Source organism: Lissotriton vulgaris, chromosome 3_1, assembly GCF_964263255.1.
Source record: "Lissotriton vulgaris chromosome 3_1, aLisVul1.2, whole genome shotgun sequence".
Classification (NCBI taxonomy): domain Eukaryota; kingdom Metazoa; phylum Chordata; class Amphibia; order Caudata; family Salamandridae; genus Lissotriton; species Lissotriton vulgaris.
Window position 1 is genome coordinate 2,063,934,103 of NC_141689.1, and position 72,089 is coordinate 2,064,006,191.

The following is a 72,089-nucleotide window of genomic DNA, read 5'->3' on the forward strand; positions in this document are numbered from 1 at the left end:
ATAATGTTTTCCTTTCTGTGTATAGCGTTATCCAAAATAGTGTAACACGTTTTTCAGTCTCTCACCGGATAGCCACCCGGGTTCCGTAGCGTGTGTACACAAAGAATTATGCTGTGTAAACTTCCCCACCTGGCACAGGCTCTGGTTACTCACCGATTAGCAAAAGCAGGATCCGCTCGGTATGCCGCGCCCTCCGACCCGGACCACACTGCAGTTCAACCGCCAACGCGCCTCAGTGTTTCCTTGTTGCTTGCCGACCAGGGGGCAGCCGCCGGGATTCCCAATAGGACGTTTGCAGGCAAAAGCGATTTGAAGGCGGCTTCCACAACGCAAGGAAGGGGTCCGTTACGGAGACAAATCCACCTCCGTTAAACATGAACCACGTGACTCCTCTGGATTTCTCGATGTTTCCCGCGCCTGCTCAGCACATTCAGCACACCAGCAAACAGGAAGGAGACGGACCACGTCACATCAGCATATCGATGTTTATTCGGTACAACAGAAAGCAGCTACGCGTTTCTGGCAAGGTATGCCCTTGTTCACGCTGCAACATGTACATAAGACTGAATGCTTTTTAAATGCAATTCAAACAGTGACCACCCCTTCACAGTAACATAGTGAGTCATGTGACTTAATGAATATAGAAAACATACTGCCACAGTAAGTATGAGTGCATACAATGGTAAGTACCAAAAAGAAACATCACTGGTTAAATCCTTGTACATACACTAATAGACCACATATATATTTTAATATATTCTATATATCATCATCGTTCACCTCTTCTCCCAAACACCCAAGCAAACCCATTGGGTTCAACCAGGAAATGAGTCCACTCATCTTCCCACTGTCTTCCCACAGTCTGCCCACTGTCTAATTCTGCATGGTGCCATAATAGCCATATGGGTGCAATAAACAAACTTGCAACACCACTTTTAATGTTGGTATGGGTAAATTGCGGAAAAGGCTGAAAGAAACAGTCTAGATCTGAGTTTGTTTGTAGCTGGGTAACCACTATTTCTGTTGCCAGGCACATCCTCTTGAGCACTGATAAGTATTTTGAGGATGTTTGTGAACTCTGGGTGTCTTCCAACAGTAACTGAGAATGCACTCGACTTCCCACTGCTGACTATTGTCTACTATTATCGTATTTTGTTTTATTGTTGTACTGGCACTGTGTTAACTTACCTGCATGTGTGTTGCTGTTGACTGCAAGGTGTGCTTTTACGAGTGTTAGCCCCGGCGAAGCCCTTCCAAGCACACATTCATTCAAACATATTACTCAGATTCCCATCGTAAAGAAGTAAGATGGAAACATCTGCATTTTGATTAATGATGAGTTCTGTGATATGACGTAGCCGTTTTTTACTCGCTGTATTAAATTCAGCTCTCTGCCTAGTTTTTAAGGGAAAGTTGTGAGAAGGTGGCCTGATATGCAGTGCTCACTATTCTAGTGAACACTATGTATCAGTCCAGCAACCCTTATTGATGATTGGTTGTAAGTCAACCTTATAGACCAGCTATCCTATTAGCATGGATACGAGCAGTCTAAGGCTAAAGACTCGAGAGGGCGTGTTAAGCCAGCTGTTATACCACACATATACCCCTTGAATACCCAGTGAAAGGACACCACACAAGTGTTATGAAAATAAACAGTGTATTTATTTAAATCACAACAGCCCTGTACTCTTTATGAGGACAGGGTACTAAGCACAAAACAAAACTCTTACGAAAATACTTAAGTTAGCACAGTATATACAAATGCCCGAGGGGCACGGAAAACCATATACTCTGAAAGTGGAATGCGAAATTACTAGCAGGTAAGTACAGTACTAATAGACTTAGGAATCGCTAGGACTTGACTATAGAATCTTCATATTACTTCTAGGAGGCCTAGGGGACTCGGGTGCAGAGTGTGCACTCTCACGCGTGATGCGGGACAAAGTCTATGGTAGCTAGTAATGACAAAGTTAGTGTTCTCGGGCGAACCCGACCTGGTAGGGGGAAAACGAAAGTGGATCCTGACCCTTGGATAGTGAGGCTATGCTGGGGCACCGAAATGCCGAAGTTACCTAGCCCAGGGGCTGCAGCTGCATAGGTCTCAAAAGACGTCGGGAATCCTCGTAGACGGACCAGGAGCCTGGAAGAAAGAAGTTGCTGGCAGGCGACCAGTGAAGAAAGTTCGATGGATCCAAGCCTGGATCGAAGGAAGATGACACCTGAAAGCAGAGGGGACCAAGTTCGAGACTACTAGCCAGTAGTCAGTGGGCACCAGGAGGGCACCGGATGGTAGCCACCTCGACTAGGTGAGTGGGTGACGCTGTGCTCGCAGATCTCACGGACCAGGAGGTGTTGTCGGCGACCAGGATGGAGGAGCGAGCTGTCCCACGATGGATGAAGCTGTCGGCGTCGCTGGACCCAGGATTGGGCAACAAAGCCTTGGCAAATTCAAGCCCACGCGGTGGACTCAAAATGGCGTCTGGAGTGGACCAGGAGGGTCCGGGGTGCCTCTCTTGAAGAAGGAAGCAAGGGCCAGTCTAGAGCAACCAGACCAGCAGCAGTGATGTCGTCGGGCGTCGTGAAGAAGGCCACAAGCCAGCCGGCTAGTAGCCACACAGCGCGGTGAGCACGCAAAAGCAGAAGGGCCCCACGCAGATCGTGGAGATACTGGAGGGCTGATCTTCGGGCCTTAGGCTGCTCAGGGTTGGGGCTTCTCGGACCCCAAAGCACTCACCAGTGGAGCACACGGTGGGCTTGTTGCAAAGAAGTTGTGCAGTCTTGGCGATCGTCGGTCCCTCGAGGTCTCGTCGCACTCACGGTTCTCAGCTTTGCTGTAGAGGTGAGTAGAGGTCAGAGGTGCCAGGGAAGCCGGGTCTCGTCGAGCTGGGTCGTCGGATTCGTGAAGAAGGAATTGCAGCAGACCGCAGTGTTCTTAGGATGGTGCCCGCTTGATGCAGGGTGACTACTCCTTAGCCACAAGGGAGAATCTTGAAGAAGGAAATCTTGATGTCTTTCGCAAAAAGTCGTGTCTTGATTCCAAAGATGATCTAATTTGAACAGGGGTCCCGCTCCTATCTTTATACTAAAAAAGGGGGCTGACCTGGTGACTAGGTCCTGCCTATGGGTGGGACTAGGAGGGGGGTGGTTACACCCCTCTGCCATGCCGGACTTTCCCCAGGCCAGGGGCTGGTGTGCCCCTGGAACTGGTTCTGACCGGCCTATACGTAGTGAGCACCGGGGTGCCACTCAGCAGTCACCTTCCTGTAAAGCCCTGCCTACCCAGGATACACAAAACCATGTCTGGGACGGTGCTAGCACCGCCCCTGACAGGAAACCCTTTGTCCAGGCTCCCCTCACTGGAAGGACTCCCAGCTGCAGGGGGTCAGACTCGTGTCTGTGGTGGCAGCATCCATTTTGTGGAGCTGAGGCTTCGTTTAACTTTAACCGGGGTTCACAGTTACATACATGCCGTGTCCCTCTAGAAGGGTGGAATGCTAACCCCGTCGCCAGAATTGGCGAGGGGTTAGTATTCCAATTCGTATGACACCTTACTCGACATGTTTTGATAAAGCAATACCAACGATAGCATTTAACCGCGAGGATTATAATGCACTTAAGAGTATATGGTATGCGATATCATGGAACAGCTATTATGGCCTTGGTTCCGCAAGCTGCAGACAGGCTCAGCTCATGCCAGAGCACCATCTCACACGATTCCAAGCACTCTGCCTTCAGGATTGTTTAGGCCTGCCATAGGAGTGACTGATAGGAATCTGTGTGTCCATTTTAGGGTTAGATATAGGTATACTATATCTACAGCAAAGGGTGATTACACGACTTTGCCCCAGCTGTCATGCAGCCAGTTGTGTCAAATTTAGGAGGCCAGCCAGGGGTGGCATAATACATGCTTCAGCCCCTGGTAGGCCCTGGGTACACCTATGTCCTGAGTTACAGGGTCTGATAAGGTGGCCCAGTACCAATTGGTAAATGCACCTAGGGTACATGTTTTAATTTAGAGAGAGAACAGCCAGGCTGTGGGTCTGATTGGCAGGCCCACAGCCAGAGAAAGTCGTAAACCAGTGAAACAAAAGCAAATAATCTGGGTGATCATAGGATTGCAGACCCTACTCTCCTACATGACCCCCCCCCCAAACTTTGGGACAATAAGCTAACCTTGACCAGGTGAGTCTTCTTGTTCTAAGTGGAAATATCTGGAGAGCCCATCGGCATTGCCATGATCAGTACCAGGTCTATGTTCCACTGTAAAGTCCATCCCCTGTAGGGAAATGGACCACCTAAGCAGTTTGGGGTTTTCACCCTTCATCTGATTTAGCCACAAGAGGGGCTTATGGTCGGTCTGAATCTTGAAGTGAGTGCCAAACAAGTATGGCCTCAGATTCTTCAGGGCCCAAACCACAGCAAAGGCCTCCCTCTCAATAGCTGACCAATTCTTCTCTCTGGGGGTCAGCCTTCTGCTTATAAAAGCAATGGGCTGTTCTTGACCATCAAAATTCAGTTGAGATAGAACAGCTCCCACACCCAACTCAGAAGCATCTGTTTGGACAATGAATGGTTTGGAGTAGTCTGGACTCTTAAGGATAGGTGCTGTGCACATGGCCTGCTTTAGGTCATCGAATGCTTTTTGGCAGCCTGCTGTCCACTGAACCTTTTTTGGCATTTTCTTACTTGTCAGTTCATTTAATGGAGTCACAATTGATCCATAGTTCCTGACAAACTTTCTGTAGTAACCAGTCAGGCCCAAGAAAGCTCGAACCTGAGTCTGGGTGGTTGGAGGAGCCCAGTTCCTGATTGACTGTATTTTGCTCTCCAGTGGCTGAACCTGGCCTCCACCTACAAGGTGGCCCAGGTATACAACCTGTGTCTGCCCTATCTGGCACTTAGTGGCCTTGATAGTGAGGCCTGCTGCTTGCAGAGCCTCTAACACTTTCCTCAGGTGGACCAGGTGATCCTCCCAGGTGGAGCTAAAGACAGCAATATCATCTAGATATGCTGCACAGAAGTCATCCAGCCCAGTGAGAACATGATTCACCAACCTTTGGAAGGTGGCAGGTGCATTTTTCAGACCAAAGGGCATTACCACAAATTGATAATGCCCACCAGGGGTTGAAAATGCTGTCTTGGGCTTGGCATCCTCAGCTAACCTGATTTGCCAATACCCAGCTGTCAGGTCAAATGTGCTTAAGTAGTTGGCAGAAGCCAATCTATCTATAAGCTCATCTGCCCTTGGTATTGGGTGGGCATCAGTCTTAGTGACTGCATTGAGACCCCTGTAGTCTACGCAGAACCTCATCTCTTTCTTGCCACCCTGGGTGTGAGGTTTTGGCACTAGAACTACTGGACTAGCCCATGGGCTATCTGAGGGTTCAATGACTCCCAACTCCAACATTTTCTGCACTTCAGTTTTTATGCAGTCTCTAACATGATCAGGCTGCCTGTAGATTTTACTCTTGACTGGCAGGCTGTCACCAGTGTCAACCTCATGGGTATACCAATTGGTCTGACTGGGTGTCAGAGAGAACATATGTCTGAAAGACTGAAGAACCTGTTTACAGTCTTTCTGTTGATGCTCAGAGAGGCTGCCACAAAAGACAACACCATCTACTGACCCATCATCAGGATTCTGAGTGAGCAGGTCTGGGAGAGGGTCACTCTCTTCCGCCTGTCCCTCATCTATGGCCATGAGCAAGCTCATGTCCTTCCTGTCGACATATGCTTTGAGCCTGTTGACATGGAGCACCCTGTGGGGGCTCCTGGGAGTTCCAAGGTCCACCAGGTAGGTGACCTCTCCCTTTTGCTCAAGAATTGTGTGGGGCCCAGACCATTTGTCTTTGAGTGCTGCTGGGGCCACTAGCTCCAACACCCACACCTTCTGTGCAGGCTGATAAACAGTCAGGACAGCCTTTTGGTCATGCCAAGCTTTTTGAAGTTCTTGACTGGCCTTAAGGTTTTCAGATGCCTTCTCCATATACTCAGCCATCCTGGAGCGGAGACCAAGTACATAGTCCACTATGTTGGTTTCAGGCTTTTTGAGAGGTCTCTCCCATCCTTCCTTCACCAAACACAGGGGGCCTCTCACAGGATGCCCATACAAAAGTTCAAAAGGGCTGTAGCCAACCCCCTTTTGTGGGACCTCTCTGTAAGCAAACAGAAGGCAGGGAATCAGGACATCCCATCTACGCCTGAGCTTTTCAGGTAGTCCATGAATCATCCCTTTTAGGGTCCTGTTGAACCTTTCAACAAGCCCATTGCATTGTGGATGATAGGGTGTAGTGAACTTGTAGTTGACACCACATTCCTTCCACATAGCAGTTAAGTAACTTGACATGAAGTTTGCACCTCTGTCAGAGACAACCTCCTTAGGGAAGCCCACTCTGGAGAACACTCCAACTAGGGCCCTTGCCACTACAGGTGCTGTAGTGGTCCTAAGTGGAATAGCTTCAGGATACCTGGTGGCATGATCCACTACCACCAGTATAAACTTGTGCCCTGATGCTGTCTGGGGTTCCATTGGACCAACAATGTCAATCCCCACTCTTTCAAAGGGCACCCCCACCACAGGCATTGGTATAAGGGGGGCCTTTGTTGTGCCACCTGACTTACCACTGGCTTGACAAGTGACACAGGAGCGACAAAACTCCCTGGTATCCTCATTCATGTGAGGCCAGTGAAAGTGTGAGACAAGCCTGTCCCAAGTCTTTGTCTGGCCTAAGTGACCTGCTAAGGGAATCTCATGGGCCAAGGTAAGGAGGAAACCTCTCTGAGACAAGGGTACAACCAGCCTCCTGGTCATGCCAGGCTTGGGGTCTCTTGCTTCAGTGTACAGGAGTCCATCTTCCCAGTATACCTTGTGGGTACCTGTGGCGTTCCCAGCAGCCTCAGCAGCAGCCTGCTGTCTGAGGGGTTCAAGAGAAGGGCAGTCTAACTGGTCCTTCCCCAGGTCTTCCCTTGAGGGTCCCCCTGAACCCAAGAATTCAACTTGATCAAGTTCAAACTCTCTAGGCTCAGTTTCCCTCAATTCCTGTAGGTCAGCCTCCTCTGAGACTTGATCCACAACCTGGGGCAAGGGGGAAGGCACAGCCTTAACCCTACTGCTCTTCTTCTTGGAAGGTGTCTGGTCCATTGTTCCAGGATCCAGCACCTGTTCAGTGGGGCATTTCCTGACCTGTGACCTGGTCACAGCAAACACATGTGCTGGCAAGCCTAACATTTCCATGTGAGTCCTCTGCTCCACTTCTGACCATTGTGATGACTCCAAATCATTGCCCAACAAACAATCCACTGGGAGGTCTGAGCTAACTACAACCTTCTTTTGGCCAGTTACCCCTCCCCAGGAGAAAGATACAATTGCCATCCTGTGATTGGTAGTGACATTGCTTGCATTGGTCACCAGGAAATCTGTACCTGGCATGATCTGTCCAGGGTCCACAAAGTTAGGTGTCACCATGGTGAGCCTGGCACAAGTGTCCCTATAGGCCTGACCCATTTTTCCATTAATGAAAGGTGTCTGTCTGTATTTGCCCAAAGTATTGGGACTTATATCAGGGGACATATCCACATCCCCTGTACAAACAAGGACAGCCTGAGTGAGTGTGCCAACTAAGTTGTCACCCCCCTCAGAACCCAGGGTTAACCCAACTAAACCCTTGGGAGGTGCACTACCACTGCTGACTGTACTAGGGGGCACAGGTGCCTTAGGGGCTGCAGTGGCAGGAGTCTGCCCTCCTCCTTTCTTGGTGCACTCACTAAACCAGTGAGTTTTAATTTTGCAGTATTGGCACCACCTTTTAGATTGGCCTTCTTGATTTTTCTTCTTCTGGGGAGCCTGACCCCCACCCTCTTTGGGTTGTTGGGGACCTGTCGAAGAATTCTGGTCATTTTGTTCCCCTTTAGAATCTTTACCCTTCTGGTCTGCTTTCTTCTGACCACCTTGATTCTGGCCCTGGTTCTGTTTAACTCTTGTTCTGACCCATCTGTCTGCCTTCTTTCCCAATTCTTGGGGAGAGGTCAGATCTGAGTCAACAAGATGCTGATGCAACAACTGGTTCTGACAATTGTTTAAAATTTGTTCTCTCATGATCAAATTATACAATCCTGTGTAATCAGTAACCTTACTGCCCAGCAACCAGCCCTCCAAAGCCTTAGTGGCACAATCTACAAAGTCAGACCAATCTTGAGACTGAGTTTTCTGGGTATCCCTGAACAGCAACCTGTATTGTTCAGTGGTTAAGCCAAACCCATCAATCAGTGTATTTTTCAAGATTTGGTAATTGTTAGCATCCTCCACTCTAGTAGTGAGGAGCTTGTCTCTACCTTTACCTTCAAAGGAGAGCCACAAGATAGCTGCCCACTGACTCTGGGGAACACCCTGCACAGTGCAGGCCCTCTCCAAAGCAGTAATCCATTTGTGGATGTCATCCCCTTGTTTAAAAGGGGGCACTATCTTATTCAGGTGCTTTGTATCAAAACTCCTTTCCCTATTGCTAGGTACAATGCTGCCACCAGTGGGGACTACTCCACTTAACTGTTGCTCACTAGCAAAGGCAAGCCTCTCTTTGGCCAGGGCAAGTTCTTCCCTTTCAATCCTCAGATTGACTGCCCTTTCTTTAGCTTCATACACTCTCCTCTGAGGGGAAGTCATCCCTCTGTGAGAAGAGTTGTGAGAGCCATTGGTTTGAATGGATCTGCCAGAGCCTCTTGATAGAGATCTGGCTCGTCCATTCCCAATGTTAAGCTGACCTGAGAGTGGCCCCAGGGGTCCCCCAGTACCAATTTCATGTCTGCTTAAGATGGACCTGGTTAGTCTGCTGACTTCTACCTGTCCCTTATCTGCCTCATCCCCAGAGGGATCCTCATCCTCCTCCCCCTCTTCAGTCTCAGCTGAGAGGTGGATTAGGTCAGGGTCTCCTCTGGTTCCCTCAAGGGGAGGCATGCTTCCATCTGGATTAGGAGAGCTAAGAAGTTTCTCAGCTTTCCTGGCATCATAAGTCTCTAAGAGACCAATCAGAAAGGAAGTTGTGGGGTTAGACCCCTGTCTTATCTTCCTGGAGGTACACACCTGTCTCAACTCCTGGAAGCTAAGAACAGTATATCTGGAAGTGGGGACCTGTGGAGGGTCCACTGACACAAGGGGAGACTCAGAGTTTCCTCCTTTGTCTGACATACTGTTTCTAGTGTGGTGTAAGTGATGCACCTACCTACACTATGTGTTTGCCTACTGATCCCTTGCTAAGAGTTGCAGCCAAGGTGTGCTAAGCCTTGAGGAGCTGCAACAGCTGGTTCAGTAGAACTCAGAGTATTCTAAGCTAAGTTATATGTACCTGAAGTACTTATGTGATCTTTCAACAAGATATTCTTAGGATACGTGTGGTAAAACAACAGCAAGCTCAAATCCCAACCGCTGCTCACCAATGTGAGAAGGTGGCCTGATATGCAGTGCTCACTATTCTAGTGAACACTATGTATCAGTCCAGCAACCCTTATTGATGATTGGTTGTAAGTCAACCTTATAGACCAGCTATCCTAGTAGCATGGATACGAGCAGTCTAAGGCTAAAGACTCGAGAGGGCGTGTTAAGCCAGCTGTTATACCACACATATACCCCTTGAATACCCAGTGAAAGGACACCACACAAGTGTTATGAAAATAAACAGTGTATTTATTTAAATCACAACAGCCCTGTACTCTTTATGAGGACAGGGTACTAAGCACAAAACAAAACTCTTAGAAAAAAAATACTTAAGTTAGCACAGTATATACAAATGCCCGAGGGGCACGGAAAACCATATACTCTGAAAGTGGAATGCGAAATTACTAGCAGGTAAGTACAGTACTAATAGACTTAGGAATCGCTAGGACTTGACTATAGAATCTTCAGATTACTTCTAGGAGGCCTAGGGGACTCGGGTGCAGAGTGTGCACTCTCACGCGTGATGCGGGACAAAGTCTATGGTAGCTAGTAATGACAAAGTTAGTGTTCTCGGGCGAACCCGACCTGGTAGGAGGAAAACGAAAGTGGATCCTGACCCTTGGATAGTGAGGCTATGCTGGGGCACCGAAATGCCGAAGTTACCTAGCCCAGGGGCTGCAGCTGCATAGGTCTCAAAAGACGTCGGGAATCCTCGTAGACGGACCAGGAGCCTGGAAGAAAGAAGTTGCTGGCAGGCGACCAGTGAAGAAAGTTCGATGGATCCAAGCCTGGATCGAAGGAAGATGACACCTGAAAGCAGAGGGGACCAAGTTCGAGACTACTAGCCAGTAGTCAGTGGGCACCAGGAGGGCACCGGATGGTAGCCACCTCGACTAGGTGAGTTGGTGACGCTGTGCTCGCAGATCTCACGGACCAGGAGGCGTTGTCGGCGACCAGGATGGAGGAGCGAGCTGTCCCACGATGGATGAAGCTGTCGGCGTCGCTGGACCCAGGATTGGGCAACAAAGCCTTGGCAAATTCAAGCCCACGCGGTGGACTCAAAATGGCGTCTGGAGTGGACCAGGAGGGTCTGGGGTGCCTCTCTTGAAGAAGGAAGCAAGGGCCAGTCTGGAGCAACCAGACCAGCAGCAGTGATGTCGTCGGGCGTCGTGAAGAAGGCCACAAGCCAGCCGGCTAGTAGCCACACAGCGCGGTGAGCACGCAAAAGCAGAAGGGCCCCACGCAGATCGTGGAGATGCTGGAGGGCTGATCTTCGGTGCTGGAGCTGCTCAGGGTTAGGGCTTCTCGGACCCCAAAGCACTCACCAGTGGAGCACACGGTGGGCTTGTTGCAAAGAAGTTGTGCAGTCTTGGCGACCGTCGGTCCCTCGAGGTCTCGTCGCACTCACGGTTCTCAGCTTTGCTGTAGAGGTGAGTAGAGGTCAGAGGTGCCAGGGAAGCCGGTTCTCGTCGAGCTGGGTCGTCGGATTCGTGAAGAAGGAATTGCAGCAGACCGCAGTGTTCTTAGGATGGTGCCCGCTTGATGCAGGGTGACTACTCCTTAGCCACAAGGGAGAATCTTGAAGAAGGAAATCTTGATGTCTTTCGCAGAAAGTCGTGTCTTGATTCCAAAGATGATCTAATTTGAACAGGGGGCCCGCTCCTATCTTTATACTAAAAAAGGGGGCTGACCCGGTGACTAGGTCCTGCCTATGGGTGGGACTAGGAGGGGGGTGGTTACACCCCTCTGCCATGCTGGACTTTCCCCAGGCCAGGTGCTGGTGTGCCCCTGGAACTGGTTCTGACCGGCCTATGCGTAGTGAGCACCGGGGTGCCACTCAGCAGTCACCTTCCTGTAAAGCCCTGCCTACCCAGGATACACAAAACCATGTCTGGGACGGTGCTAGCACCGCCCCTGACAGGAAACCCTTTGTCCAGGCTCCCCTCGCTGGAAGGACTCCCAGCTGCAGGGGGTCAGACTCGTGTCTGTGGTGGCAGCATTCATTTTGTGGAGCTGAGGCTTCGTTTAACTTTAACCGGGGTTCACAGTTACATACATGTTGTGTCCCTCTAGAAGGGTGGAATGCTAACCCCGTCGCCAGAATTGGCGAGGGGTTAGTATTCCAATTCGTATGACACCTTACTCGACATGTTTTGATAAAGCAATACCAAAGATAGCATTTAACCGCGAGGATTATAATGCACTTAAGAGTATATGGTATGCGATATCATGGAACAGCTATTATGGCCTTGGTTCCGCAAGCTGCAGACAGGCTCAGCTCATGCCAGAGCACCATCTCACACGATTCCAAGCACTCTGCCTTCAGGATTGTTAAGGCCTGCCATAGGAGTGACTGATAGGAATCTGTGTGTCCATTTTAGGGTTAGATATAGGTATACTATATCTACAGCAAAGGGTGATTACACGACTTTGCCCCAGCTGTCATGCAGCCAGTTGTGTCAAATTTAGGAGGCCAGCCAGGGGTGGCATAATACATGCTTCAGCCCCTGGTAGGCCCTGGGTACACCTATGCCCTGAGTTACAGGGTCTGATAAGGTGGCCCAGTACCAATTGGTAAATGCACCTAGGGTACATGTTGTAATTTAGAGAGAGAACAGCCAGGCTGTGGGTCTGATCGGCAGGCCCACAGCCAGAGAAAGTCGTAAACCAGTGAAACAAGAGCAAAAAATCTGGGTGATCATAGGATTGCAGACCCTACTCTCCTACAAAAGTATAATGCAAATTCTACTATTTTGCCACTATTCCTTCACAGTTGTCTTGGGGAAGTTGAGCTCCAACCCTGACAGGGAGTAACACTTGCCTAGCAGATCACAAAAAGCACTGGGATATCTCATCCAGCACCCTAGAATTGTTAGCCAATTTGTGTACAAATTGTAGTGAAAAAATACCCCATTTGGCCTTGTATTTTCAAGATGTTCTTGCTGGATAGAACCCCCCTCCCAAACACTCTCTAAGAGTGTCACACTTGCTCACTTTCTCTGATTCCATGTACGTCTTACCAAGTGGCGGCTGGTAGGGAACAGTGGTGGGGATGGGTGAAGGTGGGGTGGTGGGCCAAAAATGCTTCTCCTCCAGCAGGAAGCACTCAGCCTCCAAGAATCCCCTGAGCAATCTAAACGCTGCCTATCGGTCTGAGTGCCGTGGTTCTGCACTGATACGGGGCTTAGAGGTTGGGCTGGGCATGTTCTCCACTAAGGCTGTATAATACAGCCTGAGTAAAACGTGCACAGTTCGCATGGCAGTTTGGCCAGTTTGAGACGGCTGGCCAAAGCGTCATGCGCACTTTACGTGTAGCCATTACTCCTCCTCTGGGCTCGACGCCATTGACGGCTGGCCCCTTCCCACCCTCTCAACGGGGCTGCACTGCAGTGCAACTGAACTGCAATAGCAAAAATAAAATGATAATAACAGACGTTCCATAATTATCATTGTAAATTTACTTTGCACTGCTTTATGGCAGTGGGGAGATGCTCCTCTGCCTTAGCAGAGGAGCAGCCCTTTCCTGGCTCCACCTCTTTCAAAGTTCATCAGTCAACGCTGGAAAATAAATCTGTTGTTTAGCCTAAGAAGAAAACAAAATCGGAGCGCACTCTGCTCCACTGCTTCCCCTACCAAGCATCTTTCACAGTCCTACTCCTCCAGTTTACAACTACCAGGTAGCTATTATATCTCTCACTTTCTTTCTCTCTATTTCACTCTCTTTCAAGTTTTTGACACAGGCACACACATAAACTCATACTCAAAAATAGCCACACAGCATTCGCTTCTGACATCACCTGCCTAAAACAATGCATTCATGACACCGATGGTGCATTCAAAACTCAAACTACATAACTATGATTTGTCTGTACGACATACTTGTCTCTCAGTAGCATCCTTTAAACTTTATTGTCTGTTTAGTATGAAAAATGGTGAGGAACTGGCCTTTCTCACTGACAGAGAATCATATAATCACATGAGCACCTCAATGCTAATGGTGCTAATGAAGTCAACATCGTATTCTTCACTTTAACTAACCTTTCAAAAATAATCGAATAGTGACAGATGAATGTCAGGAGCTTCATGGTGGAAACGTGCCTTATTATTTGTGACATTTGCTGAAGCCTCCATTTCATTTTCAGTATACTGGTGCTCCACACCTTCATTTATTGCGCACATTAAAATATTGCTTAGGCTTAAAATGAGGTGACGAATATATCTCTAGAAAGAATCCTGAAAAAAACTGAATCTGCAACGTGTACGAATGCAAAAGAAAACAAAAGAAGCATTGGCAAAGTCAATAGGTCTTGCCTTTGTGACCAATGACTTTTAAAAGGTCAACGTAAAATAAAAAGGCTCTGATATGGCCGCTCATGTAATTTTGCGGGTGGATGCACCATGCGGGGGTTTGATTCCAGAATGACACAGGCTGGTTGTTATCCAAAAAGATAATGAAACATGAGATCGTTCTTTTTTAAATCGGGTGCAGGAGCAAAAGGAACACAATGGAGAGTGGTAGAGCCAGTGGGAGGGCAGAGGGGCGAAGACAAAACAACGCGGAAGAGAGTGGGGGAATGATGAAGCAACAGGGAAGGGACAAAAATGCAATAGGGCTGGGAGAAGCGCGTGTGCAGGTAAGAGCAGTGGGGCAGTGGGGGCGGTTGGGGCGGTTGCGGGTGGTCAACAGACAATGGCGAGGAAAAATATGTATTTATTTATTTATTTATTTATTATAGAGTTTTGTATAGCGCGAACAAGACCCGTGGGTATCAGAGCGCTTAACTTCGAGGAAGGTTACACAATGACAGTACAGTATCAATTATACAACAAACAGATATGAGGTAGTAGAAACTATGGCTATAAATGGTGCCTAAATATAAATATTCCAAACAATTGTGCAATTAGCAATACAAGGTGAGAAGGCTTAGCTTATATCACGATACATAGCATTCGATAAGGTGAGGTAGAGGTTATAAAGATTGGCTGTGAAAACCGTTATACGTTCACATACGACTGTGGTAGTCATAATGATACAGCCGAGGGTTGTGTGTGGAGTCAATCTCCTGTCAGTGAAGGTATTCAATAAGAGGCCACCTTTCAGCTGATGGAAATGATCATACCAGCGATCCATCGGCTTCCTTATGCAAGGAATTAACTCATCAGGAGGCTTTTCACTTCACATTTGAATAGTACAATATTTTGAATCTTCCTAATGCTTGGGGGTAGTGAATTCCAGACTCTGGGGGCAGCTCCGGAGAATGCTCGATCATAGGTCTTTTTCTTTCGGAAGATGGCTGGCCTCAACAGCAGCTCCTTGGCGCTTCTAGCTGGTCTGATTCCTCCCGATAGCTTAATTTTCTTGGCTAGGTATCCTGGCATGTTATAGTGCACCGCTTTGTGAGTAATACATGCTAACTTCATTTGAACTCTGGCCTCATATGGTAGCCAGTTTAGAGCTTTCAGGTGGGGAGAAATATGATCAAATTTCCTGGATCCAGTGATGAGTCTTGCCGCAGCGTTGAGACAGGCTTTGAGTGGTGCTGTGGATGTTTTAGGTAGGCCAATTAAGGTAGAGCAACCATATTGGATCCTGGATATCACTAGGGATTGTATAGCCAATTTTAGATCTGCCTCTGAGATGAATGGTTTTAGTTTTCTTAAATAGCTCAGGTGGAAGCGGGCACTTTTCGCCATTGAATTAATGTGGGCTTTCATGTTGAGATTCTCATCTAGTGTGATTCCTAGTGATTTAACTGAGTTGACTAGGGTTGGTGTGCAGTTTAGCGCAGTCACCAATTTGGTCCATTCCTTTACTTCAGGGTGGCTCCTTGGAGGTGCAATTAACAAGAATTCTGTTTTCTGGGCATTTAATTTCAGATGATTCAAAGTTAACCATTGCAAAGCCATCTTTAGTGTCTCATTCATTAGATCTATGTCTTCCAGGGAGGCGATCTTTAAGTATATTTGCGTGTCGTCTGCATACATGTGGTAGGATATCTTAGATTTCCGAAGAATGTCTGTGAGAGGTTCGACATACAGGTTGAATAGATCTGGGGATAATGTTGAGCCTTGCGGGACCCCAATTGCATTAGGACAGGGGGGTGAGATTGCTTGGTTAACCAGGAATCGTTGAGATCTGTTTCTTAGGAAGGAGTTGAACCATCTCAGCACATTTCCGGACAGTCCCATCCTGTCCTGTAGCCTGATCAATAGTGCTTCGTGATTTACCGTGTCAAAAGCAGATGACAGGTCCAGGAGAATCAATAGGCATGATTGATTTTGGTCTAGGGCTTGTAGCGCGTCATCAACAATATGCAGGATCGCTGTTTCCGTGCTGTGCCCTGCTCTGAACCCCGATTGGCATTCGTCTAGTAAGGAGAACTTGGTGATGTGTTGATTCAATTGGCTCTGCACGCATTTCTCAATTAGTTTGGCCAGTAAAGGGATGTTGGTTACTGATCGATAGTTGTTCGGATCTGATGCATCCGCTGTTGGTTTTTTGATTATTGGCACTACTTGTCCTGTTTTTAGGCAATCAGGGAGGATCCCTTGTGTAAGTGAAGCATTTATTATCTTCGTCCAGATTGGAACCACAATGTGGCTGATTTCTCTTACACATTTTGCAGGTAAAGGGTCATGATAGTGGTTATTTGGTCTGATTTCGGACAGCGTTTTGGCGATCTTGTCCTGGTCATATAGTTCAAATGTGTCCCAATTTGCTTTATTTTTTCTCTTACTACTCTCCGTTGTCGTGCAGGCCTCGCTCGTCGGCCAAGGTTGGGTCGGGAGGGTAGCCGCGGCGTTTGCGAGCTCTACCTCTAGCGCTTTGGTCTTCTCCGAGAAAAATGAGAAGAATTCCTCGCAGCTTAAGGGAGTTTTTGAGTTCTCTTGAGTTGATTTGGCTAGTTTATCTGATTGCTGCTTTAGGATCTCGAAGAGTTTTCTTGGTCTGTTTTTGGCATTGTCAAGTTCTGCTCTTATAAATTCTTTTTTGGAGTTGATTACCTTTTTGTTATATTCGTTTCTGATTTTTCTGAGGGCTTTCAGCTCTGGTGAGGAAGGGTATTGTCTCCATTTTCTTTCAGCTGTTCTCAGTTTGCGCCTGTCCTCATTCAGAGACCCACTAAACCAAGGATTATTTGGCTTATCTGTGATTCTTTTCAGTTTTAGTGGCATGGTTTCATTGACGATATTTCCAATTGAGGTTAAGTAGTGATCAGTCAGCTCGCTTACATTCTGCATGTCGTTAGGTGGCTTTAAGCCTCTCTCGCATATTCCCTTGTCTGTCGAGTCTCCCCCACCCCACTGCCCTAAAGTTCCTACCTGCGTTGGCCGCTCCTGAATAGGGGTTAGGCCTGGAGGGGATGCAAAAGCCACGGGGGGAGGCAGGAGTCAAGGAATCGTAGGGGATGGTGGAACACAGTATGGAGTGTGCGGATGGGGAGGAGAAATGGACAAAAGCACAAAGGCAAGAGGTAGGAAGATGGTAAGAAGAAGACGGGCAACATAGAGTGTAAATGAGAGTGTAGCAAGATGGCGGCTGCATAGCCGTGGCCGTAGCGGCGGTGTGGTGAGAGCTGGCAATTGTGAGGAGCCCAAAACGGTGAAACGCCAAGCTGAGGGCAACATACCTCATATACTGTGGATCCCGGAGCAGAGCGGAGCAGTGAGGGTGGGCTGTCTCGGGGCATGATTGCGGCACTGTCCTGCCGCGGCTCAGCATTCCGACTGCAGCGAGAACTGGTAGCCGCGGTGGCGGCTCTTTCTCCCAGCCTGCAGCGTCGAGGGTTTCCCAGAGGGCGGAGCTGTGTGCGAGTGCTGCTGCGATATAGGAGGTCTGAACGGAGATCGGAGTGTGCCTACGCCAAACAATCAGAGCGTTCAAGCTCGTTTGATCTGCAGAAGGGACCCCAGCGGGCGAGGATGGCCCCAAAACAAAATCAAGCATCCAAACCTGCGAGAAGAGTCCGTAGTTAAAACTACAGGAGAGCCTTCACCGACGCAGGAGAATATCAAAGGAAAGCAGCAGCCGGCAGTCCGGACCAGACAGGCAACCACCTCGATCGCTGGCATGTTCAATAAAACCGGTAAGTAGAAGGTAGTGGAGGTGGCGCCTAGTACAGCAGCAGGGGGTGCACCTGGGATATTAGAAGAAAGTGTAACTGATAATAAGACTCAGCAACTACCCCAGGTAAATAAAGATGGCGATGGAGCTATATCCCCAGCACCCCCAGCATCTGGGACCCCCTTGATGGAGGGCAAGGTGGAACTGACAACGGAGGGAACTGCTTCTGGAGATTCTGCAGCATTTTCACGGGTCATTATTGGGTCCTTTATCGATCCTCAGATACAATTTCAGGCAGGTGGAAGTGAGCAGCCAGCTCCTTTGGAACAGGGTGGAGAGACCGGCGGTGCTGGGGAAGAGACACAGAACGAAGCCTTCTTTTCAGCCTCTGATGGTGTGGAGTGGTCCGAGGAAGAGGAGGAGGGAGACTGTAGCTCCTTCGGGGATTCAGAGAGTGAATTGGAGCTGGAAAAGCCGGCTACTGCATTGAAAGCATCAGTCGCTGTGGCAAAAGGTCAGGGCGACCTTCAATGTGAATTGCAATGAGATCAGTCCATCTCGACGCCCCTACATGGTAGCCCGGATAGAGAGATGGCACAAATGACTTTATTGGAAACAATTCACCAGGAAATTATCTCCCATAGGCACGAGACACAACAGGAAAATTGTAAATCGCAGGCAGCGATGCGCAAAATGAGGGGTGTCGTTAGGAAGTTGTCCAAGGCCTGCGTAAACACCGGGGACAGAGTCTCAAACCTGGAGGACAGGATTGACTCTACCGAGGCGGAGGTGGGGGAGGCAGTAGCTAAGGTGGACGCACAATGCTCCCAGGTAGTTGACATACAATGGAAGCTAGAGGAGTTGGAGAACTGGCTCTGCCGGAACATCTTGAGGGTCCTTGGAATTCCGGAGGGAGCAGAGGGGACCGACATTAGGGCATTTACTATTAAGATTTTTGAAAAAGCATTCCCCGAGCTCGCCAGCTGGAATTGGGCCTCAGAGCTGCAGAGAGCTCATTGCACTCCTTTTAAAGCCCGCAGGAATAAGAAGGAAGGGGACAAACCTAGGGCGATTTTGATTTTTCTAGGCAATTTCATTCTGCGACAATCTATCTCAGACTTAGCAAAACCTAATGCCAAAAGGGATTGCGATGGATATTCATTTTTCGTGCGCTGGATTTCTGCCATGCAACGGTGGAGAGACGCTGGCGGTTAAGATGTTTGATTAAGCCCTTTCAGGACAAAAAACTCCAGGTATATCTAATAAATCCAGCACAGTTGAAAATGATCAATGACGGGAAGACATTCTTCTTCTCCTCTGAGATTAAAGCGAAGGAATATCTGGATTCCATAGGAAGCTAGAATGAATATTGCTGGACTGGACTGGACCACTGATGGTGGGCTGATCTCGGATTGTATTGTTTGACTATCATGTTTGGCTGTTTGGGTGATTTGGGATCTGTTGGGCTCCAAGATTTTTTTAGGTTGTTGGGTGGTTTGATTTAAGCTAGCCCTCACAACACACACTGTGCTCCATCACACGCACAGACTAGGTCTGAGCGCCTCACAGAGCAGGGAGGGTGAGGGGTCGAAGGGGGGTTGGGGTGAGGGAGGTTGCGAGTGTGGGGTTTATGGGGTGGGAGAGGGAGAGGGAGGGCGGTGGGGGGGTGAAAACTGAAATAAGAAGGAAATGGTGCTTTATCGGTCACGGACAAAAAGCGTTAACAAGGATACAAATATTTGAGCAGGTTTTTGTTTTAGGTTGTTTCACTCAATCGGATGGCGAACATTAGTATCTGCACAATGAATGTGGGGGGATTGAACGACTGGAGGAAAAGGCAGAGGTTAGCTTATGTGGTGAAACATAGTAGGACAGATTTTCTCTGCCTTCAGGAGACCCATCTCCCATGGTCAAAGAGAAATCTGCTTTTCATTAATGGTTTTGAGTTGCTGGCCTGTATGACACAATCGTCAAATATTAGGGGGGTTGCTATCTTGGGAAGGACCTCTTTAGGGAAGGCTAGGAGAGTGAAAACCGACAGTAATGAAAGATGGGCGATAGCTGAAATGGAGCTATGCTTTACTATCTGTGGCATATACGGTTCTAATGGTGATGACCCTGACATTTTTGATTTTCTAGAAGTGGAGCTTGCTAACTGGCCTACCCCCATAGTATTTACTGGTGATTTAAATATATCATCTGAATGGGGTAATGGAATATCATACCAGGGGAGGAAACCCAGAGTTTTTAAGGCAGTCCAGGCATTGTTCAGCTCGCATGGGTTGCAAGATGTATGGCGAGTTAAGGAGCCCCTGAATTCAGGCTATACGTACTTCTCAAATCCGCCCCAAAAGTATTCAAAATTATATTATTTTTTTATTTCTGAGTCGGAAATTAAAAAAGTTGAGATCTTTAAACTCCCATGGGTAAATTCAGGCCACAACCCTCTGGTGATAAAATATGATCTGGGAAGGCAGGAAATGTCAAAAGCTAGCTGGATGTTTGAAAGAAAGCTACTGGCCGATAGCAGGTTTTTAGATCATATGAATAATTGGGTAGGGGAATTGTTTGCGGCAAATAGGTATAGTACGACCCAGAACGGAGTGTGGGAGGCTTTTAAAGCCGCTTTAAGGGTGGAGACAATCAGCTGTTCTGCTAGGCTTAGAAGACAGGATAGTGGGGAGGTAGAGAAATTAATGGGTAAGCTTGTCATCGCGGAGGAACAACATATTAGGGATATAGCCGCAGGTAGGGATGGTGAGGATAGCCAGAGTGTATTGCTGGTGGTTAAAGCGACACTGCAGAAAGAGGTTACACAGAAGGCGATCGGGGATTTTCAAGCCTCAAGGGCTAAGAGGTATGAAGCAGGGGAGCAAGCTGGCAGAGTTCTTGCCCTTCGGCTAAGACAGGAAAAATCTAAGAATAGGATCACCTGTATAGAGGAGGATGGGAATACATTTACGGATGTTAAGGATGTTTTGATGGTGTTTAAAAACTTCTATCAAAAACTGTATGAAGAGGGGGATTCGGACAGTATTCAAGTCGAGGGGTGTTTTGATACGGGCCCTAGATTGGATGATGAAACAAGAGCGAACCTAGATAAAGATATTTCGTATACTGAGGTTCAATCTGCATTGCAGGAGCTAGCATCTGGGAAAGCCTCTGGCCCTGACGGGATCCCCCTGGAGGTATACAAAGCTATGGAATGGGAGATTGTGCCTTTGTTGGTTGATTTATTTAATGGGATAGTGTACTCAGGGGTGGTTCCGGATTCGTGGAAGGAAACCAACATTATAATCTTTCATAAGAAGGGGAAACCAGCTTAAAAACCAGGCTCGTACCGGCCAATATCCCTTATCAATGCCGAAGCTAAACTCTATTCAAAGATATGGGCAAAGAGGTTGGGCAGGATCATTGGTGGTCTCGTCTCCCTGTGGCAGCATGGGTTCGTTTCTGGGCGTGGCACAACAGATCATATATGCAGAGCTATAACTCTGTTTGATGCCCAGGAAGCCACGATGGGGGTGGCCATGATCCTGCTTGATGCAGAGAAAGCCTTTGAACGTATTGGTTGGAGCTTTCTCTGGGGTATACTGGCGGGGAGGGGTTTTGGACAGAAAGTCATCAGAGCTATCAAGGCTATGTATCTAGACCCAGTTCCAAGAATTACAGTTATGGGTGAAAAGTCGGATAAGTTTAAGATACGGAGAGGGACGCGCCAGGGCTGTCCCTGTTCCCCCATCCTTTTTTCTCTGTATATTGACCCCCTTATTCAGAATATACTAGACTGCCCTATTATCTCCCCAGTGATTTTTAATGGTCATGTCAACAAGATATTAGCATATGCAGATGATCTGCCCGTTATCACAACGAATCCCCAGCAAGCACTTCCGATTTTGGTACAGATGGCGAAGGTTTTCGGTCTAGGTTCAGGGTACCTCCTTAACGAATCCAAAACACAGACAATATGTACAACAAATATCCCGAAATCTGATTCAAGATGTGTGGACTCTACTGTCTATTTAGGAGTACATTTTTAAGATGCTGTTGGGGGGAAAGCAACCGGCCTGTTGCTGACTGAAGTGGAACACATGTTTTATAAGAAGGCTCGATTTAAGATTTCTTACGGGGCTTGGCAGGTATGGAAAGCTATTCTAAAAATGTTTAATGCCCCTAAAATTAATCCGTATCTCCACTTGGAAAATTTAAGTCTTTTTCCTCAGTTAAGAGCGGATAGGAACCTACAGGCTTGGAAGGGATTGGGGGTTAAGACCATTGGAGATCTAATGGAAGGGGAAAAGATAATTGGGTTCAAAGATATGCAAAGGAGGTATGGCGTCCCTGCTAATCAGTGGCTCATTTGTGGCCAAATCTCCCGTACTTTAATGGCCCTTAGACCAAAATTGAAGCCTCTGGTCGAATTTTCTGTGGTTGAGGCCCTGGCTAGAGGGTGCAGGAAGATTAAAGTGATATATAATCTTTTGGTCTCAAGGATTCAGGATGATGTAGGGAAGGTAGAAAGTGACTGGGCAATTAAATTGGGAAATCCGGATGTTGATCTGGATCTCGCACTACGTCTAAATAAAAAGCTCTTTCGGGCCTCTAATTTACGGGCTCAGCACTTTAAAACTTGTTTTAATCTGTACCACACGCCAGCCAAACTATTTGCGTGGGGTGTTAGGAATGACGATTGCTCCCCTAGATGCAATACGAGTCAAGCAGATTTAGTACATATGTTTGCTACCTGCGTCCGACTGGGCCCAGTTACGGATGCGATTATGAAGTTTTGGGAGGGGCTGCTAGGTCACAGAATTGATCTATTCCCAACACTGATGTTAATGGGCACAGATTCTAAATTGGCCTGACAGAGGTTAAGGCAGCCCTGGTTTTTATGTCGATCGCTGTGTTAAGAATTCTGATCTCTGCTGGGTGGAAGGATGTCACAGCCCCCACTTACCAGATGTGGCTCTCGAGATTTTTAGGTATACACAATATAAAGTCTTGTTTATATGAATTTTACGGGGCTAAAAATCGGGAGATGGGCAGACGTTTTTGGGCCCCTGTTACGAAGTGGAGGGATGACAGAATCTGAACCTGATCTGCATTGTTTGACATATTTATTTGTAGACAAAATGTATTTTATCCCCACATCATGAATTGTGCTTTTACGTATTTATATTTGAGTGTTATTTTTATGTAACTATATTCCTGCGTCAATCGTTTTATTGCTGTTTATGCTAAATTAATTCCTATGTTCTTTTATTGCACCGCATCCTTCAATAAAGATAATAAAACATATTTTTTTTTTTAAAAGAGTGTAAATCAGAGACGTACGCATGGGAGATTGCTAATAAACACACTCATCTTGATTAGGTACTCCACACGAAAGAAAAAAATAGTGCTTTAAAAGCAAGCAATGTAAGCAGAGTTGCCACCCATCAAAGAAATTGGAAAGAGGAAATTCTCCTTAAGAGAGACACACACAAGATTGACAATTTGGGACACAAATAAAAAGCAGGCAAATGAAAGCGATAATTGAAAGCCAAACTATGGTAAGTAATGGGCAGACTCAAAGCACCTCCAAAATATGTCTCAGAACAGACAGCCTCCATGTACACATTTAGAATATAAAGGTACTCTATTAAAGAAGATAAAGAACCACACAATAGCAAATCAAAGAAAACTCTTTTGAATAGTAGCAGGCCAAAAATACTTGACTCGAATTATAGAACCCTTATAGCTTCAATCAAATGAGTCACAGAAATCCTGAACAGAACCAAATATCATCAGACTGCAAATGTGAATTGGTATTCACATACATTTGTACAGCTCAGCAAAGTAACCAGTGCAGACCCACCACCGTTTTAACTAAAATAAATATCATACAGCAAAATTCAAACAAATGAAACATCAGAATTAACTACGCTCTGAAGAATTATTTACAGTGCAGCATATAACACATTAGAACTAAACATTGTTGATGTAAACCACTCCTGAATTAAACCCATAGACACCAACATTACAGGCATTGTAGGAACCAACTCAGCTTGCAAGTAGAGAAATCTGAATGCACAAGTAATGCAATACTCATGTCATTTATGGCAAGAATTCTAGGTCCATTACAATGTGACCTCTGTCTCAATTTTTAACACTGCACAAACACTAAACTTGTATTGAAAAGGCTCTGGGGGGACACTGACCTAGTATTCATTTCAGTCTCTTCAAGGTATCATGGAGTAGCCACGACATGTTTTGTCAAATGGTGTGTAACCCTATTACTACATCGGGGCTTGAAGGAATACAACAAGTCCAATTATCCACATGCTCTAGGTCTCTAATATCTGATGATGAGCCTATAACAAAGCACAGCAATGTTATAAAGGGCCATATGTATCATTGAAATTCGCATTCGCAAAGGCCGGAATTCGCAGAATTTCGACCTTTGCGAATGCGGATTCGCACAAAGGTATGTATGTAGGAAAATATATTGCAAAATAAGGAATCGCATAAAATGCGATTCCTTAATTTGCGATAATGAAAAATCTGCGAATTACCTGCGAATACCTACATTTGCGATTTCTTACTTTGAAAAATCGCAAACGGAAAATCGCAAAACAAGAAATCGCAATGGTATGTATGAAAAAATCGCAATTTAAAGAATCGCAATTACCCCCAAGTAGGAGCAGGTGGTAACCAGGTGCAACCTATTTAAGCAGCATCAGAATGCAACAGACTTCTTTCCACAATGGCGGGGCTTTACCTGATAGCCAGGAGAATGCGACTGACAGCTACTGCCCAGAGGAGGAGACGCCAGGAGAGGATATTCCGTTTGCGCGTCACCATCGACCAGCGCACTGATGAGAATATCTTTACCCATTACAGACTGGATGAAGACAGTATTCATGATTTAATTGAAGAACTCAGACCCTACCTAGAACACCCCACACACAGGACACAAGCCATCCCCACTCAGATCCAGGTCCTTTGTTCACTACAGCTGTTGGCCTCAGGTAGTTTTCAGGGGGTGATAGCCACAGCAGGAGGGGTTTCACAAAGTGCCCTTTCGCGCTTTTTCCATGCATTCCTTGACACCATGGTACAGAGGATGCCACACCACATTTACCTTCCAAGGACCCCACAGGAATTGCATTAGACCAAACAGGATTTTTACCAAATTGCCCAATTTCCCCATGTCATCGGGTGCATAGATGGGAAGCATGTTGCAATATCCTCCTCTTCCCACAATGAGTACGTGTTTAGGACACGTAAATCCTACCATTCCCTGAACATACAGGTGGTGTGTGATGGTAAACACATCATAACATACACAGTGGGATACACCGTAGGCTCCTAAATGGGGACTTTGGCGATGGCTATTTTCTAGGTAAATGCATTTGCCCAGTATACACACTTGTCAATTATTGCATGTGCTGGACAGTGTCTAACCATATACCTTTCCCCCTCAGGTGACAGTGCAAATGCAGTACGTGACTTTATTCTGACGCCCTAGCTCACTCCAACAAATGCAGCAGAGAGGCGGTACAAAAGGGCACACATTGCAACAAGAGACACCAAAGAGAGGACCTTTGGTATTCTCAAAAGCAGATTCAGGTGCATACACAAAAGTGGAGGGGCATTGCAATACAGGCCAGAAACCTGCTGCAAAATAGTCGTCGCATGTGCCATCCTGCACAACATTGCAACCAGGAAAGGCACACCGGTGGAGGTCAGTGAATCTGACACATCTGATGTGGAGGGCCCAGCTCAAGGATGTATGCCTGCCGGTGTAGCAGGTGCAGCTGCTGGCCGTCAGAGGCGGGATGAGTTTACGCGCAACTATTTTTAGGTAAGAGAAAATGACACAATGCTAATTTACAATTTTCAAACTATGTTTATTCCTTAACATCAGGATTGTAAAAGACACACAGGCTGAGTGAGAAACAATGTCCTTCATAATTTCCAGCACATGTTAATGCACAGTGCATGTATCCATTCATGGTCAAGTGTCCCTGCACAGTGGTTAGCTGCACCAATCCAGTGGTCCCATTGATGTGCCCTTTCTAGCGGCGGGGGCGGGAGGAAGCTCCTGTCTGGGGATGCACATTGCCTCCTTCACTTCTTTCAGTCGCCCTACTGTTGCATCCACTACGGCCATGGTTGGTGGGGAGGGGGTGGCGCTGCTCCTTACTGATAGGACATCATCATCATTTGGAGTTAGGACTCCTGGCCCTGTGGTGCCGATTGCGCGCAGTTCATCTACAGCCATAGAGATTTGGAGCAGGGCAATCCCACATCCTGGTTATTGTGCGCAAACTCGCGCTGCATGCTGATGCAGCGTCTAGCTAGTATGTTGTTGGAGGAGGCCAGGCGGTTTACAGCACGTGTATACAGGTCCAGGCGCTGCATCTCCTTACGCCTGGCTGCACGGTCAGCCCTGAGTTCGCCACAGAGTGCCTCGATGGCACATGTAATGCTCCTGAAGCCTGCCCTGACTTCCCTTTGGTGTGAATTGATTTTTTTGCTTGCAGGAGCTGTACCTGCAACATATTCAGCTCAAGCCCAGCAAACACCAACCCACCCCCAGGATCTACAGCACTTGTTGCAGCACGGGACCTGCGCCTGTTTAGGACTTCTTGCATTTGCTCTGCACGGCGGTGCTGTTGTGTTTCAGGCTGTGTGTCATTGGTTTGCCCATCCCCATCAGTGTCCTGGCCCTCGTCCTCCAAAGGGGTTAGTGTTCTCACAGCAATCCTCCTACGACGCTTGGGGGGTTCAATGGACTAGCCCCGTCCTCACTTTCTTGCTCCTGCGCAGCTGCTGTTCTGGTGGGGGAATTGCCTTGTCTCCCACTGCCTGTTGCCTGATTTGAAGTAGATGCTGTGGACATAAAGGCATACATATAATTTCTGTTCTGACTAGCACTTGTAAATAAATAAATTTGACTTTCGCTAATTACACATTTCTCGTATCTAACTTTCCTGATGCACATATGCATTTGGGGAATGGCTGGGTGTAAGTCTACCAATGTAATGTGCACGTGACTACATCTCCCATAATGCATTGCAGTGTGTGTTTGTGTACCTGCACTGGATTACTACTTTCTTTCTGCTTACTGGGTGCGAACTTAGGACTGTTCTCACTCTGAGTTTTACGTTCCTTAATTGATGGCTTTGCTGAGACCATGTTCTTCATTAATCTGAAAATTCCATGCCATGAACCAACCTGCTTCAGAAAAGGGGGTGGTGATGGACAGAGTATCTGAATTAAGCAGAACACTCCTACCCAGTCAACAGATCAGGGCTTGATCCATCACCGTTTTTTAGCTCACTGCACCATCCCAGCTCAGAACCTGGCTACATGCAAATTAGTCTGTCCCTGGTCCAGTTCATCATGGGAACAGGGCAGACCAAACTACCAAGCCAATTCTTTTACTGGAAAGGAAACAAGCTTCCGGGGACCGGTTTCTGGCATTACAGCCGTCTTCGGCCCGGCTTGCTTGAATCCTGATGGTGCAGTGAGCAAGGGACTCATGTCTGAGCATACCCTTCCACGCTTATGGTGGACAAAACGATTCAGAAAAGGGGGTGGTGATAGACAGAGTATCTGAATTAAGCAGAACACTCCTACCCAGTCAACAGATCAGGGCTTGATCCATCACTATTTTTTAGCTCACTGCACCATCCCAGCTCAGAACCTGGCTACATGCAAATTAGTCTGTCCCTGGTACAGTGCAGTGAGCTATAAAACGGTGATGGATCAAGCCCTGATCTGTTGACTGGGTAGTAGTATTCTGTTTAATTCAGATGCTCTGTCCATCACCACCCCCTTTTCTGAATGAACCAACCTGGGCCTCGTTTTCGGTGAGCGCTTTATCGTGGTCGGCCTAAAGCTTTATCTTTGTCCTGTTCTTGCACAACCAGGTGCCTGTGGATGGTACTTTGTGCTTTTTTTGTCCCTAAAATGTAATTCAAACTTTGAAAAATCATATTTGCAGTTGCCCTTCTTGGATTTTTGTTGCTTATATTTTGTTGTGCCCATTAAATTGTTCTCTATGATTATAAATTGAAGTGGGATATTTATTGTGCTGTGTTTTTTACTTTTTAAGTATTTGTTACTTATAAATGCATTTCCTATTTTCGTAGGTTAAACCTGTCTGCTCTGTGCCAGGAGTTGAGCTCAGGTTTAAATTACTGAAACCTTTACTGGACCTAACAAGAATATTGACATTATTACTTGTGGTGGACTACTGTCCACCCCCAACTAAAAATCCACCTTCTCACACAATCTATGCAATTTATGCAATCTATGCAATCTATGCAACACATCCAAAACAAAGGTGTGCCCCAGGTCATGCCTTCTTATAACAGACCAAGCACCAAAAGTGTGTGCCGAGTGTGGTGCGCCATCAAGGTTTGTGATTTAAGAGTTGTAGAAATCTCACCTTGTTATCGTGCCAGGTGAGTAATGTCATATCACCCAGGTAAGTAATGTAGATTCTGTACAAGGTAGGCAAGAGTAGTACAACTTAGATAAACAGATTCCTAATTTGGTGTACCAAATTGTGTAAAAATGGTATGTCCCCTAGGTGTGATTAACTGTAACAATTGAAACCAATGCTTGATAGTGTGGGGAATTGAGATACAATAGTAAACAGGGGCTAAGCTGTTTTGGTGCCTGGCTGTAAATAATATAGGCCCTGTATATAGTGAAATTGACATATAGGTAAAAATGCAAGGCGGTTGATGCAAAAGGTAAAGGGGATTAATTCATAATATTGTATTTACTTTAAGGATATTCAACAATAAGATACAGCATGGTCGCCTCGTGGTCTGGGGAATACAGATAGTGTGGCATATTGGGTGTGAGTCATTAATATGGAAGTGCCCAGCATTATGAGGGATGTAGATAAGAAAAAACATTGCACATTAAGGGGCTTATTTATGAGCCCTTGCATTACTTTTGCGCCGCTGGTGCATCACTTTTTGTAACGCACTAGTGGCATAAAAAATGGACCTTGTTGCAACACATTTACAAAGTCATTTATCTAGATAGAGGCGTCACTTTGTAAACCCCTGCGCCACATCATACCTGCGCCAGGTATAATGTATGCAGGGGGGTGCTTTCTGACGCAAGAAAGGGTCGTAGAAGTGATCCATTGAAATCTATAAGATTTCACTGCACCACTTTTAGGACGCAGACACTTTTCACATGGGACTTGCCCATGTATAATGACCCATTGCTGGAGTTGCGTCACTTTTGTGACACACTCCAGCACTGCGTCATTTGTGCGCCTACAGATACGTCAGAAATACTGACATATCTGTAACTCCTTGCGACATGATGAGTCATACTGTAAATAAGACACATCATTGGTTTCGCCGCAAGAAGGGTGCAATGAAAAGTGATGCATTGCTGCTTCTCGCAGCGATGCATCACTTTTCATAAATGAGGCCCTACCCATTTAGCAAGATAGAAAGTAGGCTGTGTAGTGGCTAATCAAGAATGTAAGGCACATGAGGTATGATAGGTGATAAAGTAGAGTTCCATGTGATCTTGTAATATTTTATGTGGTCATTGTTACATACATTTTATCATTTAGTACCCAAACTGAAATATGCAAGCTGCCGTAGTCTGAAGAGAGTGTGGTCTGTGAGTGAGTATAAGGTGTAATGACAGCTTTTAGGCTTTACGAACAGGTGGACACCTGGATAGCATTAGCACTATCTCTTGCAGATCGCATTGATTTTGTGAAAATGGTGGTGCTGCCTTGTTTTCTTTATCTGTTTACCAATATCCCCATGAAGTTGACACAAAGGTTTTTCAGTATGTTGCGATCTTCGCTAATAAAACTGTTGGGGGGGTAGGCAGGCGCGGGGCTCTGGGTCAACCATCACGCTAGATTATGACAAAGGTGGTTTCGGTGCACCGGATCCAGTATACTATCTGAGTGCTCAGGCACAATACACATATTACTGGTTTCACGAACATTATTTCATACCACACATAGCGGTGGAGGATGGTGATGGTGATGCCCATCCAGTCCATCTATGTGCCATTATCATTCACGTGGAGCTGAATACTCCTAGAACAGAAATAAATTCAATACACACTACCATAGCGGCATGGCAAGCAAAAGGCAAACTCGCTAATAAACTACCTCTGTACGCACCTGCATTGCCACTGGAACGGCAGTGACACAAGAAGCTAAATGTATGCAAATACTCAGAGAGATAGGGTTGGGTACAATGCAGGATGTCTACCCTTGTGGCACATTCCTCACACTAGAAGATTTACAATATGTCCCTCTTTTCTATTTGGGTTCGCTATACACAGACTGAGACACGTTATCAAAGCACATTACCCCACATAGCCGGCTGAGCCCCCGAGCCTTTTATCTCTGCAACTGGTGATTACAACTCCCACGCAGAAAAAATTAATCACAAGGCTATATAGATTTATAAGAATCGAGGTGGAGAGAGCATCGGATGTGGGTTTGGACCGGTGGAATCCTGTGCTCGCCCCCCCTATGACATTGACACAATGGGAGCGGGTATGCGGTCTGACAGGTCAACTCACTCCTAACGGGAATCTCTGTATCATACACTTCAGGTACTTACACCAGATTTACCACACACCCAAGCGATTACACAAATACAGATTGCGAGATAACAGCAGATGCAAGTGGTGTGGTCAAACGGATGCTGATTTCATCCATCTCGCATGGGAATGTGGGAGAGTGGCTCCTTATTTGGAACAAGTGGTGAGGGGACGGATCTTCAGACTACGCCGCAGGTCTGTCTGCTATGTTATGTTCGTCAAGCCAGGGGTGCCTAGGGAAGTTCATACGTATTGCACTACAGTTAGCCAGGCGCAGAGTTGCTATAAGGTGGGCTACAAAACAGAAACCGAAAGTGCCACATTGGATTAAAGATATGGTCTATTGTTAAGAAAAACGTGAATTATACTCAGAAGAACTGACAGTGTCATCAAAGCCCAGAGACATTTGGAAGCCATTGCGACAATTACTGCAGAGACATACTTCGGATGAACCACAGGACTGAGTGACGATTGAACTTTATACTAAAGACAATCCCGTTTACCAGCTATATGCATTATGCCCTCTGGATTACCTTGTTATGTAACAGATCCAAAGGTTTCTCTTTTTCTTTTTTTTCTGATCATAATTTTGCAGTGGCTGACTGGTGCAGAAAGCAGATTGTGTATTGATCTTATTGTTTATTATCTTTGTTTGTCTTAAAATGCAATAAAAAATAAAATAAAAATAAAAAAAGTGTAATGACGGAGGTTACAAATAGGCCCCATAGTTTTTCTTTCATTGTGCATGGTAAACACAAGGTAAAATAAGTCACTTTGGGCCTCATTGCGATTTTGCTCGGATCGCAAGCCGTTGGTTGCGGTCTGACCGACATCTGGTCCCACATTCTGACCACCTCATTATGATGCGGACGGTTGGAGGCAGGGGGTGGAGAGACCAACCAATGCTTCTGACGGGCTCAAGGAGCTTATTTGACCTCCGGTCAGAAAGTAATATTCTACAGTAGGGGCAGTTCTTGCTCAGGCACTGCCATAGGGATTACAATGTCCCATTCAGACAGCCTTTCTATGATGGTCTGACCGCCAAAGAAAGGCTCTCGGAAATGGACACCTAGCATTGCCCCTGTCTCCTGCAGCCTCTGCTATAAGGCCAAACATCCATGTATCATGTGGCAGGCACTGCATGGTGCCTGACACATGGTTCATGGATGTTTAAAAAGTGTATTTTTCCTGTTCTGCAGCCCACTACATCAGTGTCCTTGCGAGCAAGTATGTTTGCAATTTTTCTAAAATAGATTTGGCAAATAAGTTTTGCGATAAGTTTCCCCATGAATGGGCTCAAAAGTGAGTTTCTCCTTGATTTATAATTGGTGAAAATGGTACTCTCTCACAACGGCGACGAATTACCCTTCCCACCAAAATAATCATCTGCCAGACAGATTTAAAAGTGTGCAGACCTTTGGTTTAACCATAGTGGAGGTTTCTCTGTCTCTGCTGTGCTTAGAACCCTCTGACAGCCCGACAGAGTAAGGGTTTTTGCAGGTTGACCTGTATGTCTGACCAACAAATTTGCTTGGGCGGAGATGCAGGTCAGTTTTTACTGCCCATCACCGGTATGGGGGCAGTAAAAACTGCAAAATGCCCCCCTTGCCACAGGAGATAACTCCCATGGCAAGGAGTGACATATTTTTTTTTATTTTAAAAATTAAAATCCCGCTCTGGTGTTTTGTTTAAAAAAAAAAAAAGTAACATTGCTGTATGGCTCCATCATGTTTACTGGAGCCATATGGCAAAGTTACAATGCAGCGAGAGGAACCACCTTGATGGCTATTCCTGTCAATGCATTAAATGCACGCTGTCCCAAAGGACATTTAAAAATATGGCAGTTTATGTTTAAAATATGGTTAAAAAATGATACGGTGAATAATCTATCCCTGGAAAATAATCCTGAGAAAATATTAATTCTGATAGATATACGGACGCAAAAGAAATAACATTCAGAATATAAAAGCATGCCATTGAAGAAGACAAGGTGCCTTGAATAGTGCAGAAAGCACACAGCAAACTAGTCAATAATAAGAATAACTGCTTTGAATAGCAGCAGGCGAAAATTCGTGCCACGGAGAACAGGACTCCCATCACTTCAAATGACCAAGATACAAAAATCCTGAAAAACAACCGCCACTGGACTGCAAATACGAAAACCTATTTACAACTAGCGCAGTTCAATAAAATAGCCTGTACGGACCCTCACCATTTTTAACTAAAAGAAATACCAGATTGCCATGTCTTTTTCACAATGGCGACATCAAAGGATGCATCAGAATTGACCATACTCTGAAGAACTAGATACAGGGATGCATATAACACGGTAAACCTAAAAATTGGTGATTTAAACGACTTCTGAATTGAACCATCATGGATTCCAATATAGCAGACATAACAATAAGCCAGCCCACCTTTCAAGTATAGAAATCTGAACGCAGAAGTAATGCACAACTCAATTAATTGATTTTGTATCAAAGCATTCTAGGCCCATTGCACTCTGATTGCTGTCCCAATTTCACAACACTACACAGACACTTAGGGGCATATTATCAAGAACGGTGTTAAAATTATCACCGGTTTAGTGGCAGAAAACTGCTGCTAAAGCGGCGATAATGGGCTTGATAATATGCCCTGGAGAATTCCAATAGAATCCCATGTTCACAACAGAACATGGACTTCTCCAGGGCATATTATCAAGCCCATTATCACCGCTTTAGCTGCAGTTTTCTGACGCTAAACGGGCTATAATTTTAACGCGGTTCTTGATAATATGCCCCCTAATTTGTAGTGAATTAACTATGAGGACATCCTGACTTGGCATTCATTCGGGAGACCAATCATGATGGGCTCGATGCAAAAGGATCAGGGCCGGACTGGGAACCACAACGGGCCCTGGCAAAGTGCTTGGCCGGCCCCACCTTCCCCACTCGGGCGGGTTGGAGGTGCCGCCGAGCTTTGCCGGGGCCGGTTTTTGGCAGATTTTGGTACAGGGACGATTTTGCAGCTATGCTACAAAAACGGCCCTGTAACAAATACGGCCCCCGGGGCCCAAATCCGGCCCGACCCGTGCTGCGCACCAGGGAATTGCCCGGTGCCTGCTGTGGCCAGTCCGGCCCTGAACAGGATTGACTCAATGACCTTTGAAACTGCGGCCAACCTGTCAACCCGGCAAGGCCCACATTTTAATTCAAATCTCTCAGGAGATCATGGCAGAGTCAGGCTGCAACAAAAAATTGTCCCGGGCACCAAAATGAAAGTGGCTCCCATTAATGAATAATATTGCTAACACAGCGGTAGCATGTTCAAATTGGGACACTTTTGAACCTGTAAAGACATGCAGGATAGTTGCCTTGCATGATATAAGAGACTACATCCCCTTTGCCGGTTCTGCATATCAGATATTGGCATCATGCCTTAAGGGTATGTAAAACTGAAAAAATAAGCTTTTGCGTCATAGAAATAAATACACACGATTGATTATGTTTGACATGCCTTTAAATTTATATTAAATATATATTGCACTTCGAGCAACAATGTATTCAAATGAATTACTTCCCATGTCAAGGATTAGCATTTTATAACTTTAGAATTGAAGATTTTAATATACCCATGATGTACTGCATTGAAATTGACATGCCGTTTATTGGACAACATGGAAGTGTCGACTATAACAGAATATGATGTTTCGATTTGCTATAAAACACTCTGCACTTTTCTCAAGTTTCTTATACTAGATGGATGGGAGATGTTAAGTATTTATATATGTATTGTGTTTTAAGCTAAACAAATTTTAGATCTTAATCTGGTACTCTATAGACCATTTGGAAAATATGTTACTATAAGAACATGATTTTCAAACCAAATGCAAAAGCATAATGCAGTTTGAAAGTTAATGAATTTCTAGAGTTGGGCTTTTTATTTTTGTTTTTTGTTTGGACTATTGTATGATATATTAAGACATTAACACTGAAGATACCCTAGCGATTTTCAGCATGCACAGCAGACACATTTATGAGTTTTTTTGTAGACCGATATGAGTCTTATGTGTGTTTCTAATTGTATATAGACACATTGTCAATCTGGAAACGTTTGATAATGTAATAATGTATTTTATTTCTGTGAATTTTATGTGAACTTTTATGGTTATAATTAGGCAAAATAACGTTTATCGTATCGAGAATCTGCTGCATTTATGTTTGATGCAAGCAAAGTGTGCAGTAATATCAGGAAAATGAATAGTTAAAACTGGCCCACCAAACCATGAAACAAGCCCTCAAACATTTAACAAGCAGTGGTAAAGCCAATAGGTCTTGCTTATGCAAGATCTATTGGCTTTGTCAAAGTTTTTATTCATGTGATACAGCAGCTCGAATGGAAAGGGGCGACCACTCGGTCCCCCCGAACGTATGGTCGGGTGCCCCGATCCTCCCGGGAAACCATTTTGGGCGGGGGGCGTGTCTCGGCTGGTATGCCCGAAGCGGCGTAGCCGGGGCGCGCCTTTTCCCGCCCAAGAGGGGTTGTCCTAGACACCTACACCAATGACCACGCCCAGAAGGCGTCCCGGAGGAGGGTACACGCCCTCCCGCAGAAGAATAAATAGAGCGAAATCCGAAGAAGCGTCCTCTTGTTCCTGTGCTCTGAAGGCTGCACCCACTCGTGGCTCGTGAGCCCTCGACGGAACAAGCAGCAATTTTGACCCACCCACCAGCCCCTTATGGCAATGTTTGTTTTGTAATAAAGTTTTGCTGAGTTAGCCCCTTTTTTTCCTTTGTAGAAAAGTAAAGGAATGTTTTAGTTGAGAGGGTGTGACTTCTGTCTGTAGGATACTGTTTTTGCTTTTTAGGAGTAAACAGTCTTGATACAATTAGGTATGATGAATTTCTTCCTTCCTTAGTTGGTAAGCAACTGTCGTATTTATCTTTTGGGCGGGCGGTAAGGTCATGATCGGTGAGCAGTAATTTCAAGGTCCCTAGAGGGGGGCGCCACCCAGAATGGATGGGAGCTCCCGGGGGGAGGCGGCCATTGGCCCCTCCCACGGGGAGGCGGCACCCACTAAGGATGGGTCGCCTAAGGAGAGACGGCCATAGGCCCCTCCCAGGGGAGGAGGCGGCAATATGCCCCTCCTACTAATTTCCCGGGGGCCGGATATCCGCGACGGCGGATAGAGAGTGTGGGGATGGGGGGGAGTCCACGCTGTCCTTCCTACAGATACCTCACACGGGAACTCGGACGACCTTTAAGATGGCGTCGAGTGGAAAGGGGGCCCCCACCACGACAAGGGAAATTACAGTTGGCAAAGAGGGTACAGTCCTCTGCGCATGCGCCACTCACACCGTGAGGGCGAGAGTTTTGGTAGTAGGGATCTGACACCGGTTAAGACCTTGCCGTTGGCCCTTAATGCTAGGATGTACAATTTTAATTTAGAATGTATGCTTTTGCAGGATGTTAGACTCGGCTAGGAAACCTTTGTATTAGAGATCTGTTAAGGTTAGCCAAAGAACACGTCTTCATCGAAATGTAATAAATGTAAAATTGTAGATGATTATGAAACTTTTATTTAATGTTTTAAATTTTGTTTCATATTTTCATAAATACGGCCGGGAGGGTGACTCCCTCCCGCCTTCCAAAAGTTCAAGCCTGCGTCCGACTTCCCATCCTTGGGGATTGTGTTGGGAGGGGGTGACGGGCATCCCGGCCATATGCAGTGCAGCATGGTTGAAAGTGTTTTTTTTAAAGTGCCATGACGCAGTGAACACTGACTGCATAATAGCATTTTTTCCTTCCTTTCAACAATGCAGCCACGCCGCTTTACAAGGCTTCAAAACCACTGACAAAGGCAATATTAGACCTCTTTGGCATTGTCAATGTTTATTGCATCTCAGCCGTTTTTTTGCCCTTTCAACCAAGCTGCGCAGCCACTGCGATGTAGTAAAATATGGCCAAAAAAGCATTGACAAAATCAATAGATCTTGCATAGGCGAAACTTAGTGGCAATGCCAATGCTTGTTTTTCTAGCTAGGAAGTCCACTGATGCCCGGAACAGAAAATGTTCTCGAAAAGCCATTTTGGCTTTAAAAATTTTCAAGTGACGGAGTATTAATATTATTATTATTTTTAACCCCTTGAGTGCTAATGACGGAACCACGCCACGCGGCACTAATTTCCCACCTGTGCGTGCGAATTAATGAGCGGGTGGGCTCATGACGGAACCACGTCATCATGAGCACACGCCGCCCGTGACTCATGACGACGTGGAGCCGTCATGAGCACCGAAGCGTGTGGTCAGCCCATAGCCCCCACCCCCCACGCCGTGGCGGAATTTGTGCCGCTGCGAAGGATTTAACTTAGATTCCGCTCTGGGGGGTGTTTGGCTTTGAAAATAAAAAGTGCAGACAGTACATCATGTCGTTTTAACATCTGAGACGTGTTTAAATGTTCATCTCCCACAGAAGTAGCTCTTGAGGGAAACTACGCTATGTGGAAGGGAAATCAGCTAGTTATTTCTGGTGTCACCTTTTAATAACACTAGAAGCTCTGTGTAACATTGTTACCCAGGCCGGGAGACAGTGGCGTAGCAAGCACTTTGCCCCCTCCGTGGCAGTCCTCGTGTTTGCCGCCCCTGTGTGGCCGCATAAAAGAGCGGGTGCCGGGGTGCTGGTGGGATTTTTTCTATTTGTTGCCCCTCGGCGGCTGAAAGAAGAACGGGGGGGGGCGAATGCCGCCCCGAGAGCAGCAAGTAAGAGTGGGGGGAGGCTGCCGCCCCCCAAAACATGTGCCACCTACTGCCGGGGTAACAACTACATGAACTCCAGACTAGGACAGAGACTCAATAGATAAAAAGGTGTCTACCACACAGCTCCTGGGAGCCACCTCTTGTGCAGTACTGCAGCCACATGCAGGTAGAAACTTGTGTCTACTAGCCAAATTCTCCAATTTACGCAATTAATGGAAAAATATCTTAGTAGGCCAATGTGCTCACTGCTATGAGCTGTTCAAAACATGTGGGTGATAGTAATTTGGAAAGATCATCCCCACCTTTAATGCCTCTAAACTTGATATAGTGAGTATCCCTGGTACATAGTAAAAACACTTTTTGAGTAGAGCGCTATGTAGAAATTATATAGCTAGGCGTGCTTCATAAGTATAAACACAGTGTACTCTGCAACAAGGACGGACACCAGAGGAGCAAGTTACTATGATAAAAAACGGGACAAGCTGCAACAACAACTAACATGAGGGAAATGTAACAATGATGATAAATTGAGCAAGCTGCTACAATGACGGACGTGGGCGGCAGTTACAACACTGAACACCATGACAAGTTACAACAGCAGAGCAACAAAAGAAGTACCTCAATTGTGGAATAAGTGGCAGGAGAACACCAGTACTCTAATTAATCAGTACTTGGCCCATGCTCCAAAAAAAGAAAAAAGACACGAAGAGTAAGTAAACAGGAAGTGAACGGACCAGATGCAGACTAATGAGAAGCGACGAATCAAGAATGACAATGAAGTCAGTCAATGGTAAGTTATTGTGGGGAAACGCCCCTTTCTAGCGTATCTGCAGGTGAGACATAAAAGCACGGCCCGCAAACTGAACTGTCAGTTCTGCCTTCCCAGCACTACCAGGTTGCCGCACAGGCCAGTATGACCTTGGATCAGTTTTAAAAAATTTCACGCCTTAAGCACCCAGATGAAATACACCTGTCCACGGATGACATATCTTTGAAGTGGCAAAAGTGTGATTTGAGGCACTCTATACAATCTCATCATTATAGGTAGTAGCGGTGCTATCTCTTTGAAAATCACATAACAAGCATATCGAAGCCACTGAAAGACTGTTGATCACAATACACCACTTTATGCAGCTAGAAACAAAAACAAAAATTCCCAACTAATTTACGTATTTCTTGCCAGGCATTGATGTGTTATACATTAGTTTGATAGGTACTGCATAGTGCACAACTCTGTTTGCTTATTTTTGTCCATAAATCGTTCCCTACCCATACCCATACCCATAGTATGCTAGTATTAAAGCCATAAAACTATGAGGAACATATGCAAAATCTCTTGAGGTTCGTCAGTTATTGCCACCAACTCCTGGTTTGCATGTGCCTTGATCTTCTGCCAGATGATAATATTGTATAAATTATTTTTTGTCACAAACCATTAGGATGTAATGTTCTTTACAGCAATTCCCTGTTGGTATTTGTAACTTAAACTCCACTCAATCTATGCATTTTCCCATTTACCACAATGTAAACCTGTAAGAAGTATTGATTGCTGCTCTAAATTAATAAATAAACAAGTAGCTAAAAAAATAAAGTTTTTTTCTGCTTCTATACCACACAATTTTCTTGGAGGTGTTAGTGCTGATGCCCCTGAGATAGCACTAGATACTGACAGTGACTAGTAAGCAGCACAATCTGATTAACACACAATATCGTTTTTCACCAAAGAAACCCCTCGGTGGCCAGGATTGCTGTTATGCAGCACCCTATTCTAGTACATGTTAACCTCCCCAGGCCCTGCCAATCCTGACCTGGTGAAACTGATGCTTGGACCTACTGCTGAATTTCTGCTGCACTCCAAACTGACCAATGCCCTTCTGGTTTACTTATTTCAAATAACCGGTATGTCTCTATACAATCTCTCCTGGTATAAAAAGGAACTGTAATAAGAAACCAGTAGCAACATTCAGAATATAGTGTCATGAAGATTCGAGGGCTGTATCACATAAACTGCGCACAGAGAGGGATAGATTAAACTCAGCCACAGTTTTAGGATGCTGGTGTCTTAAGCAGCTGCCAAGCTGGATCAGGGCTATTTTACCTCCATAGACAGTGTTACATGGTTGATTGCCACAAGAACTCTCACACGTATGTGCTGCTTTTGGCTGGAAAATAGCACAATTTAGTGACATATCGCAAATAATCAACATAATACAACAACATACAAAAATTAACATAACACTATAATTAAAACATATCTGAGTACACCACAAAAAACAGTCAATACAGAATGCACCACAACTGCAGTCCAGACAGCGAAATCACATTGCAATAATGCTGCACAAAAGCACAGAAACAACAGAGTACACCATCACAACAATAAAATGCCATATAACGTATATGCACAAATGTTCCTGTCAGACATTACAACCTCAAGAATCCTGTTTTGGTAATGGAGTGGTACAATGTGTCTAGAGCAAACACTGGCTTAATTTACAGCCACAAATATGAAAGAGCGCCAGTCAAAAACGTTCTGTGATCCGGCCCATAATCTCGCATCTCTACTCTACGTTCTCTCATTGCTTCATGGATGAATTCATCGTCCTGCTACACTACCTTTCACATCTAGCTACATTTCACAGTCCTTCCAAAGAGGTTGTAGATTCAGGAATGTCCCACTAGTGCGACAGCAGAAAAGCATACATTCAGTTCATTTTGCCGGAAGTAGAACATATACACTTGAGCCACCATGGGAGCAGTTAGCACATCTATCCTGAAACACACTGGGAGTGTGCCTATGAGAATATGTCTCGGAAGCTGATAGAGTTGTATTAATAAAGATCTTACTTACATTCGGCTTAATGCAGTTTGAATGCCAGCATACATCTCCAAACAAATAGTCCAGTTCGTATTTTCCTTCCAGCTCTGTTCTTGCTGTCCTAAATTCACTTTCATTCAAAAAACAATGAATCACTCAAACCTGCATGTCAGAGCCAACTCATTCAAGGCTCACTGTATTGATTAGATCTACAGTGTGAACCACAACCATTCGAAACCAATTATGTAAGGCATCTCTCTGTTGAAAGCCTGCTAAGTCAACCACCTTCATTCTTCACCTCCTTTGAGAAAAAATATACTTAAATCAAAAACAGTTGGAAAGAAGCAGGCATCGTACATGCAGTGTTATTTGTAAAGTTTGCATTTCTTAACACACTCATACGAGAGAAAAATATAAAGCCATGCGGTGCATATGAAGATGATTTATGATGAGATTGCAAAAGGTCTGACTTTCTTGTGACAGAGCCTAGAGCACTGGGATCTCTATTCATGTATTTCAATGAGCAGTGGGCGACACAATTTAGATATAGACACGATTTCATTACTTTCTTGGGATAGACATTTTTATATTAGGAGTGACAAGTTAATTAAGGTCTTGAAGGGACACTGAAGGCAGAGTAACTTTGCTTTATTTATCTTATGAGAACATTTCAAGCCTGACCAATCACAATTAGATGTTATAAATAGCTGTTAATATGTTTTTGCAAGGACAGCAGGTAGGAATCACCCATTTTCCTGTTTTTAATTAAACGAACTACCTTTAATACTGATGAGAATTTTTTGTTCTTTGTTTTATAAAGAATGGTACTGTGGTAAATGCAAAATATAGAACGAAGATAGTTATTGTGAAAATAGGATTCCACTGCCTGCAGACGTCTTTGTTCTTGGAATCGAAGATATCCTCCAGATAAAATATATGCAGTTATGAATTCTACTTTTACCAATGGTGTTGAGAAGAAAAAATGGCAAATCTAAAGTTTAAAGTCAGTGTCTGCCACAGTTCTAGACTGACTGCTGTTTCAATCAATCAATCAAGAGTATTTGTAAAGCGCACTACTCACCGGCTAGGGTCTCAAGGCGCTGGGCAGGGGGGGGGGGGGGGCAGGGTGGGGGCTGCTACTGCTTGAAAAGCCAGGTCTTGAGTTGCTTCCTGAAAAAGAGATGGTCCTGGGTGAGTCGTAGGTGGGTGGGGAGGGTGTTCCAGGTCTTGGCCGCCAGGTAGGTGAAGGATCTTCCTCCGGTGGTGGTTCTGCAGATCCGTGGGACGGTGGCGAGGGGGAGGCTGGCGGAGCGGAGCTGGCTGGTTGGCGTGTAGAACGTGAGGCGGTTGTTGAGGTATTCAGGGCCCAAGTCGTGGTGAGCCTTGTATGCGTGGGTGAGGAGTCTGAACGTGATCCTTTTGCTGAGGGGGAGCCAGTGCAGGTCCCTCAGGTGGGCGGAGATGTTGCTGTGTCGGGGGATGTCCAAGATGAGTCGTGCTGAGGCGTTCTGGATGCGCGGGAGTCTTTTCTGTAGTTTGGTGGTGGTCCGAGCGTAGAGGGCCTTCCCGTAGTCCAGACGGCTGGTGACGAGGGCCTGGGTGACCGTTTTCCTGGTTCCAGTGGGGATCCAGCGGAAGATCTTACGGAGCATGCAGAGAGTTTTGAAGCAGAAGGAGTTAACGGCGTTATCTTGTTTGGCCATCATGAGGGAGGAGCCAAGAATGAAGCCCAGGTTGCGTGCGTGGTCCGTGGGCTTGGTTGGGGGGCCCAGAGCAGGGGGCCACCAGGAGTCATCCCAGGCGGAGATGGATGGGCCGAGGATGAGGACTTCCGTCTTGTCTGAGTTCAGTTTCAGGCGGCTGAGCTTCATCCAGTCTGCGATGTCTTTCATTCTGTCCTGGAAGCTGGCTCTGGCGGAGGTGGGGTCGTTGGTGAGGGACAGGATCAGTTGGATATCGTCAGCGTAGGAGATGATGTTGAGGTTGTGCTTGCGTGCGATGGCTGCTAGGGGGCTCATGTAGACGTTGACGAGGGTGGGGCTGAGCGAGGAGCCTTGAGGTACGCCGCAGATGATCTCGGTGGCTTCTAAGAGGAAGGGCGGGAGATGGACTCTTTGGGTTCTGTCGGAGAGGAAGGAGATGATCCATTCCAGGGCCTTTGCTTGGATCCCGGCGTGGCGGAGGCGGGTTGTCAGGGTGCGGTGGCAGACCGTGTCGAACGCAGCCAAAAGGTAGAGCAGGATGAGGGCAGCGGTTTCTCTGTTGTCCAGCAGGGTCTGGATGTCGTCGGTGGCCGCAATGAGGGCGGTCTCGGTGCTGTGGATCGCTCGGAATCCGGACTGCGATGAGTCGAGGGAGCCGTTCGTCTCCAGGAAGGCTGTCAGCTGTTTGTTGACGGTTTTCTCGATGACTTTTGCAGGGAAGGGGAGGAGCGAGATGGGGCGGAAGTTCTTGAGGTCTGAGGGGTCTGCGGTGGGTTTCTTCAGGAGGGCACTGATCTCTGCGTGCTTCCAGCTCTCCGGGAAGGTGGCGGATTTGAAGGAGTTGTTGATGATGTCCCGAAGTTTGGGTGCGATGATGGAGTCGGCTTTGTTGAAGATGTGGTGTGGGCAGGGATCGGCTGGGGAGCCCAAGTGGATGGTGTTCATCGTGTGGGTGGTATCTTCCATGCTGACCTGAGTCCAGGCACACATGGTGGTGGTGGGGGGTGTAGGTTAGTTGGTGGGGTACATGTTATGAGCGCCAAAGCTGTTGTGTATGTCGACGATCTTATGGTGAAAAAAGGTGGTCAGAGAGTTGCAGAGGTCTTGAGAAGGCGTGAGATTGTTGTTGATGTCGTTGGGGTTGTAGAGCTCTTTCACGACGTTGAAGAGTTCCTTGCTGTTGTGGGTGTTGTTGTCCAGTCGTTCTCTGAAGGATGACCTTTTGGTGGTGCGGATCAGCTGGTGGTGTTTGCGAGTGACGTTCTTGAGGGCTGTCATGTTGTCCGTTGACTGGTTGTGGCGCCAGACTTTCTCGAGGTCACGGCAGGATTTCTTGGAGTCTTTGAGATCGTTGGTGAACCACGCGTCTTTCTTGCTGTTGATGTTGCTGGGAGGGTTTTTTAGTGGAGCAAGGCTGTCGGCGCAGTCGGTGATCCACTGTGTGAAGTTGCGGGCTCCTTCGTTGGGGTCCGTGGTGTTGGTGGGAGGGTTTAGGCGCAAGGAGGTGGTGAGTTGGTCGGTGGTGATCTTGCTCCAGCACCTTTGGGGGTTTGTTGAGGTCGGTGGTGGGTCGTTGTTTTCCTGAAGTTGAAGTGTATGCAGCTGTGGTCGGTCCAGTGGAGCTCGGTTGTGTGGCTGAAGGAGATTTGGTTGCTGGAGGAGAAGACAGGGTCAAGCGTGTGGCCGGCGTAATGGGTGGGGGTGTTGACCAGTTGCTTGAATCCGAGGTTGGCGAGGTTGTCTAATAGGGCGGTCGTGTTGTTGTCCTGGTCGTTCTCCAGGTGGAAATTGAAGTCTCCTAGGAGGATGTAGTCGGGGGAGGCGAGGGCGAGTGGGCTGATGAAGTCTGCAATGGCCTTGCTGAAGTGTGAGCGTGGTCCCGGGGGTCTGTAGATGAGGGTTCTTCTGAGGGTGGTCTTGGGGTTGGTGTGAATCTGGAAGTGCAGGTGCTCTGCGGTGGCGAGGGTGTCGTCGGTGTTGGTCATGAAGCGGATAGTGTTTCTGTGGGCTATGGCAATGCCTCCTCCGGTCTGGTTGACGCGGTCTCTCCGGATGATCTTGTAGCCGTCCGGGATGGCAATGGCGATGTCGGGGGCTGAGGAGGCGTTCATCCAGGTTTCCGTGAAGAAGGCTACGTCTGGTGCCGTTTTGTCCAGGAGGTCCCATAGTTCGACGGCGTGCCTGTGGATGGAGCGAGTGTTGAGCAGGATGCACTTGAGGTGGTTGTTGTTGGCGGATGTTTTGGCTGGCGCAGTGCAGGACCGAGTGCAGGTGAAGTAGCAGGTGGTGCAGGTGAAAGCTCTGTGGGTGCGTTTCTGGTGGCTTGATAGCAAGTAGTTGAAGAACTGGATGAGCGCCATTTTACCACATTAGACAGGGTGAAATAGTTTCTAGTCACAGGAACTTTCAATTAATGTTTTGTTTTTGGATGGAAATATAGCAGTGTTGTCTTTATAAATGTAGCTAAACAACACAACAGAACACGATAGCACATACAAAGCAACATAACGACAAAGTTAAAACATAAAATGCCACATCACAAAAAAGTAAAAACGGAACAGAATACTGAACAAAATCATCCTGTAAGAATTCAACACAACAAATATGCACAATAGTTCTTGTTATACAGTCCAACCTCCAGAGTCTTGTTTTGTTAGTATGGTGGTGAAAGATGTGTGGAGCAAGCACTGTCTCAACATAGCACCAAGGATATTAAGGAGCACCAGTCAAAAAGTTTTGTTATCACGCACTGCAAAATTATTATATGTGCTGTATTTTATGTAACCCTTTGTACAACATGTTAGTTTGCCTTGGTAAACCAGTAAAGATATCTTAATACAAGCACGTATTGGCAATACTAGAGTCAATATGAACGAGCATGTCGTCAGATGTCCAAATTAATTGAAAGTGGATATTATGTGGTATGTTGCTGGATTTGCCTATCTCGGTAGATGGTTTTGATCGGCTAAAGTATGTGCCTCAGTGAACAGAACATTCATTGATAAAACGGATGCTCTGCGAACATTAGGTTATATTGACACAACCTTCCCCCCATGCTGATGAACTGAGTACCATTACGTTGTTGTACCTGTTATTTATAGTGCTTAGAAACTGCAGAAGTGTGTTATGAAATGCTGTATAAAATGTAAGAATTAACATGGGTGGATGTATATAAAGCTGGAGCCTCGTATAAAGGTATGTATTATTATTACAGTGTAGACATGGCATCATGTTTGGACTTAATAAAGTAGTACCCTCTTATGGTCAGCAACGTTAAGTACTACCATCATATGTCATGCATTGCTTTTAAATGGGCTACTAGCCCACAACATTCCAGGTAGCACACCATTATTTATTGCCACTGTGAGCCTTGGTGCCAACACATGCCCTAGTGGTTATCTCACTCACATACAAGTACACATATACATATTTTTGCACACAATCTTTCCTTCAATCATACCAGCGGATGTATGACGGTACGAGGCCGGCTATTACCACGCGTACCGCTACAACGAGTGTTTTACAACGCAAGTCGTTACCACGACTTGCGCTGTAGGGTGCGGACTTAAGAATAGTTTAATTTACTATTCCAACACCAGTCCCTGTGGATAGTAGGGAAGGTGTTGGAATAGTAAATTAACTATTCCTTGTCCTTGAGCGCCTTCCAGCGCAAGTCATGGTTACGACTTGCGTTGTAAGAGACTCGTCGTAATGGTAGCGCGGTGTAACATCCGCGTCGTTAAGGATGTTCCCCATACCAGCATATCACACACCCTTGCACTCAAATACACACAAATATAGGTTCACAAACCTAATAACCAAAAAAACACACTAGTACACATGCCCACAAAATGGCATTACTGCATTTAGTTGGAAATTAATTGTTCATCACATAAAATGAGATGCATCGCGCCTGATTGTACTCTCCCAAGATCTCCAGCACTTCCGCTTTGCAATCATGGTCTAGTGCTCAAGTGGGAGGTCAGCTGCTGCACCGCAGGGCTGATTGGTGGGTGGGACGGAATGCCACAATTGCCGCACTGGAGCGGACGCTGGTGCTCCAAAGGCGTGCCTAAGGCAAACCCGTCGGGGCCTGTCCATGCCCGACCGGTTCCAGGGGCCAGTGGGACCCCTGGTCATTTGTTGACATACTCAGCGGTAGGCCTACGGGCATTAGCCCCTGAGAACCGCACCATAGATAAAAGGTTAGAAGATATGCTAAGGGCTAAGAACTCATTGAGAAACAAAGTGGGTGGTGGATGCACGCCTCCCCATTGACCTCCCTTCATAAACCCAGAGCTTTGGAAACCGCTAGGACTTATGGTGGCAGTTTGTAACACGCGTTCGCTGCAGAAGCACAGCCTTGATATCTTCTCGCTCCTCCAGGATTGAGATACAGATATACTGGTGATCACAGAAACTTGGCTTGTGGACACCTCAATCCCAGATTTAGTGGCAGCCCTGCCCAGGGATTTTGATACCCTGTGGCACAACAGACAAGAAAAGATCAGAGGAGGGGGAGTAGCAAAATTTTATAACAAATGACTAGTGGTTGACAAGATAGCGGCAGGGAGCATTGAAAGCACGGGCATTTTGGGGGTAAAAATCTCAAACAAATCCTTCTGTCTGACACTAATGGTGGCCTATCGCCCCCAAAGATCAACCCCCCCCGGTTCAATGAACTATTCACGGAAATCGTCAGTGACCTCTGCTCACAGTACCAACGAATCCTGGTGGTGGGGAACTTCAATTACCACTGGGACAAAACAACAAGAAAATTGCTTGCCACTCAATTCGAGGAAACCATGAACTCGATGGGGCTCCATCAGCTGACTCCCCATCCCACGTCAAGGGGCACATCCATGACCTCATCTGGACCACTCAGCCACTAGCTAGCCTAATAGATATCAGCCCCCGTGCCTGGTCAGACCGCTCACTAATCAGTTGCTGGGTGCCGCTGGCCAGCTAACTCACGCAACCACCTCCGGAATGGAGAGTGTTGCGAGGCTTGAATTAAATCGAGGCAGGCAAGCTAGTGGGTACCCTGCTTAGAATCCCACCTAAAAGCTACATGAAAGGTAATCTCAACCAGGAGAATGAGGCCCTTACCGGCATCTTGAGAGAAACCATAGATCGGTTGGCACTTGCCAAGAGGGAAAGAGTTAGGAATAAGGGCAAGGGGACTCCCAGGTTCAATGAGGACCTGAGGAGAAGGAAGAAGACCCTCCGCAAATCTGAGAGACTCTGGCGCAAATCGTATGAACCAGCCGCATTGACAAGCTACAAAACCTTGCTAGCTATATATATAAAAAAGTCATCATAACCAGGAGAGTGGAATATTATGAGGTAATAATTACAGACGCTTCTAACAAACAGAAAGAAACTTTCAGAATTCTGAAAGAACGCAGCCAGAAATCAGAGCATAAATCCACATCAGAGGCGGCAGACCGTAAGAAGTTCTAGGCCTTCTTCCTTCAGAAAGTCAGGCACATTCTAATGGATATTGGCAACACTCCAATTAACCAGTGCCCCCTGGACCAGGATCCAGTCCCTCAAATCTCCGGCAAGCAATTTACCTCCCTCTCCAGTTTGGACCCAGCATTCACAGGGTCAAGTCAGGGTTTCCAGCAAACCCCTGTCCCCTAAGGCTATTTCGAATGGCCCTTCCCGGGTTAGAGAGAGAGATCCTTGATCTACTTAACCGCTCGCTGGAGACAGGCTGCATGCACGCCAGCCTGAAGGAAGCCAGGGTCACCCCAGTGAAAAAACCTAGGGAAGAAGTAGCCAATCTTAAGAACTATAGTCCCATCTCCCAGCTCCCGTTCCTGGTGAAAGCAGTAGAACAACATGTCCTCAAAACACTTTCATCATTTATTGAGGAACAACCACTACTCGAGGTACAGCAGGCTGGCTTCAGGGCCCACCATAGCACTGAATTGGTAATGCTGTCAGTGCTGGATGAACTTTGGCTCATGGCTGACAACAAAAAATTGAGCGCCCTGATTCTGTTAGATCTCTCAGCGGCGTTCGACACGGTCAATCATGCACAGCTTCTGAATCAGATATCCAAGCTGGGCATTTGTGGGTTGGCACATCAATGGCTGGAGTCCTTCCTGTCATGGCAGTCCCAAAGGGTCCAACTGGGGGAGCAGGTTTCCAACATTGCCACACTCACCTGTGGCATTCCGCAGGGCTCAGCATTGTCCCCTCCCCTTTTTAACATCTACCTCCAGCCACTAGTGGCCGCTCTGGCCCGCATGGCCCACCAAGTCTTCAACTATACGGACGACACACAACTAATCCTACCGATTGATAACTGCCCTCAAGCCCACGCCCATGTGCAAAGCATACTTAGAGACACTGTGAACTGGATGACAGCCAATTCTTTGAAAATCAATCCTGATAAAACAGAGGTCCTGGTCATCCCCTCCAAAAACAATCCCTGGAACGACCTCTTCTGACCGCAAGAGCTGGGCACCACTCTAACACCAGTGCTGGTTGTAAAAAGCTTGGGCATTAAAATTGATACCAACCTCTCCATGGCAAATCAAGTCTCTGCCGTGGTCGGAACCTGTACGGGCTTAATGAGAATGCTACGGAGACTGCCCCCCACCCTTGGCATTTGCCACACTACAGATGGCAGTGTCGGCTATGATTGTGCCCAAACTGCATTACAGTAATGTCTTATATATTGGTCTCCCCGGGAAACTTAAGAGCAAGTTACAGGTGACCATGAATGATGAAGCTAGGTTGATTTGTAGGCTTCCCAGGTGGGCCCACATGACCCCCCTTTTACAACAGATGCACTGGCTCCCCATGAAAAAGAGAGCAATGTTCAAGGGTCTCTGCATCGCTCATAAAGCCATGCATGACAAGGTACCCAGCATAAATCACGGAGCGCCTAGGGAACTATGTGCCGGGTTGTAGACTTCGATCATCCGAGGCAAGCCTTCTGGCCCACCCACAGTTTAAAACTGCATCTAAAGACAGGAGAGCCTTCTCTGTCCTAATTCCTCAACTTTGGAATCGACTGCCCAAGAATCTCCGTAAGGAACCCGCACTTCTCCCCTTCAGGAAGCAACTCAAGACTCTCATGTTTCGGGAGCTCTGGGTGCAGGCTAATAACTCTTCCAAGTATAGTAGTTGTGATTCCTGATGGGGTTTGGCCACCCTCTCAAAGCGCTAAGAGACCTGCCGATGATTATGCGCTCTAGAAATGTCAGATAACATAACAGAGTGTTTTTAGATTGTTGTGTTCATTGACAATGTAATTCATGGATTCAGTAAATTAGAGGAAGAAGGCCACCAGGAATTGCTGAAGACTAGGTTGAGAATGAGGCTTTCATGCATTGCATGTGAGAGAGGGTGAAAAGTAAGGAGATCCAAGGAGAGCAACATCACAATAATGTCGTAAGCCTTAAACATACTTGGAGAGTTGGCACATTTCTTCGGAGGTTTGTTCATCAACCCAGGCTGAAAAAGCACACTTAGATTGGTGTATATGATTTTTTGGCGTTCCCAAACTGTAGAAGTTCTTAGTGATATACATGCCTCGTAGGCTCAACTCAGGGCATAGTCACAATACTAATGTTGTTTGCACTTCTGTGATGTAACTTTGCTAACCATGGTAACACAATTTCTGCACTAGTGATACAAAATTAGTGACAGAATTTCCTCACTTCTAAGATGGCTTATGACACCATCTTCGTGTCAATGAATGACAACAGGTGCAGATGGAATATTAAATCTACAGGTATCTGTACCCATATGTTTTGGTTCCCAGGGTTGTCACTGATGTCCAAATTAGTAAGCCACCATGCACGATTAAGGAATGCTCTTAGAATCTGGAATGCTCTTCCAACCCTCAAAAGACTTGTTCCCTGATTGCAAACCTTCAAACTAAATTACAAGATCACATATTAACCTACCATAATGTAGGTATACCTCTGCTGACCTGTTAGGTATAAATTCTGTCATTTCACACACACAGCTACTGGACTTGTTATGTCAAATTCTTATGACAGAAGTTTAAGGGACCACCATGTATCCTTCATGTGCCCAATTCTTCATCACCCCATCTTCTTTGCCACAACAGCTGCTTATTCCAAATGTTTATATCCTACATATCGCACTATTGTATTGCTGATCTCTAGGCAGTGGCGGCTCCTCCCGGGAAGTAGTAGTGGGGTGGGGAGGGGGAGAGGAAGGGAGGTTTACATTTAAAGAAAAGAAAATCACGTACCTGCCGGCTGGCTGGCCAGCCACCACCTCTCTTCCGTCATCTCTGCTCTAAGCCTGGCTTAAGCAGAAAGCACCCAGGCTCCCCTAAGCTAATCACAATGCTGCAATGCAGTGTTGTAATTGGTCTGAAAGCCGTGGTTTGGTGCTCAGATGGGGAATGAGAGCCTGGGCATGTTCTCCACTCTGGCAGTAATAGAGCCTTGGTGGAGAACATGCAAAGAGGGCATAAACGTTTGGCCGGCAAAACATTCATGCGCACTTAGGAGGGTGCCCACCACTCCTCTCCCCTAGGCTGCCCTGCCTCACCCCACAAAACTGCCACAGCACAGAAAAATTAAATGATAACAGCACTTTATTATCACTTTCTTTTTTGCAGTGCTGAATGGCACAGTGGGGTGACGCTCCTCCACCTTAGCAAAGGAGCCACACCGTCTCTATGTTTAGTTTTCAAACTACAAATGAATATATCTTTTCAATGCTCTAGGTTAATATAGGTTCCCGGGCCTTCCTAAGAGTGGTATATATGTATTAAAAAGGATAGTTCGGGTCGGGAAAAAAGGTTTACTTTGCCAGGTCGAAAGGGCAGGTTACAATCTTGCGCTTACAGCCTCTTGATTGATCTTCTGATAACTTCTGTGGTCAAAAAGATCACCTCGAATTGGAAATAGACACACAAAACCTCATTTAAAACTTGGTTGAAATTGGGTATCACAAATAGGAGGTGCAGGCATCATCACCTTTCAACACACTCGCCTTGGAAATCATTATACACACCTATAGGGGGAGCCCTAGATCACTACCATGCCTCTACTAAACCTCAATGAACAGGTTGCACATCTTACTAATCGCAATGCCATCATTTTGATATTACACTTTATTACCCACGGAAGTACCCTTAGGACATGATCGTGAGTGAAATAATTACGTCGACAGTGATGAACAAGTTCTTGATCTCCTCAAGTTGGGCATACGAATGCCTCAACAAAAAGATCTCTCATGATAGAGATATTAATGATTTCTTTCACCACTTTTTTCTTTCCTCCTTTCCCTGCAAGAATATCTCCTAACTTGTGGATAAACTAAAGAATTATTCATGACTGATCCGCGTAGTAATATCTTTCATTTGTCCTGCTCCTGGCTCAGCTTAAGTTGCTACTTCTCTCCCTTTTTCTTGTGTTGTTTACTCTCTCTTTTTTGTTGTTGTTCACTGAGAAATCAATAAAGATTATTTGAACCCAAAACTGCACACACACAGGCGGCGATGGCAGCCTAGAGACTTGTTTTAAGGGCTATTTGATTGGGTGGCTCAATCTGTGCGTCAGACCCACTAGTAACATTTCATTTACAGACCCTGGGTGCTTGGTGATAATTAAGGCAGTGCTTGTTGCACAGAAATGTTACCACTGCATCATAAAAGTAGATTTGTTGAAATGCGCGTCTCGAATGTTTGAGCATATTTATTCGTAGCCTGCACTTTCATTGTTACATTCTGTGTTGACTCTTTTGTTGTCCTTTGCCCTATTTTGCTTATGTTTTATTATTTTTCTTTGTGTTGCGATTGTGCTGTGATCTTCTGTTTACTTGAGAAATGTTAACAAATGCTGTTAAATTCCAATGATGCGCTTTTCTTTAAAAATCCATTGACAAACAACCATGTGCCACTGCATAAGGTAACTATATACTGCTGCTTCAGCTTTCCAACAACAGTCAGTCCATCAATGCCACAGACACCATAGGCCATCCCATATAAGTAAGAACTGAACATTTCAAGGTAAGCTACGGTTTCTGCCACCGTTTTAGACAGCCTGGACCAGTACTATTTTTTACCACGCCAGACAGTTGAAACATGGTTGCCTGTCACCTGAAATTTAAAGGCAGGTGCTGCTTTTGACTTGAAACGTTGCAGCGTTTTTTGGCATAGCTGAAGTAAACAACACACAATAACATATCCAAAGCAGCATAGAACACAATTAAAATAGTGTATGGTACACTACAACAATGTCAAAACAATCCTCAACCAGTTCAACAAAACATCACCGGCAATAAAGTAGCACCAATGCATAGCAACACTAATAAGAGAGAACGCACCACCACTAAAACAAAATGCCACAACAACAAATATGCACAAATATTCCTGACACATATTATCACCTCCGAAACCTGCTGTCAGTGGGGTAGATTTACAGATTCCAGATAACTGGCGCATTTCTGCATATTAGCAGAGATGCACCAGTTACGCGTGATGGAAAAATAGCCTTGCGCCACCATGGATGCGCTGTATTTACAATGGGGTGCACCGTGGCGCAAGGATAGACAGATGCGTGACGCATCTTATTGCCACAAGGAGAGTGCATTGCTAGAGTCCTGTCGCAAGCACGACGCAACTCCAGCAATGATTAGGAATGCCTATTCCTAACATGCTGCTTCACTCCTCATGCCTGCTTCAAGCAGGCACAAGGTTTTGATGAAGTGGCATCGTAAAAGTGACTCAGTGAAATCTTGTGGATTTCACTCTGTCACATTTACGAGGCTTCCTTCCGACGGAACGCCCACTCTAAACACATTATACCTGACTCAGGTATAATGTAGTGCAGGGCTTTACAACATGATGCATCTCCATAGATGCGTCACGTTGTAAATATGTTGCAGAGTGGCGCATTTTTTTACGATGATTCCGCGTCACAGAAGTGACGCAACGGTATTTTAAAGATGTTGCAACGGGCTTGTCCTGGCGCATCCCTGCACATTAGCAGGGATGCGCCAGTAAAAATGAAACACGCAGGAATACCTATGCGCCACCACGGATGTGTCTCATTTACAATGCGACGCACCGCGGCGCAAGGATAGTCAGATGCATGTCACATCTTCTGGCGTAAGGGCAGCGCATTGCTGGGGTCGTGTCGCAAGCGTGGCACAATTCTAGCAATGCTCAGGGGCGCCCTATGCCTAACATGCAGCGTCACTCCTTACGCCTGATTCAAGCAGGCGTCATGTTTTTTTGACAGAGTATGGACGTAAAAGTGACTCCGTGAAATTTTGTAGATTTCACTGCGTCACTTTTACGGGGCTTCCTTTCGACGAAACACACCCCCCCCCCCCTCCCCCCTGCATACATTATACCTGAGGCAGGTAAAATGTAGCACAGTGCTTTAGAACGTGATGCCTCACTAGATGTGTCACGTTGTAAATCTGTGGCATGGTGGCGCATTGTTTACAACACTGTTGCGTCACAGAAGTGATGCAACGGTGTTAAACATGTCGCAAGGGGCTTGTAAATATGCCCCAGTGTGTTTAAAGGTACGTTGCATCAGCGCTGCCTTCACCAAGGACTTTAAAAAGCGCCAGTCAAACTGTATTGTGATCCATCCTAGTTTTAGAGCAGCTGTTGCAATGAACACGGTAAGCCAAATGATCCCAAATGTCTCTACAGCTTCAACAGAAGCAGCATTTGCACGAAGGCCAAGTCAGCTAATTCATCATGTTCACTTCAAATACAACCTTTCGGTGCAGGTCACTGAGAAATGTTATCGCGGTGGTTCCATCAATGGTATAAAACAAGCTTAATTTGTTTTCATGGAAGAAAGAACCATAAATTGGAAATGCCAAACATAGGTAGGAGAGTTACAAGTAGTATTACCAATAAAAGCTATTGGAAATGCAAGCGTATTTCGAGCTTTGTGATGACTTGTCCTCTGAGACTGAATAATGCTGCGAGTCTGACTGGGAAGCACTCTACCGGCATCGTGTAGACAATCGTGTTGATAATATAAATGTGTTTTTATAGCTAAAGGAAAATCCTTTAATGTGTCTTTGGATTTCTCTGCACAGCTGAATTAATTGTCCAATATTTAACACCGGGAGAGATAGAGGTAGCATACTGGTAGCACTGTAGGGGCATGAAATAAATGCAGTCCAGGGTACCACTCACAAGAGATATTTTTTAATTTGCTGAATTCAGTCACCCGCTTTCAGATTCAAAGTCACAGAAGACAGGGCACATCTCTTGCCATTTTCCTTGTGATAAGAGACCATCTGGCATTTTGAGAAATTGCCTGCTCCATAATTACAATCAGAACGCAGGATAGCTCTGTGATACAGAATCGTTATCCAATTGTGAACTCCCGTACATAAACTATTAAATGAGCTGTGAAGTTTAGTTCTCTAGATAAAGTGCAGCTGAGCATGCTTTGTCTGCACTTGTTTGGAGATCTATTTTCAAGCTCCGTGACTGGGACGAAGATGACAAATTACAACTGGATTTTGAAACATTTTATCTGGCCATTTGTTACTTTCGAAAACTATTCCAGTCTCTGAATTGCAGCTCATTTTGAGCATAAAACTTGCAATAAATAAGGAGTGATTTAAAATGCCATAAACACATGACGTTACCACTTTATTCAAAAACGCAAATTACCAGGCTTTTTTTATATGAAATATACGTAGATGTTATTGTACTGGTATGATTAAGTCACATGGTAATGTCTGTCAATAAACGAAAGAAAGTCGCTTCCTATTCGTAGACATCTTAGATCTACACTACTGCACAGTGCGAATCCTTGGTGAAATTGTCTTTGTGTGAGTTCAAGGACAGTAAGTGCTGGTAGAAGAAGACAGCAGCTCAGAACTCAAGGCCATATTTATGTAAGTTGAGGTGCAGGACAGTGAAGCAAATCACCTTGTTGCACTGCCCTACGTCACAAGGAAAGGGAGGAATGTACCGTATTTATCCAATACTCTGCATTCCTGTCCTATTCCCTTGCGCTGGTAGGCTTTCTTGAAGCCATAGCGCCAGCGCAGGCACCTATGCACCATTGTACAAGGGTGCCTGTGTTGTAGGCAGGATTGTTATTGTGCAGGAAGGGAAACCATCCTGCATAAAAACAACCCTGAGAGGCTTTCTTCTCTGAATGCGGCGCACATCGAAGAGGAAGTAACGTGGCGAAATAAAGATATTGCTCCTCATTGCGGCTCTCCTGGGAAGGAGTATATTTTTGGCCCATTCACAGGTTTACAAGGTCTTGTAAATCTGGCAATGCGTCAAAACCCATAGGGTTGCGTGGGAACATCAGCACAAGGCCCTTTGTATGCCTACACAGGGCACAGTAATGCAACACAGCGATTTGTGCCACTTTGCGTTACTCCAGTTTTTTGAGCTACTCAAAGCCACGCAAAAAAATATGAATAAGGTTTGCGTCTCTCTTGCATCACGTTGTGGGGTGCAGGAGCGATACAAACCAGGTCAGAAATATGGGTCTAAATGTACAAGGCACTGCCTTCATCAAGCTTACTTCCTGCAAGATGCAGGTTCTCTAAATGGCTTAAAAAACTGGAAACCCCTCTCTTCCCAACTCCAAGCGGTGCGATGCTGAGAAATACATTGGTATAGTGTTTATCAATTTTATAAATACTCTGAAGTTAATTGAGAATCTTCAAAAGATAAGGTGTCCTAGTGAAGACTTTCCCAGTTAAAAAATCAGAGATGGATGCATGCGAGCAAGTACTATTGAAGACTCTGTTGAGTTCTATCTCATATACTTAATTCCAGAATTTAGGATTTCATGTACTAAATTAGGTTTAGCTCATGAGGCTCTTGGGTTGCCCCAATTTTCATTCCCCATTTTCTCCTATTAGGGCTAATTAGTGACCCCCCCTCCATTCCCACCAGAGGTGTCTTGCAAATGGCCTGGGCTGACTGTAGGGTGGAGAGCTTGGGAAAGAATGGGGAGATTCGGGGGGAATGGGTGCTCTCTGTACATAAATAACATGGGTTTAAAAGCACCCGCTGCAGAGATCCTTGTGTGTCCAGCCATTGTCAGGGAATAATAAAAATATCAAGATAACTCTGGTGATTAATGTTTATGCTGGAGAGAGACTCATTATAAACATTATAAAGTAGCACAGAGGGTTAATATCCCTGCTGCAAGGAGCATTTACCATGCAAATCATAGAACTATACTTTATCTGGATAGCTCAGTGGGTTACAGCTTTTCGCATAGAAATCTTTTTGCTACTTGAAGTTCATTAGGTGCAATACTAATATAGCGCAATGACCTATGAACTGTCATTAAAGAGCTGCATTCATACTGCTTGGTATAGGTTAGAATGTTATGATTTCACCCCAGTCTTTAATTATCCTAATGTTGCTAAATTTGATTGGTTTGAGTACAAATACACTCTAGTAAGTAAAGCAAACCCCAACCACTGTGCCACTTTTTAAATCCGAATTTTGTGCTTCTCCAGACCAAACACTGTTAGAACATACATATGGATGACGTGATTCCTACACCTTGTAATCCTCATTAGGACCTCATTGTGAGTCTGGCAGTCCATAGACCGCCAGACTTCTGGGGGTGCAGTGGTGGCAGTCATCACAGCACTATTACAACCAAGGTGGTCGGCTGCCCTGGGACCATTGCAACTGCCCCTGGCTGGGGCGTGACGGTCTTGAGGCTGCAATATGCCTGGCAGAACCACCGCGGTCCCACCAAGCATATTACAAGTTTCCTCTCCTTCATGTTTTTTTGGCCGTGAGCCCACCATGAACACCAAGAAGGAGAGGAAACAGCAGTCCATGCTATGCAGTTATTGTTTTTTATGTTCCCATTGTGGGGCCTATTTCATTGGTACCACAGTGGGAGTGCCAAAGAACTGCCCGCCAGACAGGAGAAAACTCCTAAACTGGTGGTCAGTCCAACCACAGGTTCCACAGTGCGGGACAGAGGCAGTCCCACTCCTGCACTGCAAAACTCATAATAAGGCCCTTAGATAACATTTTATTTAGACTGATTTACACACATATAATGCATTGTCTCTGTATAATATTTGTGTGATGTAAAGTGCTCTTATACCCTACACTGGTATGGGTAATGCTGTAATGCAAATGAAATGCATGTGAGAGATGGACTATGGAGAGATATGGGTCACTAATGGAGAGGGGAAGTGAGGGAATCCATTGAGAAGGAGGTTATTGGGGAGGCGTCAAAGGGATTTCCTCCCTGGGAACCACCAGCGCTAAAGCCAGCCTAGAAAATGGCATAGGTAAAAGTCTTAAGTTTAAATGATTCAATAAAAATAATTTTACCCATTTTATCCCCCAGTTTGCATAATGAATGTTTTGCATAAAATATACTTGATTATATTTCAAAGAAATTGACTATTTGATGTTATAAATATTTACTTTATCATGTCTTCACCCGCTTAAAAATATTGTTCTGTAACATCTTTATACTTTTTCCATATATCTGTTAAAATGGGGGTGATCTTCTCACATTTTCTTCCACAGTTATAGCTAGACATTCTATTCGACACAAAGTTGTGCAGGTAAGTTTAGGAAACACTCTTAGCAAGCATTAGCAAACTCCACAGGTCTGCGTGTATTGTGGTAATGGATGAGAAAAGCATTAGCACATTAAAGTCAGGCATATTTGGGCAAGTAGTGAGGTGTAAGGAAAGGCAGACTAGAGGCAGGGGAGAGGATGGGCAGAGAGGTCGAAACAATATCTGAAGAGAGGACAGAGGACTGCATTATTGGACAGAACAACATTGGAAATAAACGTAGCAGAGACAGGAGAAATCACTCACCATGTTTTTTGCTACTGGAGTTGCTTCTGTTTTACCAGCATGTGCTTCAGAAGAGACTTACCATGTTTCTGGTAAAAGAGTGTCCCAGCTACACAAGAATATGTCGGCCCACTTACATGGGACTGACTGACCCTTTTTACAATATACAGCATGTCACAAGAAAATGTGAAGATTTGATAAACAGCACACTATAACTTGTTAGTAGGTGAATGAATGAATGAATGAATGAATGAATAAATGAATGAATGAATGAATGAATGAATGAATGAATGAATGAATGAATGAATGAATGAAGGAATTTCGAAAGCGTCGGAATCACCCCCTAAGGGGTATCTCTGCGCTAGAGGAGCAGATATGCAAGGCCATAAAAATCAATTACTGAAGAGTTCTGTTTTCAGGAGTTTCCTGAAAAGGAGGAAATCCAAGCACTTTCATAGATATACAGGCAATAAGTTCCAGTAAAGTGGAGCAATGTAAGAAAAATCTTTGCCTGTGCCGAGTTTCCTACAACAGGGGTAACAAGAAGAGCTTTCTCCCCTGAGCATAGAGGTCTGATAGCAAATACGTTTTTCATTAAGGTAGCTTAGATCTCTGCCATTGAGTGCTTTATGTACAAGACAGCAGATCTTGAACTTAATTCTTTGGAGCAAGAGAGGCTGTGTGGGGGCCTATTAAGAGTCAAACGGGCTGCAGTGTTCTGAACGACCTGCAGCCTAATCAGTATGGATTCATTTGCAGCTGCCAAAAGGGCATTCCAATAAAACGAGCCGACTAATCATCGGGGCCTGAATCAGGGTCCTTCGTACAGATAGAGGAAGAAGATGGAATGCCCTACGTAGAAGACTCAGCCTATAGAAACAAGTACCAGAGGTAGCCGCTAGTTGATCTCTCATAGTTGGAGAGTGGTCAAAACGGACAACCTATACCAAGCTCTAGGTTCCACCATTCTGAAGACCACAATGTTTGAGTGTTGCCAAATAATACAATTTCAGTTTTATCAGCATTTAGGTGGAGGAAGTTTTCTGTCATCCAGCCTGAAATTCCTTGCATACCATCTGCATAGAGTGATTTGGTAGAGACCGTGCTATTATCAAATGATAAAATAAGTTGTGTGTCGTCCACATAAGAAAAGGGAGTGAACCCAAAATCTCAGATAATCTGTGCAAGAGGGGCCACATACCCATTAAACAGTGTAAGACTAAGACAGGAGCCTTGTGGTACCCCCTTGAAGAGCTTCATGATGTGGGAACGGAAAGGATCCAAGTTAATGGTTTGATTTTAAGAAACTCAAAAAACATTTTAAAGTTAGTAAGTGGATTCCAATTTCTTTCAGTCTTAGGAGTTGCTTATGGTGTGACACAGTATCAAAGGCTGCGGAAAATTCCAACTGGACCAGTAGCAAAGCTGTATTATTGTCAAGTGCAAGTTTGATATAATCTGTAACACCTATAGGAGTAGATTCCATGCAATGCTTTGGTCTGAAACCAGACTGTGATGAATCTAGGCATCCTTGAGATTCTATATGCTCCATAAGTTTGTATTGATATAACCTTCCACTTTACTCATGAACTGAAGGAGAGAAATTGGACGATAATTAGCTAAATCAAATGCAGGTACATTCGCCTTCCTACAGATCGGAAGCACTTGTACCGACGTTCATTCGCTTGGAAGTTTACCTTTACTTGTTGATATATTTAATATCGCACAAATGAAGGGCGCTAGTTGCGTAGCTAATAAAGCAAAACACTTAGCTGGCATAATATCAAGGGGCAAGCCAGATTCAGCATTTCTTCTACTATTACCAGCAGAGGGGGAAAGCTCTCGTAACAAACATCCTGTTCCCTGAAGGATGTAGAATGTAAAGCCAGAGTGTCCTGCATGTCATAATCACTGGGAAATTTATCATATATTTTATTAATCTTATCTTCAAAATAATTGGCTCCATTGTCACATGATACTTGGGAGGGAGAGACCTGATAATTACAGGGGGTCAAGTTGATAAAGGATTTAAAAACGTTATACAATTCTTTGGTGGAATTACCGGCCTGATTTATTCTAGAGGTAATGTAGGCTTTATGTACTTTTTAATATTCTTACGATAGAGTGCTAAACCATTTTTATAGGTTTCTTTCTCCTTCAAACTGTGCGATTTCCACCATGACTTTACCAATTTTTTACAACTAGCCTTCTCCCTACTTAATTCAGAAGAATACCAGGCCGCGTGCTTTCGCTGGGTATCTGAATTGTGCATAGTTGTGTTTTCTTAGCATATGGTATCTTAAAGGTGTGAGGTTTAGTAAAATGTTGATTCTATTCATATTGCTTGACCCTGTCCTTTGTAATGCTCTGAAAAGCCTAGCTTCAATTGACCTAATTAGCAGATGTGGGCTTGATAAAAGGCTTTAGATAAACCTGTACTGAAATTAAATATTTATTATGTTATCTTTGTTTTTAGCAGCAGAAATGCACCTCATTTGTAATAAATATAGATTTGCACCCAAACAGATAGGGGCCAAATATGATGGTGGTCAGAAAGCATCCAACCACTAGTTGGAGACTTTCTGACCTACTCGTGCGGTTTGCTGTCCAACCGCTTGATTACGATATCGGAGGTCGAACGTAAACCGACCGGGCATTCTGACCGGCTCTCAGAGTATTCCTGTTGGTCTGAAGCACACCATAATCCCCAATGGAAGGCGTTTCCGCTGTCGGGATAACGATGTTGGTTTCTCACAGCCTTTTTATGCCTGCCTTTCTGAAACTTTGGGGGTCCTTAGGAGGGCCCCCTTGCCCTGCGGCTTACGGGTTGGTGGTCAATGAGGTACCTAGGGTTTCTCCACTGTAAAACCCTACAGTTTGTGGGTGCAGGGTTTTACACACACCTCCATTTCTCCATTGGAGACTGTGTTACAGCTGGTTTATGGCCGTAACACAAGCTACCATAGTGGGAATCCAACCAAACAGTGTTAGGTCACATCGAAATCAGGTGGTCGGAACCACCGAACTCAGTTTGGTTGGTTCCGAGTCTGAGGTGGTGTCGGTCAGAAGCAACTCCGACAGTGTAAGAAGCCCCTTAGTTAAAAAGTTATTGAAATATTTAATGTATACCACAAGTTAAAAAGTGTGAAAATATTTATATTTTATTCATTCATTTAATAAGTTAAAGGTGCTCTCCCTTCATCCTAAATCCTACTTCTCCAGATGCTCCTACTACTACTGCAGTCTCCTTTTCCTCCTATCCCATTTGATCACTGCATTCAGTCTCCCCAGGTCTGGACCATCCTTGTTCCCATGCTTTCCCATGATTCACTTCTTAAAGCAGAAGTAAGGTGGTTACATCTCACTTACACTTTTACCTTGAAAACTCTTCTTCCTACAACTAATTTGAGGAGCCTGATTTTTATAGGAAAGAAAACGCTTTTACGAAGAACTTCTCTCTGCTCTCCCAGGCCCGGACTCGGTGGCCACCTCGGGAAACCCAGACATTTCTAAAAACTAAACACCCAGGAGAGTCCAGTGTTGTCAGGCTATTGGCGGTGCTCAGTCTAGGGCCTGTACATCTAATCCTATGGCAGGGATCAGTGGCCGCCCAATATACAAATACATGTCCTCATGTGCCAGGTAAAATGCCAGTACAGGTTTGCTTTGTGGGAAAGCTAATGAGGCCGCTATTGTGGCATGCTGGTGGTCGCTCTGCACATGTAGGTCCGTTTGAGGACCTAGCTGTGTCTGTGCCATGTCACTAATGCTGCCCATCCTAAATGCACTGTACCCTTAGTTTTTCCCCTTGTTTAGGGCCATAGTAGTCCTTGGGACTACATTTCCCAGAAGCCCCGGTGGCGACCATTTTAGGAGAGGCGCGTCCATAAGCACTTCACTGAGAAATGTGCTCACTATTCTTTGCCTGACAATGCAAGCGGAGCACCTGGTCTGTCTCTGACTCACAGTGGTCATTCCTTGGTGTGGAGACACCATTCTGGGCAAAATCAAATCTCTGTCTTGCAATCAAGAAAGGTCGGACAGGCCTTTACCGTAAGACAAGCAGTCAGAGGATTCACCATATTTTTGGGCATGGTTATTCAGTTTTTGCTGGGGGGTTTCTATTTTTACATGTGCAGGAACAGGGAGAAGCGATCTCCCATTTCTGCATAAAAGTTGTGTTTTCTGTATCATAATATTTGTTTTAGTGTTTGAGTATACTGTAATGAAACAGTCAGTGCCCATATAGTTATGTGTTTAGAGAATGCTCTATTACTTTCATATACCTGATTATAAGTACAAAGAGCATTTTGTGTGAATGTATCAATTCGAGTTTAGTATTGCTACATATTTATTAATGTCTGATTGTAAGGCTAAAGAGTATTTGATGGAGAGGATATCACTCTTGGTTCTTGGTACTTGACATTAAGGATATGCTCACAAATTGCTGAGACATAATCACAGACACTACTACTGAGCATTTATCAGTGTGGCAATCTAAAAGTGTGAATACCAGATAATTTCAGGTCCTAATGTGTGTTTGTTTGTATAATCTGTTATATCCTAACAGGTCTTATTCCCCGCTCTTCCCTTGTCAAACCCTTCCCCCTGCCTGGCAAATCTATTCCTCGGTGCAAAATAACATATCGAGTTGGAGCTGGCTGGTGGTGGGGCTCAAAATACATACTACAGATGGGGAAGAAGAAGCCATATCTGACAGAACAGTGAGTCCACAAATTATACTTCCTCCTGGTCTGTGCAAGGTCTTTTGTCATGGCCACCTCACAACCCAAATGCAGAGATATCTAGTTCAATCTAAAAATGCTACTGCAGTGCTTGCTGATAAGGTAGCTCAGTAACAACATTAGGTGGGTGAGTTGGGTACTCCTAGTCCAGAAAGAATCCCTGTTCCATCCCAGCCTGACCAAATACAACTGACCACTATTACAGTCAATATACCACCGCAAATCCCATTAGCGGCCCAGGAGAGGTTTTTTGGTGATCCCCCAAGTACAGGCTTTCCTTACTCAAGTTGAGTTACATTTCACATGTAGACCTAGTGCTTTCCTTGACCGGCAGTCTAGAATAGCATTTTCAATCTCCTATTTGTCTGGAGAATCTGCTATCTGGGTAGTACCATTGGTCTGACAAGGATGTGCCCTCTTATATAATTGGCACCAGTTTTTGCAGACTTTGAGAAAGTCTTTGACAGACGTACTGTCACTTTGTCAGCAGATAGAGAGCAACTTCAACTGGAACAAGGCCCTTATAACCTACCTAACAGACTTTAATAGACTTGTGGCCAAAATTTCCTGGAGGAAATCACAGAGCCCACCTGCCCGCGAAGCGAGGGGTCAGCGTCGAAGGTAACCCCCGGGCTTTTCACAGAGGGAGAAGCAGTGGGAGAGGGCCCGAGTTCAGGCGGCCAAAATTGTGTGCCCCAGCTATTCTTGCTATTCCTAGGCAAGACCAGCTCTGTCTTGCCAGGGTTAAGTTTCAAATGGATCACATCCTTCCAACACTGGATGTGAAGCATGGTGGATTGAAATGCACTCACAGCTTTGGGGGAGCTGAGAGAGAAGATAATCTGGAGATCGTCAGCGTAGTTGAATACAGTGATATTTCTGTTTTTTAGTGAGTGGATCAGAGGGCTCATGTAGAGATCAAAGAGCAGCGGAGACAGAGAGGAGCCCTGTGGGACCCCGCATGTGGAAGAGAGTTTGGGGGCAGTAAACCTTCCCAGCCTGACCGCCTGAGTGCGGTCGGCGAGGAAGGATTTGATCCATTCCATTGCGGGGCCCCGCAGGCCGGCCTGCTCGACACGGTTCAGTAAGATGGTATGGTCAACCGTGTCGAACGCGGCCGATGAATCCAGGAGTACCAGAGCTTGATGGTCGCCCCTGTCTGCGTTAGCTCTGAGAGTGTCCAGTACCGCCAAGATCACAGCCTCTGTAGAGGGCACCGGACGGAAGCCGGCTTGGTTAGGTTCAAGGTACTCAGAGCGTTCCAATGAAATTGAACACGCAACTAGCTACGTGGGCCTCCGAGATTTTTGCCAGGAAGGGGAGAAGGGAAATAGGATGATAGTTCACGGGGTTGCTAGGATCTGCCCCTGGCTTTTTTATAAGAGGAACTACTGTGGTGTGCTTGAAGGCAGTGGGAACCTTGCCTTGGGACAGTGACTCATTTAAAAGAGGAAGCACGCTCTGAGGCAGGATGGTAAATATCTCTTTAGAGACATGCGGGGGAAAACAGTTGTTGGGAGAACCCGATTTGACCCGGGTCATGAGTACTGATAAGGTTTTGGTACATATGGGTTGAAGTGTGTCTAAAATGCTTTGATTTTTGGAGATATCTTCCAGTGGTTCCCAGTTGAAGGTGTTGGGGAGACTATTTTTGATGACTGATTTTGTCAAGGAAGAAGTGATTTAGAGAATCGCAGAGTTCTAGTGGGGGTCTGTATCGGGGAGGTTCTAGTGTCATTACATAGGTCATTGACGATTTTGAAAATTTCATTAGATTTATTGTGAGCGTTAAGTAATTTTAAGGAGAAATAAGCTGATTTAGTGGTTGAGATGGCTGTTTTGTGATCTCTACGGGCAGTGACGGAATGTTTTCTGTCTTCAATTGAATAAAAAATCTCCATTTCCTCTCGGCTTTGCGCAGCTCGAGTCTTAGTTGTTTAAGGTTAGTGGAGAACCATTTATGAGCCTCAGAATGGCGGGCACGGGAGAATTTAACAATAGGGGCGTGGATGTTGCTGGCTGATAGTAGCCATTCTGTAACTTTTCCCTCCATGGAGTTAACGTCACGGTAAAAGGTGGGTGCCGAGTTCTCCAAGGTATCAATAAACTCAGATTTGTTTAAAGAATACCACTTCCTGGTTTAGCCCCCCGTTAAGGGGGTGGTTTTTTTCTGGGCACAAGCTTTAAGGAAGCACCAACTGTATTGCAAGTTAAGCAAATGTGACTTTCACTTGACACCTGCGGAGTTCTTGGTGGTCGTTCTAGCCTCTACTTGCTCACTATTCTTTGGCTGCCAATGCAAGTGGAGCTACCAGTCCATCTCTGACTCATAGTGGTCATTCCTTGGTGTAGAGACACCATTCTGGGCAAACTTAACTCCCTGTCTGGTAATTAATATAGGTCAGAAGGACCTTTTTGGTAAGATCGGCAGTCTGAGGTTTCTCCCCATTTTCAGACATGGTTAATTTCATTACACAGTTCTCACTGGGGTGTTTCTATTTTTGCATGTGCAGGAACAGGGAAAGGCAATTCCCCATTTCTGCATAAGAGTTGTGTTTCGTGCATCACAATATTTGTCTTAGTGTGTGAGTACACTGTAATGAAACAGTCAGTGCACATATAGTTTGGAATTAGCTGTGTGTTTCAGAGAACGCTCTACTGCTTTCATATACCTGATTATAAGAAAAAAGAGCATTTGGTGTGAGTGTATGAATGAGAGTTTTTCATTCCTATTTGTTCACTAACATCTGGTTATAAGGATAAACAGATTTTGAATGAGAAGTAATCACTCTTGGTTCTTGGTACTTGACGTTAAGAGTATGCTCACAAGCTGCTGAGATATAATCATAGATGGTACTACTGAGTACTTATCAGCGTGACAACCTAAAAGTGTGAATGCCATTTAATTTGCAGGTCCTAATCAGTGTTGTTTGTATAATCTGCTTTTCCCTAACAGGTCTCCTTCCCACTATTCCCTTCCCAAACCCTTCCCCCTACCCGGCGAATGTAATCGCTATAAAAGCATACTGAGTTGAAGCTGCCTGGAGGTGGGTTACAAAATACGTCATGCATATCCTAAAGGAAGAGGCCACAGCTGACAAGGGTGGTGTGACTCACATGGTTCAATCAATGTTCTCTTACCGACACTGCAAACTTCAAACTTTGCCTAAAATCACACATTTTCATTGCATTTCTCATATGTAATCTTTCAGGATATGCAGGAATCCATAATTTCCCCCACTTGTCCCCATAAAAATAGTTTAAGGCACAAATCAAACCAAGGCAAATGGGAGTCCCACAAGGTGATTCTTATTGACCCTGATTGGATTTTGTGACTGCCAGGGGACAGATTAGAAAAAAACACCTCCTATCTGCTCCTGGTGGAGGGTGGAAAGACTGTTGGGGTGATTGAGATTGAGGGCTAGACTTGGTGCCTGATTGGGCAGGCCCACTCATTTTTCTGCACATAAAATGCTCTCTGGTGTCTAGTGAACTTTCTGCCCCGCAGAAACAGATTGAAAGTATTAAACTCCAATCTGCCCTGGGGTAGGGGGCAGAAAGACTTTTGGGGCTGTGGAGGGGAGAGCCAGGGAGGACACTCTTCCCCTCTAAAACCACTCCCTAGCGCCTTCTTGGTGGATCCTTGTTAGGGACTGCCATCCTGTTGTGACCCTGAAGCAGAGATCCACTAGGAAAATGTATAATTGGGAACAGGAGATTCTCTTATTTTCATTGATGCCTCTTCCATCTTAGGATATGCTTCTGATCAACAATGTAGGTGGAAGAAATGATACCGATTGGCTTATTTCACGTTCCCTCTCTCTAGAATGTCAGCATGCCATGCGTGCCATTCGTCATTTCAGTGAGCAAACAGAACAGTCTCGGTTACTGGGAAAGCTCTTCTTCAGCAGCTGAGGCAGCACCAGAGCGATATCCTGCCCCAGGTGCAAGGACATGCAGGAGCCTTCCACAGCACCTGAGCACTAATACTGTGGATGGTTCCAGCATGTCCTCCACATGGAAGTGGAAACTTCCGCAAGTGGCGGAGTGCAGTGCAAATTGATGTTTGCACTGGTCCTTCTGCCGCTCATGTAGAAATTCTCCCCAAGCGGCAACTCATGCTTGCAAACTTACCGTTCGTGAGCAGGGAGAAAACTTTGCTGCACTACGCGGAGCAGAGTTTTCTGCACTCCGCGAGCTCCGTGGAGCACGGAGTGCAGGAAACTCTGCCATCTCCATGAACAGAGCGGAGTTCGCCGCCCAGGCCTGCACACAAGCTGCAAAAGAAAATTGGATGGTTCCGATCTTTGTAGGGCGGTCACATCCTAATACTGCAGGCGGAACTTCTGACTAATAGTCAGGCAAATTCCATCCCGCTAGAGTGTCTGTCGTCTGACTGATATCATAATAGAGCTCATAGTTATAATTTTTTTTAATGTATTTTTATGTTACATTATTTTATGTTTTTTGTGTTTATGATAACTAAAAGGAAACTATTTTAAAAGTGTAATAGTGTCTTATTTTAATATTTATTAGAATTGTATGTTTAATTTTACATTCTTTTCCATGTTTTAAAGAAATATTTTACATTTTATTTAAATACATTTTGTAAATAGAAAATGTTCAGTCATTATTATTTATTCTATTATAAATGTAATTTCATATTTGGTATTTTTTTCCAACATGAAACAAGTAATACCATTTTTATTAGGGGGATGGTTGGTTTTTAGGGGATTCAGGTTGGGAGATTTTTTAAGTATTTATTTAAAAGGTTTTATATTGCGCTGGCTAGACCCGAGGGTATCAGAGTGCTTTACAAGGCCTGGGTGATAAAAAAGTTACAAAATAACATTTGATAAAAGAGATAAAAATACAAGACAATTATAACATTACAAACGTTGCAGATATTACATGTGGTCTTAAATAAAGAATACCCTTGGGCAATAACAAGAATTGGATATTAAAACTAGTGAAGGATGGTTAGAGGTGAGGGGGTGGAAGGTGTAAAGTTGGGGGTGGAGCTGAGGAGGATGATGGAAAGGTGATAAAATGAAGGGGTAACTACAAGAGAAAATAGAGGGGGATGTAGTCGAATATGTATGAATGAGAAGGGGGATAGTGAGATAGGCAATCAGTCGAGGGAACCTGTGAGAAGTTGGCCTGATATGTAGTGTTTCCAATTCTGGAATCACTTGGTATCAGTCCAAACAAACCCCAAAGATGTCTTGTTGTAAGTCAACCTTGTTAGACAAGCTATCCTAGTGGTAGCATGGACTAAGCAGCCTTAAAGGCTTAACTTAAGAGGGCGTGTTAAGCGAGCTGTTTTACCACATACAATCCTGTAATCAAATGAAAGGACACCACACAAGTATATATTATAAAAATATATGTATTTATTTCTAAATTACTCCCCAGTACTCTTTATGAGGAAAGGGGCACAAGCGTTAAATCAAAAGCACAGTAAAACATATAAAGTTGCACAATTTTGGATAAGGGCCGGTGGCCACTTAAACCATATACTAAAAAAGTGGTATAAGAGATACCAATCGAGCAGTGGTTAGGCCTAGGGCCTAGAGATTCGCTGGGAGCAGTCAGGACTAGCAATGCTGAAGTCGGGAGTAGCCCACAGGAGACGGGTGCAGCACGGAAAGTGCGGCTCGCACCAATGCAATGTCAATGGTGCGTAAAAGTTAAATAAAGTGAGTTAAAAGATACTTCCGCTGAACCTAGAGGAACAAAACTTTAGACACAGACCCTAGAGGTGTGTACCAGTGTGGGAACACCGGCGTTGCAATGTTACCTCACCCACAGGCCGTGGGTGCACAGGGTCGAAGTGGCGTCGGGTTTTGACACGCAGGCTCTTGGTGCTTGAAGCTGTTGCAGCTGCAGGCGATGTGAAGCAGAAGTGTCCGGTGCGATCCAAGGGTGGATCGAAGTAGAAAAGTACCTGAAAGCAGAGAGGACAGAGTCTGGGTCACTCAGCAGTGACCAGGGTGGAACCAGGACGGAACCAGGCAATGTCGGGCGCAATCAGGTGGTTTGTTGATAGGCTTCTCTCCGCTGTCACGTGGGCTCTGGGGCATCTGCGACGTCCAGGAGCAGGTCACGATCTGTCCCACGTAGGCTCTCGCCGTCAGCACCGTCGGTTTCAAGATTGTAGCAAACAGCACTTGGCAAAAGCAATCCATGCGGAACCGGGAGATTGCTTATCACTCGAACCAGGAGGGTCAGAGTGGGGGCTCCTTTTCACAGGAGCTGGTGCAGATCTGGAGCAACCAGAAAAGCAAGTCGTATTTCAGTTTTCGTTGGCACAGGGGCCACAAGCCAGCTGGCAAGTGACCGGGCCAATGCGTCGAGCCGCCACAAGCAGAAGGGCCCCACGCAGCACTCGTCGAGTGTGGAGGGGGTAGCTTTGGTACAAGTGTAGCTCGGGGTGGGGGCTTTTCAAACCCCGGTGCACAGCTTCGAGGATCACTCGTGGGCTGCACGGTAAGCGTCTTGTGGCCTTTTCAAGATGGCGTGCCCCACGCTTCCGGTCGCCTCCACTGGTCTCAGCTCTGCAGGGACTGTGGATCGGGCTGGGAGAAGGCAGGCAAGCTTGATCTCGTCAATCTCTGTCGCTCGAGTTCCGGCGGGAACTGCAACAAAGCAAGGGTCGAGGGCTGGATGGTGCCTGTTTGCACAGGGTGGTCACTCCTTGACCACAAGGGAGATTCTTCAGTCTTCTGCGTTGAGTAGAAAGTTGAAGGGTCCAGAATTCGTTTCTTATGTTTCTTCAGGATGATCTGAGTTGCATTGGCACTGCTCCCACTCTTATTCGAATCTGGTGGGCTGGACATCCTGCTAGGTCCCCTCCTATGGGTGGGACCCAGGAAGGGGGTGGTTACACCCCTTTCCTTTGATCCAGGCCGCGCTGGGACAGGGGCTGGGAGGCCCCAGAACCGGTTTGGCTGGATTATGCAAGGGGCAGCCTTGTGCTCCCCAGGCAGTGTCTGGTTTCTTTGAAACCTCCCTCCTACAATCCACTATCTCCTGTCTGGGGTGGTTTGACACCGCCCTGCGACAGGAAACTCTTTGTCCAGGCCACCATATGCTGAGTTTCGGTCAGCAGCAGGAGGCCAGACCCGTGTCTGTGGCAGAGGCATCCATTTTGTGGATCTGAGGCTCTTTTAAAAATCAACCGCGTTTTAGCAAAAGTAACATGTCGTCCCCTCTAGAGGGGTGGAATGCTACCCCCGTCGCCAGGACTGGCGAGGGGGTAGTATTCCAATTCGTATGACACCTTACACGACATGTTTTGATAAAGCCAAACCAAAGTTGCTATATAACCGCGTGGATTATAAGGCGCTTAAGAGTATATGGTATGGCATTATCCCGGATCAGCTTAGGGAGTTGTTCCCGACAGCTGCAGACAGGCTCAGCTCATGCCAGAGCTCCATCTCACATAAAACCCCGCACTCTGCCTCCAGGATTGATGAGGCCTTCCATAGGAGTGGCTTACAGGCTATATATGTGTCCAGATATAGGTTTAGATATAGGTATACTATATCTAAGCAAGGGGTGATTACACCCACTTGCCCCAGCTGAGTGATCAGCCAGTTGTGTCAATTTTAGATAGCCAGCCAGGGGTGGCAAAAGATATGCTGCAGCCCCTGGTAGGCCTTGGATGCACCTATGCCCTGGGCACCTATAGTGCTCTGTACAGGGGCTGATAAGGTGACCCAAGCCAATCTAGTTATGCACCTAGGGTACATGGAATCCATTTTACAGAGAGAGCAGATAGCCTGGGGCCCTGATTAGCAGGGAACCAGGCCAACTAAGTCGAAAACCAGCTAAACACAAGGCAAAAAATCTGGGGTAACCATAGTCAGGTAGCCACCTTCCTACACAACCCCCCCCCCCAAACGAAAGGAGATAAGGCTATCCTTGTCCAGGTAAGCCTTTATTGCCTGAGTGGCCATATAAGGAAGTACCTGCACTAGCATGGGTACCCCCTGTCTCATGGTCCACTAAGCAGTCCCTCACCCTTGGGGTATCAGAGGGTCTCCACCATAGGGAATCACTACCTTGGGTGTGTCTTTGCAAGTTAGAAGGCTGGTTTGGATATGGAGTTTTGAAGTGAGGCTCCACTAATTTAGGACTCAGCTTCCTCCAATTATCTTCCACCATGTGTGCCCTTCTCTCTTCAACTGAGCTGCACTGTGCTCTCAGGGTCAACCTCTGGCTACCTAAAGCTGGAGGCTGGGTCCCTCTGTTTGGCTTGCTGGAGGGACAGTTCAGGTTTGGGCCCTTTGGGTCCCAGGTTTGGCTGTGCCCAACAGAATCCATCTGTGGGAGGTCCCTAACTACTTTTAAGGGGGCTCCCTCAGGAGTTTTTAAAGTTTTCACCTCACTAGGGCTACTAGTTTTGGTGCCCCTAATCTGTTGATGGGGGCGCTTTATTTGACAGGGGGCCCTCTGGGTCTCACTGTCCTTCTTGTCCTCTGCAGCCCTGGGCTGACTAAGGCAAGGTAGAGAGGGGCAGGTTACCTGCTCCAGACTGGATCCCACCTGAGAAGGGTCCACTGCCATCAGAGGCTCTGTCAGGCCAGGCCTAACAACCTCTGGGGCAGTTCCTTCATCAGGGGTAAGATCAGTTCCCTGAGGAGGCTGATCCTGTCCTACTGTCTGGTGAGGGGGAGATTTCTCTTCCTCCTCCATGCTCTCAGTTTGGGTGGAGTGATCCATCATTTCAGGCTTCACAACACACATATCTGTTTGAGTTTGGGCTGTGGCCATCACAGCCCCACCAACCTTTTCAGGAGGAGACTCAGTTTGGGTTTCTGCTGTTATCATAACAGCTTTGCTATTCTGTTTTGGAAGAGCTTCTGGTAAAGATGGGGCAGAGAGTTGCTCAGCCCTACCAACCCTTTCAGGAAGGACATCTTAAATTGGGGCTATAGCCAGTACAGCCCCACTAACCTTTCCATTGGAGTTTACCATTCTAGAATGGATTTCCTGTTCAACCTCAGCCCAGGCTGAGATTTCCAAATCATTACCCAGTAGACAGTCTACAGGCAAGTTTGGTGATACTGCCACTCTCTTTGGGCCAGTGACACCTCCCCAGATGAGACTTACTACTGCCATGGGATGATTTGTTTGGATACCATCAATGTTTGTTACCTGGTATGTGGCACCTGGTAAAAGTTGCTTAGAGGGGACTATACAGTCAGCCACCATGGTGATGCTAGCCCCTGTGTCTCTAAAGGCTTCAACTTTCAAACCATTGATGATGGGTTCTTGTCTATATTTGCTCAAGGTATTTGGGCAAACAGAGAAGTTGGCAAACCCCATGCCAGTCTCATAAACAAGATCATTTGGGGATGGGGACCTGGATAGGCCAGGGTCCTCCTGGGCTCCAAAAGTAAACCCACCCAGATTCCTGGGTGTGCTCCCACTTCCTGGGGGATTACTGCTGACAGTAACAGGAGGTATTGGAGCTGGCTTTGGAGGTATGTTTTCTTTATTGCCATTCTTGGGACAACAGCTGTCTGTTTTGTAATGCCCAACCTGTTTACAGGCATGACAATAAGGCTTTTTCTCAGTTGATGAAGTGTCTTGGGACCCACCCCTATTCTTGGAGTTTTGGGGCCCTGGGGAAGTGTTTTCTTTACTTTTATCCCCGCCCTTATCTTGAGGCTTGGTAGACTCCTTCTTCTGGTTATTGTCCTGATTCTTAGGCCTAATCCTGGTTCTGACCCACTTATCTGCCCTCTTTCCCAATTCTTGGGGAGAGGTCAAATCTGAGTCCACCAGGAGCTGGTGTAAGAGCTGGTTCTGACAATTACTTAGGATCTGCTCCCTCATAATCAAATTATACAATCCTGTGAAGTCATGTACTTTGCTGCCATTTAGCCAACCCTCCAGAGCCTTAGTTGCACAATCAACAAAATCAGTCCAGTCCTGAGTCTGTGTCTTCTGGGTATCTCTGAACTTTAACCTGTACTGTTCAGTGGTTAAGCCAAACCCATCTATTAGAACACTCTTCAGGACTTTGTAATTGCTGGCATCCTCATGTCTGACAGTGAGGAGCCGATCTCTCCCTTTCTCTGAAAAGGAGTACCATAAGATTGCTGCCCACTGTTCCTCAGGAACCTGCTGTACCATGCAGGCTCTCTCCAGAGCAGTCATCCATTTGTGGATGTCAACCCCTTCCTG